We start from the raw sequence: 70,334 nt of genomic DNA on the forward strand, positions 1-70,334 counted from the left end.
CTGCTTTACATTTCAGATGCATAAATAGATTTCTCAATTTACATCATCTCCCTCCCCTCCTCTCCTTTCCTCACAGCCAAAGATGCACTTCTCCAAACAACCCTGTGAACACCAGTAATAATGTGTCTTCTGGATGTAAATCACCAGATGACCTAACCCTAACCAGCAGTGCTGGAGTCTGGTGGTGTGTATTCACCCCACAGCCCTGCTCTCTGATGCTGCTGTCCTTTTAAGGTTCTCTTGGATCTCCTAATGCATCATGGAGGAACATGAGGTCTGTCCCAGGCTCAAACAGATGTGCTCTATTTCCTAAAGGTTGTGTTGTGGCAGTACTTGAGTTAGAGTAAAGGTCAGGGTTAGAGGTGCCGTCTACAGTGCCTCTTTGACCAGTGGGCTCTACAGGTTATGGGAGGGTTAGGGTTAGTGGTCCTGGGACAAACAGTGTACTTACACAATGGTTTAATATATATACACTTTGACTGAGATGTTCAATAAATAAATGGCTAGCTAGGACAAGACAGATGCAGATCTGGAGAGCAACATCCCACCTCGACCCTTCCTGTCATTGCAACATTATCTGGTGTTTCCTAGACAATCATTCCACTGGTCTTATTTCTCTGGGGTATTTAGCTGAACATGCACCTGGATCACTAACTTGTAGCTCATGCTACTCCGTCAGTCTTTGAGACTAGAGAGGAGAGAGAGGAGAGAGAGGAGAGAGAGGAGAGATGTGCCCAACAGCTGAGCCTTGAGAGCTGTGCAGCTGAAACACATTCAGGATACCATCGAAAAGGGACACATGCAGAATCACACTCTGAAGTTTGTGTTTATCTGTGTTGTGTATTCATCAATATATTAATATCTTACTTAGTCTTAATGTTACCTTTAATCAAGTGTACTTAGTTTTTGTTTAATTTTTTATAATTAAGCAGAAGTACCAGCTTCTAGCTCAGTGTTTAGATGAAGCAGTCTGTGGTTGCCAAGTATTATTCCCAGCAAAAGGCTCTACACTGTGTAGGAAGAGGAACAGTGTTGTTTGTGCGGTTCAAACACCCTCATCTCACATCCTTTAAAGACAGAATAGCTTTGATCTTGCATTCATACAGCAGGTTCAAAGTTCCTAGCTTCACATTGAAGACACACTCAGAACAGCAGTCTACAGACCCTGCAGTGGGCTCATACCAAGCTGTCATTATTATGAACAGTTCACACATTATGAAAAGCAGAGATGATACAGATCAATGGAGGATAAAAATGAAGTAGGATCAGAGAGAAGCTCTACAGGCAGCCGAGTACCTGTGACATCAGAGTAACTACAACCCTGATTCCAGAACCTTGTTCCTAGAGCTCTGTTACTAGAATGCAAGTACTAAAACCCTGTTACCAGAACCTACCTAGTAATCAAAACAATAATTCTCTGAACACTGTCACACCACCTCAACATCTGAGCAAAACTGAAACTGATAGAGAGACAAGCTCTCACAGAGAGAGGTCATAACTGTACCTCTCTTGAAGGACCAGCGTTTCATCCAGAGCTTGGAGAACAAGGGCCAGGAGTTGTTGAGGGGAGAGTCTGCCATGAGGTATGCCAGCCAGGCCAGGAAAGCTTACATACGCTGGAGTCCAGAGAGCAAGAGAGGCAGTGAAGGAGAGAGATAAAGACAGGAGTATCCTTGAGCCAGATCAGGGAGCCACTGGCTGAGGATTACTGAAGCAGTGACACAAAACAAGTCGCTCCATGAGAGGGGAGGAGGGAGAGAGGGAAAAAGAGAGAGAGGGGAGGAGGAAGAGACAGATATTGACAAAGGTAGGGAAGAGGAAAGACAGGGGGAGGGAGGAGATCTAGAGAGGGATCGGAGGAGGAAGGGAGCATGGCATTCAATAAGGCAACAGAGGACTTTGATGGTGAGGAAGAGAAAGGAAAGAGGGAGGAGAGGACAGCAGAGTTTGGTGCTAAAGTGGTAGTAGTAGTAAAGTAATCTTGGAGAAGGACAGTGAGAGATAGAGAGAGAGGGGAGCATGTGGTGTGTGTAATTGAAAAGAGAGGAAAGAGAAGAAAATAGAAAAAGGTGTAGCTGATTTTTAAACTAAGTCAGAATGTTCAAATATGTTCCAGATGTATATACGGTATAATGATTCTAAGCTTAACCCACTAAAAGGCTTTAAGTTGAACAGAAGATCATCTGACTGAAACAGAGTGATCCAGACTACTCCCTCAGCCGCTAAGGTGAACTGCGCCGGCTGTGCAAGAGTTTAGGAGTGACCAGTAGAGCTGTCAAAATGGATGCACTTCAAAAGTAAATAATACAGCACTTTCGCACGGACTGAGACTCAGCAAAGCCCCTAAAGACATTTTCCTCAGAACACACATACGGTGGTTCATGTGTTTCTCTAATACACTATTTTCCTCCTGCCACCAGTTACTCTAATTTAAATCAGAACTCACCAGCAAGAATGTTTCAGAACCTCCGGACAAGACAGTGAATAACCAAAATTCTAAAAGACTTTTTGACTATTGTCTGTGACGGCTGACAGTAGAGAGAAGAATGAGAGCAGTAGGGAGGACAGGGTGCCGTTAGACCACAGCTTCCTCTGTTGTACTTCCCTTCACTGCTGCTTGTGATCAGGACACACATGTTCACAACACACACATATCACATGAACCACACACACATACACACACACACATACACACACGCAGACACACACGTATCACATGAACCACACACACATAGACACACACATATCACATGAACCACACACACATACACACACACACGCAGGCACACACGTATCACATGAACCACACACACACACATATCACATGTTTCGAGTCAATTCTACTCTGTCATGGTGCAGAGTTCCGGTACAAAGTCAATGCAGTTAACATCCAATCTAGAAGTGCAAAAGAATAGCATTCATGTCCAGCAGTGAAAACATAAATCTCACAGTATAGTGGTGTTATGAAGCACCACACACAGCTGGCGCTTTCCAGACGAATTATTTAGTGTGCAGATAAAAAGGTAGCAGGTTTGAATCCCCCATAAGTCGCTGTCAATAAAAGCATCTGCTTAATGAACACATTTTAATTGTCGCTAACAGCTCTCAGCCGTACTGTACTAATGATTGTTTGTAATCTTATTGAGAGTTTAGGGTTAGTGGGTTACAGTAGCAGTTGGACACAATTTTCCATTCTTAAATGAGTCTTTAATTAAACTAAACTGCTATGATAGCCTGTTGACATGAGTCTTGTTAATGTCAAGCAGGGGCTAATCTTACAGCTTGCCGTCCTCATACAATAATAAAGTGAAGCTGTTTCTCTAGAGCTATGGCATTAATAAGCCAATTTAGTTTTTTTTATGTTAATGCGGTGTGTTAGTTCTTCATCAGTTGTTCCATAAAACATAACATGAATGTGTACAAAAGCAATAGGAAATTATATAAATAAACCTTTATGTGCTGCTACTCCAGAATCAGCTGAAGCCTCCTCTGACCCCCACCCCCAGCACTCCAAAGATTATATACCATTGGTATTTACTTACATTTATTCATTCAGCAGACGCCTTTATTCAAACTTACACCTTAGTCTCAGCTCTTTTGATTCTGTAATGAATGGGAAAATGTAAGTAGAAGTCTACTTAAGTCACTGACTGTCCTTGCTGTCTACAGAGCCAGACCCCACCCAAGAACAAATACCAGCAAGTAGGGCTACTACAGATACTAGCTAAGGGGATAGTGAAGATGCTGATGATGGTGAGTGAGTGAGGTAGACACTTGTTGGCTGTTTTGACTTATTAGTGAACTGCTGTACCACTGGCAATTACTTACACGTTAGGTCCCTTTTAGCTCTTTTGATTCTGTAATGAATGGCAAAATGTAGATTTATTTATAAGTAAAAAATAAACAAATTGGGTGCATTGCGTCAGGCACTGTCAAGAACACAGAGAAACAATTACAAATAAAGAAAAATTATAATACATAGTCTAACAAAAAAAGTGGTGTAAAATCGATCTTTGGCGATGAAAAGTCAGGGGGCAGGGGCCCACACCAATATTCTTTCAGGGAGCCCAGAATTCCTAGCAACGGCCCTGTAGGTAGTATAGTGCTGTCTTGAGACCTCGGTGTTAGGGATGGGTGAAGGTAGTATAGTGCTGTCTTGAGACCTCGGTGTTAGGGATGGGTGAAGGTAGTATAGTGCTGTCTTGAGACCTCTGTGTTAGGGATGGGTGTAGGTAGTATAGTGCTGCCTTGAGACCTAGGGGTTAGGGATGGGTGTAGGTAGTATAGTGCTGCCTTGAGACCTAGGGGTTAGGGATGGGTGAAGATAGTATAGTGCTGCCTTGAGACCTAGGGGTTAGGGAAGGGTGTAGGTAGTATAGTGCTGTCTGGAGGGCTGAGAGGGTTTAGGGTTAGTTACTCTACTTGCGTGCCCTGGCATCTGCTGTCAGTCAAGATAGTAGACCTCAGATGTTTTACCATGTACACTGATAAAGAGACCGTGGTTCACAGTATTACTGTACAGAACAGCACTCTGCTGTCCCTCAGATGTTTTAGGATTAGCTAACCTGTACAGAACAGCACTCTGCTGTCCCTCCCAGTATGCAGAAGGAGCCAACAGATGACGCATATTCTCCAATCCTTTTTTTTCATAATTTTAATATAAACAGTTAATTGATGAATAATTTACACACAGCAATATTTTATTTTCATATAAGTCCCCAAAAAATTCTGTACATGTCACTGCTTGGCTCTCCTTGAAAACATAAAAAAAAAAAACTGTCAAGCGTCATTTAGTAATTGCCCTAACCCTTGATCCTGTACAATATGGTTTGTTGTTGTGTGGTGGATGTGACTGAGTGGGATATTTATATGTGTGATACACTTAAAGACCATGGAACATTTGGGACCAGTGTGAGTGTTGCTACACATGTGGTTGCTATACAGTACATGTAGTCTCCTGTATGTATATGTACCTATGAGACAACACGACACATCAGTAGAGTTTCTAAAAACACAGTTCAAATCAGTTTAAAACGAGAATTGTGCTCCCAGACAACACACTGGGACTATGTAGGTGCAACAAGAGAAGAGGAGGAGCAGCAATCGTAAAGAACACAGAGGAACCCATGGCCACACTTCAACAAAGGAACACGCCAACTGAATGGACGGACACAGCTCAATAGAGACACTACGGGGGCCAGGAGACCTGACCTAGGACATCATCACTGGAACAGAACCCTTCTCTAGAACACTAGAACCCACGACATCACCTACCTCATCCCAACCAACTATCTGTCCACAAATCTTTTCCCACTCAGCAACAACTCTGACTGATTCTACAAAAATTAAAAGACCAAACAATTTCTGAGGGTGTAGTTACATCAATATTTTCAGATGTAGGACAGTTTGGCCGAATCATTTCATAACCACTGTAACCATGGTGACTACAACACATGTACACAACGTTTTTTCATGAAATAACAGACATTAGGACATAATATCACTCTACTCAAAGCTGTTTTCTTCTTGCTGCCAAATAACAGGGGTGGGCAGCTGTTTGAAAACTAGCACGTTTAGACAGAACTTAGACAATCTTTTCCACATTTAATTGGGATTTAATAACCATCAATTGGACAAATCCTAGCTTATAAAGAATCTTTGTGTTTGCTTGTTTTTCCCCCCCGAAAGAAAATGTGCAGTGGTCTTTTCCAGTCATTCACATAGAGAAAGCTAAATATAAAACCTAGGTAGTTTCCCCTTCAGAAAGCTAAATGTAAAACCTAGATAGTTTCCCCTTAAGAAAGGCAACAAGCAAAGTAATTTTCTTTCATACTCCAGATGATATTAGAGACACTTTTGAAACCAGACATTTAAGTTGAGGTGCTGCAGTGATTGTGAAGATTGTTGAGGTCATACAGGACATGACAGAACATGATAAACACATTAACATTTTAGGCCAAATATATCATGTTGCCTTGGTAACACTTCCAGACCATGATGGGGTAGTGTTGTGAGCAAAACACAACATTATTTAGCAAAACACAACATAAGTTGTTGTAGGACAACATACATTGATGTTCAATTCAATAATGTACAAGAGTAGTAAAAGTTTACAGTAAGAAAAGTTATTTTATTTGACCCTCCTTATTCTGGAGGGAAAAAAAACTACAGAAAAAAAACATCTCTAAACGTAATACTTTTTTCGTTTATCAAAAAAATACAATATAGAATGCTTTGTTCTAACCCTGCTGTTTCACCAGCATGCTCTGCCAAACCATATTTTAGGTTATCAGAGTTCAACCTAAATTAAGTGCTTTCATGTCTGGGGGCTGCAGCTATTTACAGTTTGGAGATTGTTTTGTATTATATTCTTTCTTTCAAATATTGGACTGTAAGCATATCAAATAGAGCTTTTAGAAATTGAAAGATGCCATCAGTTCCTGTTAATCACAGTTTGTCACATGTGATTTGAGTCTGGACTTGTCAACAACAACAAAATAACAACGTGAGAGTTGTGGAAAAGCAAATAATTTAAAACACGCTGTCTGTCAGCTCAGCCAACCAGAGACCAGTTCAACGTTTGAACGTTTGAAAAATTCCAATGTCCTCATTCACATAGATCCCAGCAGCTCCGCAGAACCAAGGAGGTAGGGCGCTGACTGCACTCCCCTGAAGGCATCACATGGCCGTATTCAACAGTTACAAAATAAAGGTCTCTCCGCTCTGATTGGTGGAAAGATATTCTTGGGGTCTTATATGAGGACAGTCTCAGCAAGGCACTATGAGTTGGAACCTGACTGCAATTCTAACAGCCAACCACTAGAGGCCATCACCACAGCACATTAGCGTGCTAAGCTGCGATCAGACATCTAGAGTGAGAGACCTGATCAGACGGAGGGTTGGAGCTGGAACCAAAAGGCTCCACCTACAGACAAGTCACAGAACTGTGAGGTCCTAGCAGGCGAATTAGGAGGTCAGAGATAATGAAGGCAGGTAGCTCCCTCTCTGCATCTCAGGCTGCCTCCCTGAGGAAACTACATTCTAGACATTTTCTCTGTTTTTATTTTTTTGGGGACGTTGTTATGGCACACAGGATTGTTCTAGTCCAGCACTCCCGGACCAGTGGGAGGGGGGGCTGCTTCACATCAACAGCACCCAATCCACGGCATGGATAGAAGGTTCTCTCTCGATATTCACAGTATAAAATAAAGATACAAACAACATGAACGGAAGAAGTTAAAACGACAAAAATTACAATAATTTAAAAAAATAAAATAAGATGTGGAGGATGTCTGTGAAGGCCTGGGGAGAGAAGACGATCTGGACACAGGGGGTGTACACAGTCTCACCTTGCCTTACACAGGGCAATGGGGGGGCAGTGGGTGGAGTTTACAAAAGACACTTAAGAAAAACTTCAAGAAGAATGTGATGAAGGTTGCTTCTTCTGATTTAAACATGGAAGTAAGAGCTTTCATCCTGAATCCCAGCTGAGCGAGGGCAACGTTGCTGGTTGTTTTCCTGCTGTGTGGCAGCACCTCTGGTGTACTGATGACACTGCAGGTGTTGCGTCTGAAGGTGACGCTGAGATTAGGGGACACAGACGGTGATTGATTCAACATGCTGAGGTAGACTGGCTGAACACACAGGCAGAACACCTGAGGTTCCTTCTCAACCCACTAGACTCCTCTCAAATTCTACTTTAAACAAGACTATTATTTACCTCTGACTAAAACTCCAACCAGACTTACAATAAAAATAATAAGATTCCTAACATTAGATACTGAAACAAATCTGTATGTGGGTATTTTCTTGCTTTCTTCAATATTCTAAGAGATTTTTCCAAAATGATAGTATATAAAATTAAAAAGAAATGTATTACCATTCTTACTGTGCATTAGAATGATCTAAAGAGGATCCTGAATAATCTTAACTATAAAGACAGGCATGGTGGTTTAACTAGACCACAACTTCAAGGACCAGCCAGTGAAAACTTGAAATCACATGACCAGAACAGCCTCCTCCCCCTAGCAACATACCATAGTAACATAACTTCACCTCTAACCTTAATTTGATAGGGCCTAAAAGCCCTTTACCTTGTAGAGATGTGATGTGATGTATGGGTAAAGGTTAGGGTATCTACCTTGTAGAAATATGACACTCTACCTGCCACACACGGCCCCGGCCAGATGCACAGAGCACTGACAGATGTGTGTTATATCTGGGGTTAGAAAAATAAAAAAATAAAAATCTTACCAGAAATGCTTCTGATGAAAGCAATACATATTTGAAACTATGTACAAAATCCATATTCTATATATTATATATAAAATATTGATACAAAAACAATATTCCATATATACTATATATTATATAATATATATTTGTTGACAACTAAAACATATCAAAGAAGCAGCTATTGGTCAGTCTGATGAACTCTTTAGTCTAACTTTTAACTGTTTAAATACCCTTCAGCCATAGGACACAGAGAGAAAACTGAAGAAAGGATAAACAAAATCAAATCAAATAAATTAAAACTGTTCACCAAACACCAAATGAATCTGTGTGAGAAGTTTGGAATTCTGCAGAACCACAAAATAAAAGATTTCCTCTACAAATAGATGTTAGTACTTGAAGAAAGTCTTTGCCACCTCCGAGAGCTCTGAAAAGTCAAAGCCATTGTCAGAGGACACATGAGTTTTTGACACATTTCTGAGTTAATAGGCTACAGGTAAGAAGGCCACAGGTAAGAAGGCCACAGGTAAGAAGGGTTAGGGTTAGGGGGGGTTAGTTTAGTAGAGGAAGGGAGGAGTAGAGGAAGGGAGGGAAGAAAGGAGTAGAGGAAGGGAGGGAAGAGAGGAAAGGAGGGAAGAGAGGAGTGGAGGAAGGAAAGGATTCTGTGTGTAGGTTTGAGGCAAAAGCTGCCTTCAGGTTCACGCCAGTTTATGTTCACAGTTTTATCGCATTTTCCTCCTCAGTCTTGAAAACATTTAGATGTAGATCCAGTCCTGATCTGGAACAGTCTCTACAGACACCAAACCTGACCAGCTTCCTGCAGTGCGGCTGCCTGACCCTAATGCTGACCCTGACCCTGAGCTCCACAGCCGCAGCACACTGACCCATCCGTCCTGAGATCTGAACACTGAACTCTGACTACATAATAAAATACTAATCATCAGAAAACCAGGGGAACCCAGGGGTGTGGAAGGATATGTGTGCTGAGGTGTGTGTGGGGAGGGTTGTGTGTGTGTGTACAATGTCGGTGAACGGGGTCAGGAGGTGTTAGGAAGGGCTGGATCGAGGCAAAGATAAGATCCGTCCGTTTTTCTTGCCCCCATTCATGTGAGTGTAGGAGATGTGTTCCTCGTAGTGACCCCCCCCCAGGGAACCCGAGGGGCCCGTGTCCCGATCCTCCCTCTGACCGTAGGAGGACGGGTCCAGAGGGATGCTCTCCATGTTCTCCAGGTCCAGGTCAAAGTCTTCACTCTCCGGAGCCTTGTTGTCCTCACTGTAGAAGAACGACATCTCCCTGAAGGATGGGTGCATCTCCTCCTTGAACATCTCGATGATGTCCTGGAAGGACGGACGCATCTTGGGGTTGTACTGCCAGCACATCTGCATGAGGCTGTGCCTGGAGGAGGAGAGACAGAGGTGAGGAGGATGGGAGGAGAGAAGGGGGTGAAGAGGATGGGAGGAGAGAAGGGGTGAGGAGGATGGGAGGAGAGAAGGGGGTGAGGAGGATGGGAGGAGAGAGGGGGGTGAGGAGGATGAGAGGAGAGAGGGGGGTGAGGAGGATGAGAGGAGAGAAGGGGGTGAGGAGGATGGGAGGAGAGAGGGAGAAAGGGAGTGTGTGTAACATGTTAAGTGTGTGTACTCACATCCTCTCCTCACAGTTCTCCGGGCGATCAAGGTAGCCTCCATCCATAACGAACTTGAGCACTTGCTCGTTGGACAAGCCCTGGTAGGGCTGCTCTGCTAGAGTGCTGATCTCCCACAGCACAACGCCAAACGACCTGCACACACACATCAACAAGGTCTTGTATGTGTGTATTTCAGGTGTGTGTGTGTCTGTGTATCTTAGGCATGTGTTGTGTGTGTGTCTCACCAGCAGTCAGAGTGGGCGGTGAACACCCCGTCCTTCAGAGACTCGGGGGCCATCCACCTAACAGGCAGCAGCCCCTTCCCACCCTTACGGTAATAGTCTGTCTCATAGATATCTCTGGTCATGCCAAAGTCTGCGAACACACGCACACACACATGATTATAAAACAGCTAGAGCAGAAATACAGTTTGGGAATCTTAGAGACTCCAATTCAAATTTGTACCATTCCATGATAAAGACAATATATTGTCATAGCAACAACATGAATAGCTGTCATGAAAATTGACTCAACAAGGAGAGGGGTTTAGGGTTAGGACAGCAAGGGAGCGGGTTAGGAAAAGGAGAGGGTCAGGAAAAGGGGAGGGTTAGGGTTAGGACAAGGAGAGGGTCAGGAAAAGGGAAGGGTTAGGTTTATGGAAGGTCTCAAACCATTGCTGGGTTGGAGTTGCACGGGCACAAGTCCACAATGTTAATTCATAGTGATTTACTATCCCACGGAAAAGAGGTGAAATACGAAGTAACATTTTTAATTGAGCCACACACTCCCCTCGTTTTATTTAGCACGACTTAGCACATGTTCCCAGTTTCTGAATTCACACTCAACCAAAATAGGCAAAGAAAGGGGAATTTTTATGTAGGGTTGTTAAGTTAAGAGGGTTTATTTAGTGCAGGGTTAGGGCGCATCGTACCTCCAATCTTCACGGTGTAGTCCTCGGCCACCATGCAATTCCTGGCCGCCAGGTCTCGGTGAACGAACTTGTTGGCGTTGAGGTAGGCCATGCCATCGGCTATCTCTCCAGCCATCTGGATCATCTCCCCCAGAGAGGGAGGGGGGCGGCCAGGGTTGTTCTGGGAAGAGCACAGGTCCATAGTTAACCCTAAACCTGGAGCACAGGGACCGATGCTGTGTGTGTGTGTGTATTGGTTTGTGTTTGAATTGGTGTGTGTGCGTGCATGTGTGTTAAGTACCTCAGAGTCAGGTCGGAGACAACGCAGATAGCTCTTCAGGTCTCCGTGAGTCATAAGTTCCATGACGACCAGGGTGGGCTGTCCCTTAGAGACCACGCCCAGCAGACGCACCTGGGGGGGAGGTTAGGGTTAGCACTGCCACACGCCCACCACACGTCCCTTGGTGCCTAACAGGGAACAGAAGACCCATTGTGATGGAGGTAGTTGGAGTGGTCTTACCACATGGTGGCAGCTAAATGCCTTCATGACGGACGCCTCGTTGAGGAACTCAATCCTCTCCCGCAGGCTGGCTGATTCGTTCACCGTCTTGACCGCCACGCGCGTCTCCCCCTCGCCCTTGATGATGTCCTTGGCCAGGCCCTCGTACACCATGCCGAACGAGCCCTGCCCCAGTTCACGTAGTACCGTCATCTTCTCCCTCGCTACCTCCCACTCGTCCGGAACATACACTGGACACACACACAGGGAGTGTGTGAGAGGGAGTGTGTGGGCAGGAGTGTGTGAGGTGTGAGATGAGTAGCTGCTCACCATCATTGGCACTGAGGTACTCAGGGTTGGAGGAGGCAATGAGAGGTCCAGTAGGTCCTTCTGTTTGTCTGGACACACACACACAGTCAGATAACGATAATGGGTCACATGACCTCCAGGATCACATGACCTGGTGGATCACATGGTCTCCTTACTTCTTCTTGAAGACGTAGAACACTCCACCTCCCACAAACATCAGCAGAATGAAGCAGATCACTGGGCCAATCACAATCTTCCATGGACTTGTGTCCTCTACAAAAACAGATCCGCCACTCGTTAATGAGCGCCGGCTTCAGAGATCAGTCCAGAGGCTGTATGTGTGTGTTCTGTAAACATTGTGTGTGTGTGGCCAAACTCACTGTCAGCCATGAAGAAGAAGGCGGGCTGGGACCAGGAGCCGTTCCCAGCCAGCGACGTGGCGCGGATCCTCACGGTGTAGTTCCCAGGATGCACAACTCTCACCTTGCAACCCCCCAGCCGGGCATATGTCAGCCTCGACACACAGTGTTTGGTCTCCTGGAAACACTCAAACAGTTACACACCCACACACAGTTACACACCCACACACAGTTACACACACAGTCTCAGAACAAGTGTGTGTACATCAAAGCAAGTCTTGCGGCAGACCCCCCCCCCACACACACACACACACACACAACTCCTTCCCACCCAGTCCTACACACACAGAGCAGAAGGTGTGAGGTGAGAGGTCCAAGGTGTGAGAGGTACTGACTTCCTGGTCGCCGAGTCTCTTGTAGTGCAGCTCGTAAAGGATAATCATCCCATTGGGTGACTGTGGCTCCTCCCACTTGATGTAAACAGAGTCTGGTTGGTCAGCCAAAATCTCATGGGTTACCGGGCCAACCATGTCATCCGCTTTATCTGAAAAACAAAGAGTAAGAGAGGGAAGGAAGGAGGCAGGAGAGGAAGAGAGAGAAGGAAGGAGGCAGGAGAGTAAGAGAGGGAAGGAAGGAGGCAGGAGAGGAAGAGAGAGAAGGAAGGAGGCAGGAGAGTAAGAGAGAGAAGGAAGGAGGCAGGAGAGGAAGAGAGGGAAGGAAGGAGGCAGGAGAGGAAGAGAGAGAAGGAGGGATGGACAGAGGAGAAGGAATTGCACTACATTACAATTCCTGTAATATTTGTAATTTATATTGTAAATTGGCAACAATTTTATTTTATGGCAACTTATATTTTATTTTATTGTATATTTTGTTTTAATTGTATTCCACTTAGTATTGATAGTTTATGTATCCTTAGTATAGTTAGACCACATATTTCAATTTAAGATTCCTATTTGTTTATTGTATGCACCTTCCTGCCAAAGCAGAAAGCAAGCAAGTTTGTCTGTGCAAACTTTCATGGCAAATAAATCCCTTTCTGATTCTGAGAAGAAGAGGATATCTTTAGTGAGTTTCATATTCTGTTTTGGTGTGTGTTATACTAGTGTGTGTGTTGCTGTGTGTTGTACTAGTGTGTGTGTGTGTGTGTGTGTGTGCAGCTCACCCTCTGGCAGTGTGCGTGCGCTGACATAGGTGGGCATGCTGCAGCGCATGCTGTCGGAGGGGTGGTTGCAGGCGTGGATCTCGATCTTGTAGCTGGTGAAGTGGCGCAGGTTAGGGATGGCGCCCGACTCCCGGGGGAAGGTAAACATGAGCTTGATGCCCTCACCAGGGCGGGGCGTGGTCGAGGCGTTTGGAGGGCTGGGGGGCGTGGTCAGAGGGTAGGGGGGGGTGGTCAGAGTGAGGGTGCCGTTGGCCACGCCCACTGAACGACGGCGGCGAGATGGCCTGAGAGAGGAAGAGGAATTTAACCCACACATGCACACACATACACATAGATATATACACACACATGCATACACACACACACATAGATATATACACACACATATATACACACACATACACACACACATAGATATATACACACACATATATACACACACATAGATATATACACACACATATATACACACATATATACACACACATACATACACACATATATACACACACATACACACACACATAGATATATACACACACACACACAGATATATACACACACATACATACACACACACAGATATATACACACACATGCATACACACATATATACACACACACATAGATATATACACACACATACATACACACATATATACACACATACATACACACACCCCCCCCCCCGTACCTGATCTCGAACACCTCGTTGTGGAGATAGTCCTCGAAGGTCTTGCGGTACTCGGTTTCCTCCGCCTCTCTCTTCAGCTGGATCTCTGTCTTGGGGCAGGAGCAGCAGCGTGCCCCGCCCCCCACCTCTTCAGTCTGGTTCCACCTCCGCTCCTCCTCACTGTCCATGTGGGTGGGGGTCCGAGAGGGCAGCTTCATACCTGCAGGACACACACACACAGACAGAGAGAGACACACACACACAGTGTGATAGCGATACAGTGTGTAAGGGTCTCCCCCCCCCCCCAGCTTCTGGCAGTAGTCAAACTCCCCTCCTCCCCCCTCACCCTTCTGGCAGTAGTCAAACTCCCCCCCTCACCCTTCTGGCAGTAGTCAAACTTGTAGAGGTCGCTGTCCTCCGGCTGCTGCTGACAGAACACCAGGTAGTGTGTGATGTTGCCGTTGGCGTCGGCGGGGGGTTTCCACTTGAGGATGAGGTGGGAAGAGGAGTTGGAGAAGGAGATGGGGTCCAGCGGAACCGAGGGCTCTGGGACCACAACACAATTTAGAGGGCTCCTCAATGGACACCACAACACAACACATGTTACAGGGTTCCTCATTGGACAACACAACACATGTTAGAGGGAATTTGTTAGAATGGAGATGTGAGGGTAGGTGTGTGTGTATGTTGAGACTCACTGGTGGCGTCTGTGCGTACATAGAGGATCCTGCTCTTGGCTCCACGTTCCTGGTGCTCGTCGGAGGCAGACAGCTGCGTCTTCACCATGACGGCGTACTGCGTCCAGGGCTTCAGGGGGTGGATGAGCAGGCCTGGTTCCAGCTGCTCCTTGTTGTCAGTGGCACGCGGCGGCGGGTCCACATCAGCGATCACCCAGCTGTTGGAGCCACACGCGTCCTGCCCTGCAAACTCTGTCACGTTGTCGTAGGGCCTGGAAGAGGGGTAAGGGGTTGAACCACTGTGTTGTGCATATGAGGAACACCCTCCTCCTCCCAGCCTCCCTTCTATCCCTCCCTCCAGCCTCCCTCCCAGCCTCTCCCCTCAGCCTCCCCCGAGCCTCCCTCCTATCCCTCCTTCCAGCCTCCCTCCCAGCCTCTCCCCTCAGCCTCCCCCGAGCCTCCCTCCTATCCCTCCTTCCAGCCTCCCTCCTATCCCTACCCCCAGCCTCCTTCCCAGCCTTTCCCCCAGCCTCCCTCCCAGCCTCTCCTCCCAGCCTCTCCTCCCAGCCTCTCCTCCCAGCCTCTCCCCCCAGCCTCTCCCCCATCCCCACCAGTACTCACGCCTCCTTGTACAGGACCATGAAGCCCAGTAGGTCCCGGTAGTCCATGGGCCAGAAAGGCTGCCATCGCACCATGATCTTGTCTGAGGACGTCTTGACCATCGTGAAGTTCAGGACCTGGTTCTCGCCTGTGTAACCATGGAGACAGACACTCAGGTATCACATGAGGGTACAGCTCAGTGGCAGGGCTACTCAAATACAAATCTTCAGGTTACACATGGACATTTTTCAACAAGACAAAGGTCTGTTAATTAAGGTCAGTCAAGCTACTGTTTATTGGCATAATAGGCACATCGGTTTTGTTCTCGTTGGGGGGAGGATGAATGCATGAACTCTGTAGTGTCAAGAGATCCTGAAGAGAATAAAGAGTGCAGTCAGACGGAGTCTCACAGGAGGCCTGGTCCCCGTTGGTGCGGAGAGAAATGTCGTTTTTCTGGTTCCTCTGCTGCGCGCCTGTCACATTCTCCATGGTGCGGATCTCCGACATGCAGAGTTTGGAGTTGTAGTGCAGGAAGGTGCGGCCGTGCAGGATGGTCAAGTTGTGGCTGGACCAGTCCCACAGCTGACGCAGGTTCTGGTTGTCCAGAGCGTAGAACGCAAAGTGCCTGAGACACACACACACAAGGCCAGGGAGACAGGTGGGGACAAGGTAGAGCATCAGATGAAAGCTATAGATGGAGGTTAGGGGTGTTGTAGTTTTATAGATGGGTTTTGTAGCTGTATAGATAGGTGTTGTAGTTCTATAGATGGGTGTTGTAGTTCTATAGATGGGTGTTGTAGTTCTATAGATGGGTGTTGTAGTTCTATAGATGGGTGTTATAGTTTTATAGATGGAGGTTGTAGTTCTATAGATGGAGGTTGTAGTTCTATAGATGGGTGTTATAGTTCTATAGATGGAGGTTGTAGTTCTATAGATGGGTGTTATAGTTCTATAGATGGAGGTTGTAGTTCTATATATGGGTGTTATGATTCTATAGATGGAGGTTGTCGTTCTATATATGGGTGTTATAGTTCTATAGATGGGTGTTGTAGTTCTATAGGTGGGTGTTATAGTTCTATAGATGGAGGTTGTAGTTCTATAGATGGGTGTTATAGTCCTATAGATGGAGGTTGTAGTTCTATAGATGTTATGTGGTGTGTACATGTTCTTACTCTGACTCTAGTTTTTCTCCACGGATCAGATGCAAGTTGCGTAAGAAGGAGAGGGAGACGAGGGCGTAGGCTCTGCGGACGGTCAGGTGGCCTGTGATCTCCTCCAGCTGGCCCAGGTTTGCCTCCAGTTCCGCTGCTATGTTGTCTGAGGGACAGACAGACAGGCAGACAGGTAGAGAGACAGGCAGACAGACAGACAGACAGACAGACAGACAGACAGACAGACAGGCAGGAAGGCAGGCAGGCAGGCAGGCAGGCAGGCAGGCAGGCAGGCAGGCAGGCAGGCAGGCAGGCAGGCAGACAGGCAGGCAGGAAAGTAAACAGGCAGGCAGACAGGCAGGCAGACAGAAAAACATGTTCGAATTTTGTAGTTTTTCATCATTTAAATTCATGATGAAAAAGCATGTTGTTGTTAATAGTGATGTTTGTAGGGGTGATAATGTTGTTGTTGGTGGTGATGTTTGTAGTGGTGATAATGTTGTTGTTGGTGGTGATGTTTGTAGTGGTGATAATGCTGTTGTTGGTGGTGATGTTTGTAGTGGTGATAATGTTGTTGTTGGTGGTGTTTGTAGTGGTGATAATGTTGTTGGTGGTGGTGTTTGTAGTGGTGATAATGTTGTTGGTGGTGGTGTTTGTAGTGGTGATAATGTTGTTGTTGGTGGTGATGTTTGAAGTGGTGATAATGTTGTTGGTGGTGGTGTTTGTAGGGGTGATAATGTTGTTGGTGGTGGTGAAGGTCTTGTTGCTGTACTCACTGCCTCCACGGATCTTGATGGACATGCTGCCGTTGAGCACAGTACATCCTCGCAGTGCCTGGGCTGCTGTCACTGAGTCCACAACCTTATCCCCCGTACACAGCTTAGGACACAGGCCAGCACACGGAGAACACATTAGCCTGCAGACACACACACATGCCTTTCAGGATTTCATTCTCAGAACAGGAGGCCAGTCAGACTCCAGGGACAGAGGCCAGTCAGACTCCAGGGACAGTTCATTCACAAATGAGCTCTCAGGTTATCTTTCATCCCTGGGAGAGAACAGAATCCCACTGTCTTGGAACTGACCCTCTCCCCATCCGGCTACAGAGATCCTCTCTCTGGCCCCCATCCCGCTACATAGACCCTCTCCCCATCCGGCTACAGAGACCCTCTCCCCATCCGGCTACAGAGACCATCTCTCCAATCTCTCCCCTCCACAATCTAAACAAAGCCAGATTGCTTCTCAAATCTCCTCCCAAGTGAGGGGGGTGCTCAATCCAATCATACCAAAACTAGAGGGAAATGAGATGATGAGATCACTGGGCTGTCTCAGCATGCATCTGGCTATCCAACTTAACAATGGACCCAGCATCTCTCCAGGTAGAGTAGCACTCACGTGGTAGAGTTCATGGTGGTGTACCCAGAGGGACACTCCGGGATACAGGCTCCGTTGTGGATGACGTACTCGTGGCAGTCAGGGTTCTTGCTTTGCTTACACTGGTCGTGGAGCTCCTGGCAGAAGGCATGTGAGATACAGCGCCAGCCCTTGTAGACGTAGTGTCCGGGGGGGCAGGTGTCCACACAGCTGGGCCCGTGCTGGAGGTTCCTGCAGGAGACACAGCTGCTGGCGTTGCCCTCCTGGGAGCACCCCCCCAGGCACTGCTCATGGCAACACTGGCCCTGAGGGGTACAGGCACGGTTTTTACAGTTGGGGGGACACACTGGTGGAGAAAGAGGGAGAGGAGAAAGATGGTTAAGAGTTATATCCAAAACAGGAGCATATCCTCTATTAACACGTTTGATTTCATATCCTCCTGATCCATTTCCTGATCCAATCTGAGAGAAGACTGCGGTCTGCAGTCGCAGGGCTGGGATGAGCCTCTGCTCACACACAAGACTGCAGGTCTGCAGCTACCAGCTAAATCATACAGAAAGTCCAAGCAGGGTAAAACCACAACATGGAATTTATCAGGATTGTTTAATTTCATTTTTAATTAAACTAGAGAGGGAACAATTTCTGGGGAAATTGTAGGGTGTGCTTGCTTGTTTTGGTTGCAGGAGTCCGTATTTAAATTACATTTTACAACTGATATTTCTGTATATTTTATATTAAAATGCATAGATTACTTATAATTTATAAAGATTACATAGATTTAAAAGCATTTTTATTTTCTGCTCATTTACAACTCAAAATACTAAGAGTGAAGAGTAGAATGAAATAGTTTTCTTCTCATTTCCCCTGCAAGAGGGAATGGTGATCAGCAACCTCATAGTTGAATCAAAGCGAATACATTTGGCAGACCGGTGTAAAAATTGACCTAATCTCTATGACTTAAACGTCATTGTAAGTTTTTCCCTTCTAATGATATTTTCAGGCATTTGGCCTACTCATATTGCATTCATTCATTAATAAAGAACCCCCTTTGAAATGTATTTTAACAGCGACGTTCCCAGCAGTAGCTAGCTATCTCAGATGGAATCGCAATTCAAATAGTATCATCTGCTACCTGAAAATATGCCCCCAAAAACGTAAATAACCTTGACATTTCCTCAGGATAAAATGTTTTGTCTAGTAATTTGAATTCTGAATTTGAAAGGGGAGGCAAAAAAAATACACACTGCTGGCTGTTAGATTGTTTTAAAGTCTCCTTTCTGTTCTAAAAAGCTTTTGAAAATGTGATTGACGTCATACACATCGTACGACCAGAGCTACTGCTTTACGGCAAGCTCTGGTCACTCACTTTTTTCTCTCAGGGCATTGACAACACAGCTGACAGGTTAGGCTCTCCCTGTCAGTACACATGCTAGAAAGAGTTTTGGCTAGCTAATGTTGTTGCTAATGTTGCCAATGCTCTGACATTCTGATTCCGCTTCAGATGCCATCAAGCGGGAGCTCTGGTCGTATCAGTCCTTCACTAACCAATCAGCATTCATTAGCAGAATGCTAGCGTGTTATGGGCAACAACAACTCACCCTGTAATAAATCAAAAGGACATAAGTACTCGTTCATTCAACTTTCGACCTATAATCCATGTTGAACATGCAAAAACTACAATCAAATCGGAGATTTCTCAACGACAATCAGGCGAAAGAGACAAATTTAGCCGTTGAGCTCCATAGACTCCCATTCAACATGCACTCGCTCGCGATCACCCCCGGTGGAACTCTGGTGGAACTGCAGCCAAATTTGGTAAATTGGGGGCTAATAGGGAGTGGCAAGGCTCTCCTTAAACAGGCTCTGCTAATGTTCTGCTAGAGGTTGTCACGCCATATTTGGTGACGTTAGTGACGTCAGTAGCGTCAATGACTGTGGCTAGCAAGTTAGCCACCGTTAGCTTAACTTTTGCCACAAATACGTATTTAAAACCTAAACCGTGCAACGGAACATAAATCCCAATAGAACCAACGCAATCGTGACCAAGACGAACCTTTTGACATAGACTTTGTCTATGTAGTCCAAATATTGACTGAGCCTTAGGGGCACGAAAATAAACATTAACAATAAATATATATGTGAGATAACAATGGTTTGTGCTCGCCGAAGGCCAGCACACCCCAATAAAATGGAAACCAGACAGAAGCTTTCATATCGATCAGGTTCTGCGGCTCTGGTATCTCCTGCCTCGTGTCTCCTGGGAGACGAACAAATGCCAAACAGTGCTGCTGCTAACTGGATTACTGCTACTCTCCTTGTTGGTGGAGAAGAGAGAGATAACTTGTGGATCACAGCTTGTGGGGCGCAGCTTGTGGGGCGCAGCTTGTGGATCGCAGCTGGTGGGGCGCAGCTGGTGGGGCGCAGCTGGTGGGGCGCAGCTGGTGGGGCGCAGCTGGTGGGGCGCACCTTGTGGGGCGCAGCTTGTGGGGCGCAGCTTGTGGAACGCAGCTTGTGGAAAAATGAGAAGAAAGAAGAGGTGCAAGAGATAGAAGAGGAGGAGCTGGAGAAGGAGGTAGAGGAGGAGGAAGAGCAGGAGATAGAAGACAGGGAGGAGGAGGAGATAGAAGACAGGGAGGAGGAGGAAATTTCAGCAGCTGAACAGATGAGGCTCCGAGTAGAACTGGTCCCAAACCACCTCAGAACTCCTCCAGCTACCCAGCCAGGCTGTCTACTTCCTGGATTCTCCTCCAGCTAAACTCCTGGGTGGCAGGGGGTGGGGCTGGAGGGAAACAGCAGGACTGATATGGCCGCCAACGGCATCTGTAACGAGGGAGGGGGCCTCCAGAGTATGTCTCTCATTCTCCCCCCCCCCCACACGTAACACACTGAAAACAGGTGTTCCTGGGGTAGGGAGTGGTGTGTGTAGCAGACAACTAGAAACATAGACATTGTATGACTATGTTTAGCTTGTGTCCTGCTCCTCTCTCTTACCAACTGTCTCTGGAGGAGGGGATCCCTCTCTGAATTGCTCCTCCCAAGGTTTCTTCCATTTTTTCTCCCGATAGGAGTTTTTCTGGGAGTTTTTCCTTGTCTTCCTAGAGGGTTTAGCTTGGTTGAGGGGCAGTTCTATGGGCGTATGTGAAGCCCTCTGTGACATGCTTGCGTGTAAAAAGGGCTATACAAATTGATTTGATTTGAAACAGTGGAGGGAGGATGGTTCTACAAAGTTCTACAACAGTGTTAATTCTACAACACTGAGCTCTAGAGCTACTAGTTCTAGAACAGTGTTGGCCTTGGAGCAGACAAGCCTCCAGATAAACGAGGGAAAGCAGACCTCTTAGCTGAACTTGGATCAGCCTCTAGGGAGGGTGGTGTTTGACTCCTCAGGGTCCTAAACCTCAATGTGTTTCAGACATAATGGTCAGGGGTTTGGCAGACAGGAGAGAGGGAGAGAAGGGGGAGAGAGGGACAGGGAGACGAGGAAAGGAAATGGAGAGAGCAGGGGAGGGAGAGAGACACAGAGAGGGGAGGGAGAGACAGAGAGAGGGAGGGTGAGACAGAGAGAGGGAGGGTGAGACAGAGAGAGGGAGGGTGAGACAGAGAGAGGAGAGGGAGAGAGGAGGCGGGAGAGAGAAAGGAGGAAAGGGGTCACTGAGGGCGTTTTTGCCTCTTGTCAGCTGGTGAAATGCCAATGACATCAATCAGCAGACGCTCGCTCTTCGCTCCCATCTATACGGTAAAACTGCACCTCCCCCTCCACCTCTCCCTCTCCCAGGAGTGTGTGGTGTGTGTGTGTGTGTGTGTGTATGTGTGGTGTGTACATGCTTACACCACACTGCCTCAGTCCAGATTTGTCTATCCTGAGTCTGTACCGTAGCTTGGCTGCTGCCCTTATGGTAGCCCTGATCCGCCCTTAGCCTCAACCAATGTGTTCTGTGGCAAGGAAGGAATACAGGTTTAACCCTGCAGGGCTGGTCCAGACACATAGCACAGAGATGCTAGCCAGCTAGCTGTCTGTGCGTCAATATTTGTCTAATGTCTGTATCTTTTTTGTATCACTGTCAACTACTTTTTTTTCCTTCAGCTCTCTTTCTTTCCATCTCTTTCTTTCATCCCCTCTTTTACTCTAATTTTCCAGCCCTGCTTTTCTGTCTCTTTCCCCTGCTCTGTCTCTCTCGTGTTTAACTTGGTCTGTGTTAGCACGCTGCTAACATTTCTCAAGCACCATCGCTTTTCTGCATGCTAACGCTAGGCTAGTGAGCTCTCAGACAAAAACAAAACAAAGCTTGTCTTTCAACCGCCGCCTCCCCTTTCCCTTGCGCAAACACACACACACACACACACACACACACTCACACCTCCAGCCAGCACAAGCAGTATCTATCCCATTTGCTGTCATTCCAGGTCACTCTGGACCCTCCCACTTTCATTCATACAACGTCTTGTTTTGTTTTTGTGGACACTGGATGGATGGGGGGAGGAGATGGGAGAGCAGGGGAAAAGATGGGTAGAGGGGGGGAGAGAGGGGTGGTTAGGGGAGAGGGGGGCAGGGGGGAGGGAGGGGAGAGGGAGAGAAAGTTGAGGGGGGGAAGGGGTTTCTTTCCCGGTGACAGCAGGAGGAAGCTGACCTCTAGATCAGTGATTAACTGTGTTCCTGATCAAAGGTGCGTCTCCATCTGTTTACACTCCCCAGGGGGGCGGGGTGGGGAGCTCAGCCAATAGGAATCTGGCACACGTTCCTTCTTCCTGCTTTTACACATAAAGCCTCCCTGTGATTGGTCATGTTGACAGGCCACAGTACTACAAGAACAATAACAAACACACACACTTACGCGTGCACACACAGCAGGGCACTGTTGTTTGATTTGAATTTATCTACATCTAACCCTTTTTATATAATCATGTATCCATAATCCTATCTTTATAAAAGCCCGAATTTATCAGTTATCCTCTATAACCCTATATAGATAACCCTATATATAGATAACCCTTGACTTCCAACCCTATCTATATGACCATACATACTGTATACAACCCTTTGTGAATAACCCTATATTAGTATATATAACCCTAACTATACTGGTGGAACTATGAGTCTCCTAACTGCTAGGGAGTAGTAGGCGGGGAGAGAGAGACAAAGAGAAGAGGGGAGGGTGGAGGGGGAAAGAAGGGGGGGAGTGGAAAAGAGTGAGAGGGGTAGGAGAAAGAGAAAGAGAGAGAGAGAGAGAGAGAGAGAGAGAGAGAGAGAGAGAGAGAGAGAGAGAGAGAGAGAGAGAGAGAGAGAGAGAGAGAGAGAGAGAGAGAGAGAGAGAGAGAGAGAGAGGCAATAACAGTGATAAATGCTGTTGATAAATCTTGCCTAGGGCGCCACATGTGCTAGGACCAGTACTGGAGGGATGTATGGAGGGAGAGACAGAGATGAGAGGAATGGAGAGATGGAGATAGAGAGGAGAGAGAGGAAGGGGAATGGAGAGGATGGGAGATGGTGTAAGAGGATTGGAGGAGGGAGGAGGAGAGGAGGGAAGAGGACCTGCCTGGAGGATATTCATCTACTGCTAGTCATGGTAAACCTAACTTTAAGACAAAGATGTTGATCCATAACATGAAAAATTTTTTGACTTAAGGTGAGTTTGATTTGTGTCACTGTAGGCTCCTCTTGCACCCCTTGTTCTGCAGTAACCTGAGAGCTGCAGTAAACTCTGAACTTTGACCTCAGTTACTCGTGGGGAAGAGAACGAGTGTGTGTGTGTATTTGAGTGCCAGAGGAGAGCAGGTCACAGTGACCAATTACACCCATACTGTAGGAAGACAGTATTGACATAAAGTCACCTCTGTAATCTCCTTACTGCTTTTGTGTTTGTGAGTGAGGGTGTGTGAGTGTATGTGTGAGTTATCACCCCACTCCTGAGGGTTAAATTATCACGATAGATATTTATATTTCCATTCGATAACAATAATTAAGACGATAGACTACAGATCTGTAGTAGTAGCAAAATAAGTATTTTCTTCAACTTTTTCCCTACACTCGGCATAAAGTTTAGGCAGCGCGGTGTGAGAGAAATGTTTGCTGCCAGGGAGTACGTACCTGGGGTCAAGTAATTTAAGCTTTTTAAAAACTGGCTTTTTATCAATACCTAAGCACAAACTCACAGTTTCAGCATGTTCCAACGAGTGATTTTGCTTCAGGTGGTAAAAAAGGTTTGTCGTATTACCAGACTTGGTAGCCACCTGTTTGTTTACTACACAATTTGCACTGAACATTGCTCTGCTCCACTCGGATTTCAAAGAGCCGAACCACTTCCAAATAACTGAAGAAGACAAACCCTTTTTATCAATAATTTCTTCATTGGAAGTTGCTCGCTCGCCATGGCTATCACAGACACTGTTTTCGGCAATAAGACTCATTTTCTGCGGTTAACATTAGCTACTCCACTTGAGGTGCTCAGTATATTTTAGTGAGCGTACATAGGCTACCATTTCTCGGCAACTTCCTGCTGCATCACAGAAATTAAATGGACTGCTGAAAATGAATTAATGTTACGATATCTTTATTGAGGGAAGTCATTAGTGAAAAATATGCCTAGCCCTACGGAGGGGAATCCCGGGGAGGGGAATCCCGGGGAGGGGCATCCCAGGGAGGGGCATCCCGGGGAGGGGAGGGGCATCCCGGGGAGGGGCAGCCCGGGGAGGGGCATCCCGGGGAGGGGCAGCCCGGGGAGGGGCAGCCCGGGGAGGGGCAGCCCGGGGAGGGGAGGGGCAGCCCGGGGAGGGGCATCCCGGGGAGGGGAGGGGCAGCCCGGGGAGGGGAGGGGCATCCCGGGAGGGGAGGGGCAGCCCAGGGAGGGGAGGGGCAGCCCGGGGAGGGGCATCCCGGGGAGGGGCAGCCCGGGAGGGGAGGGGCATCCCGGGGAGGGGAGGGGCATCCCGGGGAGGGGCAGCCCGGGAGGGGAGGGGCATCCCGGGGAGGGGAGGGGCATCCCGGGGAGGGGAGGGGCATCCCGGGGAGGGGCAGCCCGGGAGGGGAGGGGCATCCCGGGGAGGGGCAGCCCGGGAGGGGAGGGGCATCCCGGGGAGGGGAGGGGCATCCCGGGGAGGGGCAGCCCGGGAGGGGAGGGGCATCCCGGGGAGGGGAGGGGCATCCCGGGGAGGGGAGGGGCATCCCGGGGAGGGGCAGCCCGGGAGGGGAGGGGCATCCCGGGGAGGGGAGGGGCATCCCAGGGAGGGGAGGGGAGGGGCAGCCCGGGGACGTATCTTGGACGTATCTGAGGCTGTCCAGCTCAGCAGGGAGATAAGAGATCTGAGATAAGAGATCTGAGATAAGCCCAGGCAGACCCTGCTGGAGGACACATAGCTGCTTACTTCCTGTGAAGGACTCCACTGACTCACTTCCTGTGAAGGACTCCTCTGACTCAACATTGCAAGGTGCAAGGTTATCCACACAATCCAACACGTTTCAAGCCTGAAACAAATACTATTCTATACATGTTTACTGTCAGTTAACTCCAATGCAAGCTTGAAAAACACAAGACTGTGTGTGTTCTGTGCTGTGTCTAAACAGAAGATGATTCTGTGTCTTACAGTAGTGACATACACCTGTCCACTGTAGAGATCTCACCCTGCTGCCCTCCTCCACCCAGCATCATCCCACCCTGCTGCCCTCAGACAGACAGACAGACAGACAGACAGACAGACAGACAGACAGACAAAGTGGAGGTCCACAGGGCAATACTTCCTCAATACTAGGTATGTCACTAAGGAGTGACCACATAACTGAGTCACTATGACAACAAACCTGTTGGCTATCTGCTCCACTACTCCCCACACTGTTTTATGTGCATGTGTGAGTGTGTGTTTGTGTATGAGTGTATGCACAGCCAGTCCATCCTAGAAGCCTGATGGAGCTGTTGGCTGGTCTGGTACCCAGTGCTCTGCAGCAACCTTTCACACAGGGCAGAGGAGGAGGAGAGGAAGATGGAAAGGGGAGGGATAAGAGCGCGAGGAGCAAAGGATATGAAGAGAAACAAATGGTGAAGGAGGGTCCAAGGAGGAAAAATGCATCAAAACCCTCCAGTCTAGCATCAAGACCCTCCAGCCTCATAAGCCCCTCCCAGACAGCCCCGCTCAGACAGCCAATTCCTAATTCTATCACTTCAAGAGGCATGCGTGGAGACTGCCTGTGTCTGGGTGTTTGTGTGTGTGCACATGCTTGTGCGGCGTGCTTAGCAATTGCACAGGCTTTCAGAGTGCTGAGTGGAGTGCCCATTCATAACGAGCAGCTTCCAGCTCCCCTGGGACTCCCTGCTGCTTATGAATGGAGCAGAGCAAAACATAGCCTGGCATAGCATAGCATAGCCTTGCCTAGCCTAGCCTAGCCTAGCCTAGCCTAGCCTAGCCTAGCCTAGCCTAGCACTGCAGCTCTTAAAATAACGGTTAGCCTAGTCTAGCGTAGCACTGTAGCTCCAAAAAGACTGGTTAGTCTAGCTATGAATAGCTATCCTTGTGTAGTGTAGCAGTATATATCTTAGGGTAGGGGTTAGGGTTAGATTATCTTACAGTTGCTTTTAAGCCTTCACCAGTACTCCACCCCTGATGTAGCACATGGGAGATGTGCACACACACACACTTTGTATCACGTGAGATGTGAGAGGATGGGATACTTGCAGACATGCACACACATACATCAAACACACACAAGCATATAACAGCCATGAAGTACACATATGGTCCTCAATCTCTCTGTCTATGTCTTCCCCTCCTTCATAAGACATTAATGGTATTCAAACACAGTCAAGTGTTGTGTATGTTAAGTTAGCACAGAGAGTGTGTGTGTGCGTGTGTACGTGAGTGTGTGTGTCCTGGGGGGCTGCTGCTTCTAACAAACAGTTGGAACCATTGACAAAAGAGGAGAGCCCTCCGCAGATGAACTTTGACCCGGTAAGTTCTCTGTGGCGCAAGAGTGGGTGCAGCAGTCTGTCTGAGGAGCACAACATTCACAATAACAGAACACAATGTCCAAGAGAGAGGGAGGGATGGGGAGAGGGAGGGGAAGAGGGAGAGAGAGGAAGGGGAAGAGCGAGAGGGAGAGGTAAAGAGAGAGAAAGACAGAGAGGGGGGAGAGGTAAAGAAAGAGAGAGAGGTAAAGAGAGAGAGAGGCCTCTTATTGAAACAGGATGTAGTTTGTTGTCTCAGTTTCTTTTTCTTCTCTCGTTCCCTTGCCGGTTAAACAACAATCTTCGGTGTGATTGTTCTACGAACTAGGACGTTCTCCTGGTGGGTTCTTTTTATCTCAGAGGAAGAACAGAATCCTGTTATCTCACAAATCAGCAATGTGAGGATAAGGAGAATGTCTGCTTACAGAACAGGAACTAGGCCCACATCAAGCTTTCTGTTTGTGTCACCATTTGGGCCTAGGTGTGTGTGTGTGTATGTTTGTAGCTGACCAGGTGTGTGCGTGTGTGTATTTAGCTGACCAGGGGTGTGTGCCCCAGGCTGTGTGCACCAGTGTGTGCACCAGGCTCAAGACGCACTTGTTCCGGGAGTACAACGGCACTTAGGAATGCTTGGCTGGACTTGTTAGTTTCCTCCAGGATCACTATGACTCTTATTGAGTGACTTGTTGCTACTGTAGGTTAGATATAACGAAGTTAAGTCTTGTACTTGCTGTGTAATATTTTACTGTTGATTGTTCTTTTACAGGTACAGTCCTGCACTTTTTGTGGTTCATGTTGTTTTAATTTGTAACTTGTATAACTACATGCTCTTATGGGTCTTCCCTTTTGGCACTTGTTTAGCTTTTTTCACAATGTATGCTTCATGTTTTGGCTGCTCGCAATGTTTGGGACTATCTCGTTGTTATGATCAGTGACCTATGCTCTTTTGCTCTCTCTTGGAAGTCGCTTTGGATAAAAGCGTCTGCTAAATGAATAAATGTAAATGTAAATGTAAATGTGTGCTCTTACATTTCTGGCAGTGGTGCTGGTTCCAGCAGCAGTAAACAAACTGCCCGTTGATGGTGGTTTGCAGACAGGTGCTCTTCCCTTCCACGGCGCCTGGACACACGTCTCCACACTCCCGCTCATTCTTGTTGGCCATGATGTAGTTGTCCTCCACTGAGTCCAGGATTTTCGACCAGTCGAGGGTGGAGAGGTAGCAGAGGTCGGGGTTCTTCTCCACGCGCACCGCCCCCCGGGTGATGTTCATGAGGCTGGACAGGCCCACCTCCCGCAGCTGCAGCATCTCAAACATAACCAGGGCGTAGTTGAAGAACAGGTTGTGTCCCCGGATGACTGTGAGGTTTGGGAACAGGTCCTGCAGTGTCTCCAGGCCATACACGCGGAACAGCAGCAGGTAGTCGGTGACGACCCTCAGCCGGGGGAAGCTCACACCCCGGAAGTCTTCAGGCTTGGTCTTGAACATGAGCAGGATCTTCAGGTGGCCTTCGATTATAGTGCAGTTCTCAAGCGTCTGCAGGTTGGTCACGTTGTTGCGGATGTCCTTACTGGGGCAGACTGCAGGGAAGAGGAGAAGTCAGATACCTTACCAGTACAAGGAATCCACAGTCTTCAGTTAGAAGACCTCTGTGTTTGGCTGGAGACTTGTACAGTACAAGCTGTGTTTCTGTTCTACATCCCAGCTGTTCTACTACCCCAACACAGTGTTCTACTACCCCAACAGTGTTCTAGTACCCCAACACAGTGTTCTACTACCCCAACACAGTGTTCAACTATTTAGCACAGTGTTCTACTACCCCAACACAGTGTTCTACTACCCCAACTCATTCATGAGCTCACTGCAGACTGAGCAACGAGAGGAGGGATTCATCAGAAAAGGAGAGATGCTATGCGATGCTATCAAGAAAGAGATAAATATTTGTCTTATGTCCAACAACAATTTCCCAAGGGACAAATAAAGTAATCTTGAATTTTGGAAGAGGAAGCTCGAAAGAAGTAGCCTGGCTCTGCCCTCCTACGTCCTTCCGCTCAATTTTTATTTTGCTTCTGTACTAGGTCTGGCCATGAGGTACGTTAGTCAGATGTCTCTGGTTAATTTTCTACCGGCCAATCAGCGAACAGAGGGACTGGCGCTAGTTTGTAATGTAGTTCCGTAATGGCGGCGGAGAAAGATGCGAGCAAAGCCATTCGGTCCGTTGTAGCAAGGCTGCCAAATATCCATAAGCTAAAGCCGGAGCAAGTTTTGCCTCAACAAGTTTAGCTGAGTTTTGTTGGTGGCCATGATGTTGTGGCCCTTCTCCCCACAGGGTTTGGGAACAGTTCGATTTTCCAGCTAGGGCAGCTATCTCTGTTACAGTAGTGGTGAAGGAATTGGCGAAGGCGAACGTTGGCAATTGGTTATGGCAGATCAGAGTGGCTCTGGGCAGATCCATTAGTTTTAAACTTCAACAGAGTACCCACCTACAAGGAAGTCAACGCTTGTCAATGCAGCGAGGCCAGACTCTCTGTACAAATGAAATGTACGAGAATCTGGTTAGGACCAGGCTACAAAAGAACGTCGTCATTTTAAAACCTTTAAAAACTGTTTTAAAAAAACTGTTGTTTAATATTTTTCTAAAGATTTTGAAAACCTTAAGAGACATTTTTTTCATTGTCATTTTTTTCAACCTTTAGAAACTTTCAACTGTCTGAAAATATTTTTTCAAACTTTCTAAAAGTTTTTTCTAAACACAGTGAAAGGAGAGGAGACGAGGAGAGAGGAGAACAGAGAAGCCTCAAACAGAGTAGAGTAAAGCAGAGCACAATAGAGTACAGTAGAGTTTATTCGAGTCCTCGTGAAGTACCCATCAATGATAAAAAACAATCTTGGAAAAAAAATCTCCTATATTTACCTTTCAAAACGTATTTTCAAAAATATTTTCAAAACTTATTTTTCCTAATATTTTTTCAACCTTTCATTAAAAAAAATCCTAAACTGTTTTCAAACTATTAGAACTTAGAAACTAACCCTAACGGACACACCTTTCCTTGCCACTTGCACATTAAGCTTGCTCTTGTACAGGGCCCCACCCTAACCCACCTCTCCTCTACTGTCCTGGTCCTCATTTAGAGAACCATGTTGTGGCATCTTCTAAATCCTCCTCTCAAACTGTTTTCCAAATACGGATGAAGTCCTCTGAGACGTCCAGAGTGTTCTGCTGATGGTCTTAACAGCCGCTAGGCCGCAGTGCTGTTGAACACAGAGGAGGTTTGGTGTGTGCAGAGAGAAGGAGTGAGTGTGTGTGTGTGTGAGAGAAAAGGAGCAAAGAATGCTATGCAGCTGGCCAGCTCAAAAGCAATACTTTCTCTTTAAAACAATGATGTCTCTCCAGAGCAGGGACATAAAGGGGGTATGGGGGCAGAGGGGAGGGACGAGCTGGGCCGAGGGGAGGGACAAGGGGGTGTAGTTTGAGCCTGGTTAGGGGGTGACGTAAGGCTTGCAGGACGGTTGGTGATAAGACCTGATGCATGAATGGAGGCCCCTGCGGCATTCTGCTACATAACAGAACACATCCCTACTGCTACATACCACATCCGTACTGCTACATACCACATCCCTACTGCTACATACCACATCCCTACTGCTACATACCACATCCGTACTGCTACATACCACATCCCTACTGCTACATACTACATCCCTACTGCTACATACCACTTCCCTACTGCTACATACTACATCCCTACTGCTACATACCACTTCCCTACTGCTACATACTACATCCCTACTGCTACATACTACATCCCTACTGCTACATACTACATCCCTACTGCTACATACTACATCCCTACTGCTACATACCACTTCCCTACTGCTACATACTACATCCCTACTGCTACATACCACTTCCCTACTGCTACATACTACATCCCTACTGCTACATACTACATCCCTACTGCTACATACTACATCCCTACTGCTACATACTACATCCCTACTGCTACATACTACATCCCTACTGCTACATACCACTTCCCTACAGCTACATACTACATCCCTACTGCTACATACCACTTCCCTACTGCTACATACTACATCCCTACTGCTACATACCACTTCCCTACTGCTACATACTACATCCCTACTGCTACATACTACATCCCTACTGCTACATACCACATCCGTACTGCTACATACCACATCCCTACTGCTACATACCACATCCCTACTGCTACATACCACATCCGTACTGCTACATACCACATCCCTACTGCTACATACTACATCCCTACTGCTACATACCACTTCCCTACTGCTACATACTACATCCCTACTGCTACATACCACTTCCCTACTGCTACATACTACATCCCTACTGCTACATACTACATCCCTACTGCTACATACTACATCCCTACTGCTACATACTACATCCCTACTGCTACATACCACTTCCCTACTGCTACATACTACATCCCTACTGCTACATACCACTTCCCTACTGCTACATACTACATCCCTACTGCTACATACTACATCCCTACTGCTACATACTACATCCCTACTGCTACATACTACATCCCTACTGCTACATACTACATCCCTACTGCTACATACCACTTCCCTACAGCTACATACTACATCCCTACTGCTACATACCACTTCCCTACTGCTACATACTACATCCCTACTGCTACATACCACTTCCCTACTGCTACATACTACATCCCTACTGCTACATACTACATCCCTACTGCTACATACTACATCCCTACTGCTACATACTACATCCCTACTGCTACATACCACTTCCCTACAGCTACATACTACATCCCTACTGCTACATACTACATCCCTACTGCTACATACCACTTCCCTACTGCTACATATCACATCCCTACACAATACCGGCAGGGGGGGGGTGGTGATCGGAGAGAAAAGGGAGCATAGAAAAGGATGCATGTGTGTGTGTGCTGTGTTTCCCACAGATTCGAAAGCAATTTGTGGCGCACTGGTTGAACCCAGGTTGAACAATTTCTGCATATATGCAGGAAGCAACGCTAATGCTATTTAACTATTTAGCTGGTCGGCTCCATGACGGGTAAGTAGGGCTCGTGAGGCAGCTCACCAAAAGAACGATAGGGAACCCACTTGTCAAGCAGATAAAGACATGTTCGCAGGTACCTAGCGAAAAGTAACCTGAACTTCCCTAGACTTTTAGCTATGGTACTAATGCGGGAGGCTTGCTGATATCGCTTAGCATCATTGCTAACGTGTGCTGACGTTGTGATGTTGCGACTGTGTGTGTATATTGGAGAGATGCATGAGTGTCAGAGAGACGGAGGGAGAGCAGGGAAAGGAAATGCAGCTGAAAGAATACGCTGCGTGTTTTATATGGCGTTTAAAAAATAATACGAAACTATATATATATAAAATATACGAAACTAAAAATAATAACGAAACTCAATATGTGGCGGCCATTGTTGTTTCTGTGGCGCACTGCCACAAATTAGTCTATGTGTGTGAGGCCACTCCATCATGGACACTAGCCTAACCCTGACCTCCTTTTGGGGTGAGCATAGCAGACCATACACAAACACCCTGCCAGCACAACTACAGAAGGTTCTCTACTACCTCAGGCAGAGAGAGGGACCCCCTACCCTGCATGTTTGAGATATTTCCCTGCTCCAACACACCTGATTCAAATAAATGGGCCTGATACGACCCATTAATTTGAATCAGGTGTGTTTGAGGAGGGAAACGTCTAAAACATGCAGGGCAGGGGGTCCCGAGAACCAGGATTGAGAACCACTGAGTTAAAGGACTGTTACGTTTGATCAGAAGAGCTGGATTTCAATGGCATGCGTTCATACACAGTAATTAGCTTCTTTCAGCTAATAGTCTGCAGTGTCCTATGGCAAGGGTTAGGGTTAGGGCCCCCGTTCTCATCATGTGTCGCAAGATCGGCGGCGTTTGAGAAGCCCCTAAACATTTAAATATATTAGTCATTAACAGTAAATGGATATTATTAAGTTTACTTCTTGAAGTACTTAGATTAATTGAAAGTGCACTTGAAAGTATTCCAAAGTATACTTTGAGGTACTTTAGGAAGTATACTTCATGAACTGAAAGTGCACTACACAGGTTACTTCAGAGTATTTAAAGGTATACTTTGAAGTTCTTTAGGAAGTATACTACATGAACTGAACGTGCACTACACAGGTTACTTTAGACTATTCAAAGGTATACTTTGAAGTACTTTAGGAAGGATACTTCATAAACTAGAAGTGCACTATACAGGCTACTTTACAGTATTCAAAAGTAAACCTCAAATACACTATAAGTGTACTTATGTGTAAGTGAATGACCTAAAAAGTGGGCCAATTCAGTTTACTTAGTACAAAAATAGTATATAAATAAGTACACTGCTAGTAAACTTTAAGTACCGTGATAATAGTATACTTTTTATACTTAAGTATAGTTTCAAATTAAATTTGAAGTATACTTCTTTTTCGTAAGGGTTAGCTTAGTAAAATAAGCTTTGTTCAGAGTTCTATTGTTAGGTTTGTTCTGTTTTGATATGTGTAATGCTATGGTCTGTAGTTTAGATCATTTGAGTGTTCACCCTGATTGTGAATGTTGTCTAGTTAGATGGCAATCCAAGCTGTCCAATGAGAAAGTGTTACTGGGTAAATAAACAGTCGTAAGCATTATTCATCGTCTTCAATTCTCAACGCTAGCCGGCGCAACAGTATCATTGTTCCGTATCAGGTGCGGCATATATTCCAGTGCAGTTCATACTTATATTTACAAACACAAAGCTCACATTCTGGTGGGATGCGGCTTACAGAAAATGGGGCTTGTTTTCCATAAAATACAGTAGTTTTCTCCACCTTCCTAGTCCTACTGTGTACCCTGAGGACAGACAACACACATCCTGAGTGGACGCTACCAGCACGTGACTCTGCTATCATAGACCATAGGTGCGTTCGACATGGACTGCGGCTGCATGAAACGACTGGCGAGAGTAGCCGCTTGCAGTCGAGGAGGAGTTGAAAACGGCTCTGTGAAGTCGGACATTCCAGCTTCTCGTGGTTTGCTGCGTTGACGTCAGTCATGGCCAATCAAGCGCTGTTTTCTTACTCTACTTTATTTATAATTAAACTTGGTCTTTCCGTTAGTGAAGATGCGGACGAAAACCCTTTCTTTAACAAATTTTTTATTCAATTAAACAGTTTGGTCTGGATTTGAGCGTTGGTGAAACTGAAAGTGTCAGAATAATTACAAAACACGCATCAAAGTTGTCGTGTGTGAGTCTGGCCAATCAGGAAATATATTTGTCGTCATTAGAACCTGTGCAGTTGCTCTTACATTTACATTTACATTTATTCATTTAGCAGACGCTTTTATCCAAAGCGACTTCCAAGAGAGAGCTTTACAAAAGAGCATAGGTCACTGATCATGACAAGGAGATTGTCCCAAACATTGCAAGTAGCCAAAACATGAAGCATACATTGTGAAAAAAGCTAAACAAGTGCCAAAAGGGAAGACCCACAAGAGCATGCAGTTATACAAGTTACAAATCTTATGCTCTTGAGAAAATGAGCTCGGCTACACAGCCGGCAGTTCTCGAATCGATCTCCTGGTACTTTGATGGCTACGTCACAGTGACCTAGCCTTGGTGCCGTCTCAAGTCGGACAAAAAGTCTAACCAGAATTCACTGTTTCAAGTCAGCCGCCTGCAGCTGGCTGCAGTGCTGCACGAAGTCAGTCCATGTTGAACGCACCTAATTACACATCCTCAGTGTCCACAAGGTTACAGGAAGTACACACTGATTAACCGTCAACCTTCTACATTGTGATGACATCACTGTCTCACCCGTGATTTATTCAACACAGCACGGTAACAGGAACTAGTCTTGTGCACATTCCAGGCTGAAGGAAAACGCCAGGCCTGAACACTCTACCCTCAAGTAAACTTACACCTCTCACTGTTTAAACTGTTTCCAGGTGCTGCCACGCAAGCAACATGGCTCCTGGAAAACAAATAAAGAGCTTTGGGATGGAGCTCATAAAACTCCAGGGTTAGAAAGCAGGTGCTGCTCCAGTCAGAAGCTCAGCCCTGAGAAGTTCCTGACCCAGCCGGAGCCTGGTGTAGCATAGTGAAGATCACACAGGAACTGGGAAACAGGAAGCTAGGACTTTTAGCTATTTAGCTAACTATTATTTATTACAAACTGCTAACTGAAAGAACTTCATAAGCAACAAGACTGCACTTCCTTGGGTGCAGAGCAACACACAGAGAACTTCTCACAGTGGCTGTGTCTTGACATAAGTGAGCTGCAGAGAGAATCCCGTCTTTGTGGTGAGATGGACACAAAGGGAGAAACAGACAGACTGGAGGTGTGTCCGCCAGGAATGTCTACTGATATGTTAGCAGACCAAACACAAACCACTGAAGCTCCTCTCAGCACACAAGCACCCACTCCTCTCCTCCATCACATCTATGGTCCATCACTCATCTCCTCCATTAATCCTCTCCTCCATCACTCCTCTCCTCCATCACTCCTCTCCTCCATCACTCCTCTCCTCCATCACACCTCTCTTCCATTAATCCTCTCCTCCATCACTCCTCTATCACACCTCTCCTCCGTCACATCTATGCTCCATCACTCATCTCCTCCATCACTCATCTCCTCCATTAATCCTCTCCTCCATCACTCCTCTCCTCCATCACACCTCTCCTCTGTTCCCCTCAAAGATGTTACCCTCCAGCCAGCTGTCACTTGCATCTTTTTCCACTTCCTGACACCCTAACCCTGACATTTGTACCAGTTGAACATGTAGGTTTATATCACGGCTAGACAAGCAGTTATTAGCAAACCTGAGCTGCAATAAAGCATATGCCTGAACCTCCAGCGCTCCATCCTGGGTGACAGATCCAATCTCATTCAAAATGGATCCATAAGGATTTTCAAACTAGGAACACAGTTGTTTTTCCTACAGAATATTTCCAAAGTATGGCATGTATGGAATATCCACCTTTAAACAGCCTCCAGCCAACCCTAACCTAACCAATCATCCACTGGGCTTCGTACGTGACAGACGGTTCCTAAAGGAAAGCTGTCCTGGACTGTAAAACTGCTACAATTCATTATACTGTTGTTTCTGTGTAATACCTAAATTCAATAAGTGCCAGGTTTGAGCAGAACTTACACGTCCGGCCGCAGAAGAAGGGAATTGAGGGAGAAATGGCAGGATTTATGTCTATGTAAGTCACAATCTGTAGAGCAAGTCGTACTTCACCAGAATCCTCTTACATTTACACATATGTATATACATATGTATGTGTGTTTGTTCATTTGTTTATCCTATTATTATGGTCCGTATTTTTCCTGTATTGATTCCCTCTGATCACATAAGGCCAGTTAGGAATTATTTCCCCCTCAGAACAAAGATGCAGCACTGCGGACCCAGAAAAGATCAGACCCAGAACAGATCAGATCCAGAGAAAAAAAGACTAAATGTAAATGTAGAACTGATCACACCCAGAACAGTTAGACTGCTCGAGATGCAGGGATAATATACACACCATGACATACTCAGACCTAACCTAACCTCTTTCCCCTCACTCTCTGTGTTTGCTGGATGCCTACTAGGGCTGTCAACGAATATTCTAAATTCTAATATATATTCAATGTGTGGTGAAAAAAGACGCATTTCGAATGTAAAAATTAATATTCGAATGTTTAAAAAAACAACCGCAGCAAGAACGCGTCTGTCTGCTTTGCGGGTGGGCGCGTGCCTGAGCGTCACTGCTGACAGTTGTCTTGCGTGGAAGATGGCTGTAAGTGCAGAACCCAGCTTGACCGCAGCAGAAAAAGTGATTGTAACCCCAAAAAATCTAAAGAGTGATGTCTGGAAATATTTCGGATTTTGGTCAGTTGATGGATAACTTGTTGAGCCTACAGCTAAAGTAGTGTGTAAACTATGTAAGTTAGCTTACCATACAACAACAACTTGAGGCTACATCTCCATGTTTACCACAGCACAGCTCGCTCGGAGCGTTCAATGTCGGTTCTATACTGTAAAACTTTAATGTAATTAATATTTGTTTCAATCACTGAATGAAGCCTGCCATATTTGGGACAAGAATTGCGACCTTAAATTGCTCGCACAAAACTCTTGATCAGAACTCAGTATTTGTTTATTGTTGTTCATTTTACATCGCTATGCGCAGAGAGCACGACAGTGCAGGAGAGAGATAAAGAAAGACTGCGTGTGTGCGATAGAGAGGCCAAGGTCTGCGGTCTTGGCCATTAGTTCGTTTACTTATTTTTGTGTAGGTAATTTGTCAAATATGTTTAAACTTACGTTGTTTTTAAAGGGAATATTCGAACGTCATTTTTGAGCAATTTTAACTACAGGTGGAGGTTTAAAACCTTGTTTTCAAGTGATGATGGTGTTCAAGATGCACTTGTTCTGGGAGTAGGCTACATCGGCACTTAGGAATGCTTGGTTGGAACTAATGTTAGTTTCCTCCAGGTTCACAATGACTCTTATTGAGAGACTTGTTGCTCTTGGCTATTTATAACTGATTTCAACTTTTTGTACTCGCTGTGAAATATTTTACTATCGATTGTTCTTCTACAAGTACACTCTTGCACTTTTTTGGTTTCATGCTGTTTAATTGTACTTGCACTTTTTTGAGTTTCATTTTGTTTAATTGTAACTTGTTTAACTGCATGCTCTTATGGTTCTTCCCTTTGGCATTTATTTGGTTTTCACAATATGCTTCATGTTTTGGCTGCTTGCAATGTTTGGGGCTACCTCGTTGTTATCATCAGTGACCTATGCTCTTTTGTAAAGCTCTCTCTTTGAAGTCGCTTTGGATAAAAGTAAATGTTCCTTGAACACATACTGGTTTCCTGACAGATGCTGGCTGAACTAGTGTACCTGTCAGTGTACTAGACCAGCTGACAGTAAACACCATAATCTCTCCGGTTTACATCGAGCGAGCGAGCGAGCAAGCGAGCAAGCGAGCGAGCGAGAGAGAGAGAGAGAGAGAGAGAGAGAGAGAGAGAGAGAGAGAGACATGGGTACAATGAGACAAGCCTTGTGATGGGTCACTGTATGCCTCAGTGTTTCTGAGAATAACACACACGCGCCACAGCAGCAGTGACCAAGTCATGGGTCCATTTATACATGCAGTTTTACTTTTCATAAAGTAGGACTTTCCATCAGCATAATGTACATTTCTTGTTTTTTGTTAGTTAGTTACAGGCTTTTAAGTATAGAATGTATTGTTTACAGAGGTTTTATTGCTCAATTGTTAGTCAGATGTACATGCTAATTCTAGCTTTTGCCCTGTTTTCAGACTCCCTCATTCATGTATCCCAACTGGCTATCTGCACACATTTAGTCATTTTAGCAGACGCTCTTATCCAGGGACAGTACCCCCGAGGCAGGTAGGGTGAAGTGCCTTGCCCACAACATCATATTACGCAGCCGGGAATCGAACCGGCAACCTTCGGAGTAATAGCCCGATTCCCTAACCGCTCAGCCATCTGACTCCCCGTACACAGTGATACGTCCCAACTGGCTATATGCACACAGTGATACCAGTTGCGGCTGCTGGTCTTTCAAAGAAGGGAAGCTCATGGAAATTAGGTTAAACTGAAACAAGGAATGTGGTGTATAATTGTATGAAATGTATGATGAAAATAGGCTAGCAATTTCGCCAAGCAAATAACAAGAAATAGGTTGCAGCAGTTTGTCTTTCGACTACACTTGCAAAATCAGCGATGGGACTGAGCTCGAACAGCTTCGGCTACTTTTTATAGTACAAAAATCGCTGTCAATCAAAAGGAGATGCAGTCTTTCATAGGGCTGTTCCCAGCCAAGATTTTCTTTGGTCAACCAAGACTCGAATAAAACGTCTGAAAATCGACTAATCGAAATTTGAAACACTTTTCTTTTCAGAAAAGAAACAAACAAACATTTTCGCAATCTGACACAATGGCTGCTGGACATTGCAGATTCAGCCGTTAAGAGCTGAATATTAGTAAGACTCGTATCACCAGTCCTGTTGTAACCGAATGCCGATGGTATTTAGTATCTCTAACAATGTACTACAAATTAAAATTTTAGTTTTTTTAACATGCAAATCATCAGAGCATGCTTATCCCTGCCTGAAAACTTGCAGCATGCGAATTTACGTAGAAGCTGAGTGGGGAACGGTGCAACAGAGAACAATTTTGATGTCTTGGCCGGAGAAGATAATGTCATTCAATTTGGATGTGATTCTTATAATAGGCATACCCATTTTTCAACCCAGCGCGTTAGCATGAGCAAAGTAGGGCTAGACCAACTTAGGTTTTCAGGTGGTAGGCTGCATCATATTCGAGGTCGAACTATGAAAAATAAACCATTGTTGGCAGAGTTTGTATTCAACGTTTTTTGAATCACCCGGTACTTTGTAAATGTAAATGTGCTTTAATGAAATGCTGCCATACCACAGATTTCTTTGCCAGTTTGACTAATAACACCGACAAAGTAGGCTATGGCAGAGTTTGTAGTTCGGTAGCCAATTGTGCTCGTGCCGTGTGCAAAATACCAAACCAAAACAAAGCGCAGATTAAGTAAAGGGAAAACAGTAACACATTTTCTTTTAAATTATGTATTTTTAGAGTTGCTTTATTTGTATTAAATAATATAATCTACGATTTCTGTAGAACATTTCTTTAATTCAGCAATGATGATACAAGCGGGAATCAGATCTCACACTGCCATATGGCAGCTTGACAAAAAAAATCTTAGTCGTCCAAGAGCATATCGACCAGAATATCGACTAGTCGACTGAGTGGGGAAAGCCCATGTCTTTTGACAGACCCTCCAATGATCACGCAGAAGCCCAGCGTCCAGGCCAGCCCACCCCTCCATTCACCCCCAGAGACGCTGAGCGTCCGTGGGCGGGACATAATCGTTGCATTTATCCAATGGCTGTATAGTTTCAAAACACTGAAACAAACTGTTCAAAGCAGCCCCATTGAAGTCCATGGACGCCAGATTTCAACAGGAAAATGCACTGTGACAATACGGGAAAGTATGGGAAGGAAATCGAGTCAGTCAACCTGCCATATGTAGCTGATTCTGAACAAACTTGTCTTCGAGATGAACGTGTTTCAACGTATTTACATTACATTCAGTCATTTAGCAGACGCTCTTATCCAGAGCGACAGTAAGTACAGGGACATTCCCCCCGAGGCAAGTAGGGTGAAGTGCCTTGTCCAAGGACACAACGTCATTTTTCTCGGCCGGGAATCGAACCAGCAACCTTTTAATTAATAGCCCGACTCCCTAACCGCTCAGCAATCTGACTCCGTATTTAAAATATGAACACAATACTAAATATTTTACCATTAATTTAGGGGAAAGGGACATTTTAGGGGAAACCGAGCTTCCCTTGCAGTCTTAAAGAAATTGCCACTGAGTGATACATATTTCAGGGAAAAAATGGGCCAGGTCTACAACTTCCGGTGAAGTTAGAAACTTGACTTAATAAACAGAACAGGTTGTCAACCCTTAGCAATTGCTCTCTTAACCCTACACTCAGATTGTGCTGCTTCTCGCTTTTTTTCATTGACCGATAACGTATTGCCCTCACGGAGATCTCTTCCGTTTCCAGATTTTTTTTTGAAACTGAGAAAGATACATTATCCATAAAACATATATGACAGACTGGGTGGAGGGAAGAGAGAGACATGTACCATGTGCTTAAACATCGGCCAGGGGCCCCCCAGGGGGCCCCCTGGAGGGCAGCAGAGGCCCCCCAGGGGGCCCCCTGGAGGGCAGCAGAGGCCCTCCCTCCCTTCTTGCTCAGGGACGTGGTGTTGACATGCCAGAGCAGAGCTGCTGCACACATCTACGTCCAGGAGGAGAGTGACAACCACCCCAGCACAGCCACACTGCAGACAACACCCCTCCTCCTCATCAACCCATCCTCCACATCCCTTTTCCTCATCAACCCGTCCTCCACACCCCTCCCCCTCATCAACCCCTCCACACCCCTTTACTGCTGAAGCACCTACAGGGTGGGCCACTTCAAACACATTCCTAACTGTGCACGGCACTGTGGGAATGCCACTGTGTGCTCCGGGCAGAGAGAGGGGGGAGAGAGAGAGAGGGAGAGGCGGGGACAGAGAGAGAGGGGGAGAGAGAGAGAGGGAGAGGCGGGGACAGAGAGAGAGGGGGAGAGAGCACTGAACAGTCTCATGAAGAGAAGCCTCGACTCATGTAAAAAAAACAAGACAGGAGCGAGCGTGTTTCAACTTCTCCGACTCTGCCAACAATAACCTTTTAGTTATTTAGCCTGTTTGAGGAAGAGCTACAGAAGGTCACAGTGTCACATACACACACACTTCCTTCTAATGAATGGGTCAGGTACTGTTTGGATCATTCAAATGTACCAACCTTGGGTGAGTAAGTAGTCACGTGTATTACATTGATTAGTTCCCCCATTGACAGGTAATCAATAAAATAACCTGACAAACCTTCAACCTCCCGTCCTCCACCCTCTCTCTATCTGTCTGTCTCTCTTTCTCCCTATCCTTCCATCTCCCCATCTCTCTCACCCTCTCTCCATCTCTCACCTTCTCTCCATCTCTCTTCCCCCTCTCTCCGTCTGTCACCCTCCCCCCGACTCTCTCCCTCACCTTCTCTCCATCTCTCTTCCCCCTCTCTCCTTCTCTCCCCATCTGTCTCCCCCTTTCTCTTCTCTCTCACCTTCTCACCTTCTCTCCTCTCTCTCCCCCTCTCTCCCCCTCTCTCCTTCTCTCCCCATCTCTCTCCCCCTCTCTCCGTCTGTCACCCTCCCCCCGACTCTCTCCCTCACCTTCTCTCCATCTCTCTTCCCCCTCTCTCCTTCTCTCCCCATCTGTCTCCCCCTTTCTCTTCTCTCTCACCTTCTCACCTTCTCTCCTCTCTCTCCCCCTCTCTCCCCCTCTCTCCTTCTCTCCCCATCTCTCTCCCCCTCTCTCCGTCTGTCACCCTCCCCCCGACTCTCTCCCTCACCTTCTCTCCATCTCTCTTCCCCCTCTCTCCTTCTCTCCCCATCTGTCTCCCCCTTTCTCTTCTCTCTCACCTTCTCACCTTCTCTCCTCTCTCTCCCCCTCTCTCCCCCTCTCTCCTTCTCTCCCCATCTCTCTCCCCCTCTCTCCGTCTGTCACCCTCCCCCCGACTCTCTCCCTCACCTTCTCTCCATCTCTCTTCCCCCTCTCTCCTTCTCTCCCCATCTCTCTCCCCCTCTCTCCTCTCACTCACTCTCTCTCCGTCTCTCACCCTCCCCCCGTATCTCGCCCTCACCCTCTCTCCATCTCTCTCTCTCCCCAAAGCAGCTCTTATGCCTGAGACTTCAGGCAGGGGACTGACCTCCCAGTTGCACAACTTGTTTTTGCGTAAAGAAAGCTGGCAGTTGCTTCTGAGGTTACTTCCTGGTCCCTCCATGGGGAAACAAGCAATCAACACACCATTGTAAAAATTAAAAACGTTATTGCATTATAATTACTCAGTGAACAATAATGGCTTCGCCGCGGCTTACATATCTGCATGTTCTTCCAAGCCCCATTCCCAAAATATTTTGTGGATATTAGGCAACACACATGATATGGATTCAACTGTACCAAATATTTAAACTATTTTGGAAGTTGTCTGTTTTTTTCCCCTTATACGTTAAAGAACCAAATATGGTCACTTCCCTAAGAATGAAATAAATCAGGAAGCAAGCAGCCCATAATTTATGCTGCACATATTCCAGAGAGAAAAACAGAGAAAGAGAGGAAGAGAAACGGAGTGTGAGAGAGTGACTATTGAGGGGCCTTCACATAGATGCCCTGTGTAAAAACCCAGAAAATTCCCTTCAACTCTTCTTCACGTTCAGAGTTTAAAGTGATACAACGTTAACGGCAAGAGAGGCGAGACTGCCACGTGAATCCTCTGAGCAGAACGGGCAACAGTAAAGAGAGATCGAACTAACATGATCGTCTTCAGATGAACATGTCAGTTTCAAACATGTCTGCTTCTGAAAATGTCAAACATGTCTGCTTCTGAAAATTGACGAACAACAATCGCGGTGTCAGTAAGAGGCTGTTGTGTTTAACTAAGCTAAAACTGCACTGATATATTTGAAGGAACAATTGGCCTAAATGAATTATTGGTCCGGTTCGTTGTTGTTTACAATAACCTTATAAATGTTTTTAAAATATTGTTATTTCACAGACACGATTGAGTTTGTTTTGATAATATATGTGCCTTAAATACACTGATTAGCCTACTTTGTATTAATGTATCCTATCCAAAAATAAGCCAACTTCTGACATGAAAAAAAATAGTGTGGACTGTCATAATAATATCAGAAATTTATTGTCAACCTGTTGACAACACGGTTGTGATCGCGACTATTTGACTAAAGTCAAAATGTATTCAGCTCTGCCGAGACTACTCCTTTGACCGAAATTCATCGAACGTAAATCAATGCACAGGAACTCCACAGATTATGCAAGTTAATTAACTGACTAGAAACAAGCAACTCAGGCTGGTGGAAAAAAGCGCTTCGGGTCCAGACTGGCGACAACCAGAGATATAATGTAGGCAAATCCCTCACTTATGGGGATTTCGGGAACTGAAAGAAGTTGTTTGCGTTTCCAGTGCATAGTGAGTTCGAGTCGCCATGAGGCCTGCGCGTTCTAGTGCCTGGCGAGTCCTGCAACTTGTAGTTTAGATTTGCTGCTACAGACCACCCGAGCCCAGAAACACGGCTAATCTGACCCTGGGGCTGGCGCATCCACACAGGCCTCAACACTTTATCTAGGCTATACATATATAAACACATGGGGGCGGGGCGGGGGTATTTTCCTGTAACTTTGCTGGTAAATATTAGTAGGCTAAAATTGCACACTAAATAACAACATTATCTTCGATGTAATTTAAATCGTGGGAAAAGTTTAAACAGAAGACTTATGCAGGCAACAACTAAAAACGTTTAAAAACGTAAAACTATTGCATGAAAAACACTTTGGCCTAATCATAGTAGTCAACAGCATGTACTTAAATTCCATTCCAGAATTCAACATCTTAGCTAGGCAATATCAACAGTGAATTACCGACAATCAACACCAGCATTTTGTATTACTAATTCAAGAATGAAGGTATAGCCTACTTACTTTCTCCGTCTGTTGGCCCATATTGGCAAACAAGGGCGATAAAAAGGACCAAAACAAATGCTGAGGTCACCCAACGCATTTTGACTTTGGGGACAATCTTCTTTAAGGTTATCCGAAGAGGGGAACTTCTTGAAGATATTACGTTTGATTGTAATAGCCTACAATAGAGTATGCAACAAAGTTGATGAAAATTTCCAAGCCAACTAATAAAGCTAGCTCGCCGAAGGAGCCCCCTGAACAGGGACCGGGGGTCCAACGTGGTTGTACTTTAATTATAGATATCCTATCAGCCAACTTTGTGATTAATGCTATACTTGAAATTATCACTAAATAACGTGATCTTGTCTTCTGGTGACACACGAGCGGATACAACTCATCATCTTCCTACTGTTTCCTACTGTACGTCTATAGTTAACTTTCATCTGTTTTTGCTTTTTTGGTAGTCCACTGGTCCGAGAAAATAAAAATCCCACACAGCGAGCTAGTGACCAGATAGGCTACCCTCTGGGATACGACTCGGCTCGTCCTCATTACACTATAAGCGAGGGTTCCAGTGAACAGAAACAATTCCAAAGAATTATCTAGAGAGATATGAGTCGCAGTTGCGTAAAGACAACACCAAAACAAATTCGCTAAAACAGATAGCCAGCTTTTTAATAGCGATTTCGAAATGTGTGTCCTCATCCAGTTCTATGGCCAAACTTCTACCGAACAGTGGCTAGGTGCAAGTACAATAGTTCGCCTCGCAGCTTAGTTCACATCTCCGTTTCACGTGCCTCCGAATATTCCGCTTTTATGTCGTATCACTGGATGATAACCCTCTAAGACGTGCAAAGACAAATACGAACACATCCCAGGAACTCCTTCTGATATGTGCAAAAAACGTGCTGTTCGTTTTTTCCAACGACCTTCCAATGAACTCGGCCACGCCACGACCAACTGAAAACACCCATAAACAAACCGGCGGTGGTGAGGCGCGCGTTACTTTTAGACACTTAACAAATAAAGAGCCGAAGCTTCCAGAGCGTTTTATCTTAGGTGTTAAAACTCCACGCCTTCGCCTATTTTCCCAGACCTGTCTAGCTTCCAAAACAGCCAATCCGAAACAAACGGTAGCCTTCTCTTTAACCAGCAGTTAAAATACTCCGTCTACGACAAATAAAGTTACAAGGTAAACAAACTTAATGACACGCAAGACATAAAAAAAAACTTCAATCTCCGTTATAACGGTACCTCGAGGTTACCCCCGCTCTCATCTCTCTCTGTCTGTTCAACAGTAAACAAGTTCTACCAGTCAGCTGGGGAACAAACGGTATGTGGGAAAGTACGGACCGGATTCAAAGCCATCTAAGCTTATACAACTATGTGGACTGTAGTGCCAATGAATCACGAAAATAACAGAATTATCTTTGCCAATACATTATGCAGTGCAAACTGTGATAAACTGTCGCGTTTTTCTAAAGAGGTGTGCTATTTAAATTGTACAAAAATTGAGCTCCAGCTTGAACCTCAGTCTGTCTTTAGAGAGGATGTCTCAGTGACAGCGTTATCCAGTGGGACTGGTGGGAGGTGGAGGTCAGGGTTGGTGGGAGGTGGAGGTCAGGGTTGGTGGGAGGTGGAGGTCAGGGTTGGTGGGAGGTGGAGGTCAGGGTTGGTGGGAGGTGGAGGTCAGGGTTGGTGGGAGGTGGAGGTCAGGGTTGGTGGGAGGTGGAGGTCAGGGTTGGTGGGAGGTGGAGGTCAGGGTTGGTGGGAGGTGGAGGTCAGTGTTGGTGGGAGGTGGAGGTCAGGGTTCGTGGGAGGTGGAGGTCAGGGTTGGTGGGAGGTCTGTCCCCACCAACAGGGTGTGCACAACATCAAAGTTCACATCCCATCACACTGGGATAAGGACTTGCTGTTGTTTGTTTGGGCTTTTTCACACAAAGCATATCCATGGGTCCGCACACACACATACACTCACTTCTTCTTGTTCAATTCTATTCAAAATCCAGTTTTCCCTACTCCCAAATCCTTTCCTTAATCCAAAAACCTAACATGAACCCTATTCCTAGTTCCTAACCATAACCCTAACCCTATTCCTAGCTCCTACCCCTAGCTCCTAACCCTAGCTCCCAACTATAATCCTTATCATACAAGTAGTCCTTCCATGGTAGATTCAGGCTCTAATGGACTGACTTTTTTGTCAACATGATGCTGTCCATGCCGGACGAGGAAATTCAGGAACTGTTGTTCTACTTGTTCCAGTGCAGTTCCACTTGTCAAACAATTTACTTGTCTGCATTTCAAATCTGAAGCACTGCTGCTTGTTTTTAAAGATCAAAAAGATGATAAACATTCTCAGGATTCCTAAAGCAGGAAGACTGTACAAGCTACCGAGTGTCCACCCAGTTCACACCAAACTCAGTTCAGAACCCAACAAAGAGAGTAAGGATGGAGCGAATTGCTTCCTGTGAGCCATGGTGTCTGCAGAGAATGGAGAAAATGCTGTCCCCCCTGAACATTTCCCCACGCCACCTCTGAGTGATCACCACCTCTGCTGTGGGGCCTCGGGGGGGGCCTGCCCCCCTGCAGTCCAAACAAAGCGCCAGAATCTTGATCAGTTTCCTTTTCTTGCTTGTTGCTCAGGTGCTGGTTCAGCGAGCCCTGGACCGGACCGCTGTGAGTGGGAAGAGGAGTTCCAGACACAGCCAGGCGTGTGGCCAGCCTCCTCTGGCCCAGGGCCAGGCTTCAGGAGCAGGCATCAGGGACAGGACTGCAGCCTCTGGCCCTGCCCCCACCACCTTCCTTCGTCCATGCAGCATTGCAACATCCCACATTTAACACAGCTGGACCCTTGGGCCACAGAGGGAACTGCTGGGTCTCAGTCTGCCTTCCCAGAAGGACAATAATAAACACGTTTGTTTATGTTCTCACATTCAGAGAGGAGGAAGTGGAGAGAGGCTGTTGTAAGTGGAGAGAGAGGCAAACAAACTGGTCATGTTACATAAGCCAGATTGTGTGTGTGTGTGTGTTTGCATTTATGTTTTTAAGTGACCATGTGTATTCGGACGCCTGTGTGTGCGCGCGTGTGTTGATAGCATGCCTGAAACCAGCCATGAGACATGAGTGCACTGTGCAGCCTATAAATAAACAAGTTTGACAACATGAGATAAAATAGCCCAAATTATGACATTTGATTTAGGAGTGTGTATAAATAACCAATCAGATCAAGTGAGGGGCTAAGATTAGGTTAGGGGTGAGGAGGACACATGTTTTCATCATCATGTGTGCCAGATGTGTGTCGTGTCTCAGACACGCTTAGATCTTACCTTCTGGATGGTTCTTACCTTCCGGATGGTTCTTGCCTTCTGGATGGTTCATCATTCTAGTGCATCCCAGTTCACAAGATCGATTTCCAGCCTCAAACTCTATAAACAATTAGCATTCGATTTTCAGAGATATGATCAGCAAGAACTTGCTTAACTACAGGCTCTTATGGTTTCTTCCCTTTAGCACTTATTTTTTGGTTGTTCACAATGTGTGCTTCTTGTTTTTGGCTACCCGCAATGCTTTGGGGCTATCTTGTTGTTATTATCAGTGACCTATGCACTTTGTAAAGCTCTCTCTTGGAAGTCGCTTTGGATAAAAGCGTCTGCTAAATGAATACATGTAAATATATAATCTATAAAGCACCAATCGACAGCTCTGAAAGGTAATAGTTCTAGCAACTTCCTCCTGAGCTATGTCAAATCAGGGCAGTGCCATTGTATATCTGGAATCAATTCAGCTCATACATGGCGGTTGACTACAGTCTGAGAAATATTGTTGCCCCAGACAACTCTACAACCTGGACAGGCAGGGGGGGCAGATGTTCACAACACAAATACTCAGTTAAACACCAATAATGGGTCACACACAATCAAATACCACCACAGTTATTAAAGTCAGTCAACGGCCTGGAGTAGGAATCAGAAGAAGTAACATTCAGTACTCTGAAGCCCAGCACTCCCCGGACTGATGAGACACTGAGCCCAGATGTTAGCCCATCTGTCCATCATCCACTTATTCTCTTAAGTGATGTAGTTATGAGAGACAGAATGGAGGAATAATAGAGAGTCAGAGAAAGAGAGAATTGAGGCAGGGGTGGTACTGCAGTTCTAATGGCGCTCTTTTTCTGTAACACCTGAGGGCAATGCGACATTTAAACACAAGTGCAGTCTGAAAGGACCTCTGACATTTTCACACCAGTATGGTGAGAGCTAGTTTGACCCCTGACTTCTGTCCAGGATGTAGCGCGCGTGCGCTCGCACACCATCTCCTCAGGCTGGGAAAGGGCCCAGAGTGGGAATCAAACCGTTATTCCTGAGGGGGCAATAGCAGCAGGCTCTCCTACCACCATGGTTATCACATTCTGCTCACAGTAGCCGTCTACACTAGCATCTACCAGCTGTTTGTGTTTATCATCAAAGTGTTCATCTCTGAATTAAACTAAACATAAGTTGGTTAGTGTTAGGTTCGGTGGCTAACTAGGTTTCCTAGTTGTTCCAGCCCAGCTGAATGCAACATGCAGCAAACTGCATCTCTTGCATCCTCCTGCCTTGCTAGCTTCTTCCTGTATAAACTCTGAGATTGTTATCGAACGCAATTCTCAGTGCTGCTGTGTATAGAGGAGAGAGCTAACTGCACATCAGAGAATGAAAGCTTGCGTGTAATTTTGAGATGAAACCCTGCACAATCTTAGGAACAGGAACAGAAGGCTCATTCATTCTCTGTAAGTGTTCCACTCTGGTGTGGCCAGACTTCTCTAAGTGGACAGGGCTACATGTCTTACAGAAACAAACTTCCCTCTCATATGGAGAAAACAGACAGTACAGGCTCACAATGCGGGCAGTTGTAGGAACTGAGTTCTTATAAATCAGAAAACATATATTGGTGTTCGATTAATCTTGTCTGGTATCAATAAAAACAACTATTTTCTAGAATATCTAAGGAACACTTGGCAAGGACCAGGTTCTCTGCCAAAGAGCCTCTGTTCCTCGAAGCTGCTGGGTTGGGGTTACCTGCTGGGTTGGGGTTACCTGCTGGGTTAGGGTTACCTGCTGGGTTGGGGTTACCTGCTGGGTTAGGGTTACCTGCTGGGTTGGGGTTACCTGCTGGGTTGGGGTTACCTGCTGGGTTAGGGTTACCTGCTGGGTTGGGGTTACCTGCTGGGTTGGGGTTACCTGCTGGGTTGGGGTTACCTGCTGGGTTGGGGTTATCTGCTGGGTTAGGGTTACCTGCTGGGTTGGGGTTACCTGCTGGGTTGGGGTTACCTGCTGGGTTAGGGTTACCTGCTGGGTTAGGGTTGCCTGCTGGGTTAGGGTTACTTGCTGGGTTAGGGCTGCCTACTGGGGGAAACTTGTGTGTGTGTATTGGAGGGGGGGGGGGGACTGGGGGAACAGCCACAATCAATAGATTTCTGAGATCCGACGTAAAGCTGGCCAGTGATGAGGCAGCATCTGAATTGATCTCTTTACAGTTTAAACATGCTGCTTCCAGTCCACTAACAATAAACCCTAACCTTAGTCCTAAACCCTAACCCTAGTCCTAAACCCTAACCCTAGTCCTGAACCGTAACCCTAGTCCTGAACCCTAACCCTAGTCCTAAACCCTAACCCTAGACCAGAGTCATCCCTACATTCAGACACCACACTCTCCATCATTACGACAGAACACAGAGATTTAAATTGTAAATGCAAAAACCTACATTCTCCAGCCATAGCTGTGGTTTAAAAGGAGAAACTATGAAATATATGGGAGAGGTACCCCCCTGTTATCAAGTTCATCAGCAAAGTTATTTTTCTGTGTAAACATGAACAGAGTAGCGAGGACTCCAGGCAGGACACCATGTGTCCTATTGTCTCTGCACACAGGGGCACCCTAACCCTGCGTCCTCAAGGATGGAGACACTCACACAGGCCTTGACAGCAGCTCCAACACTGTTTGCTCAAGGACTCCAATGCTGCAGAGTCCTCGTTCACCCACAATGCTGCAGAGTCCTCGTTCACCCACAATGCTGCAGAGTCCTCGTTCACCCACAATGCTGCAGAGTCCTCGTTCACCCACAAAGAAGCAGCCATACGATGACTGATACATGAGAAGGGGGGGGGGGGGGACTGGACAAAGAAGAATGTAAAATTCCACTGAGGGACGAGGGAGTGACAAACAGACAGAGAACAAGAGAATGGGATAAAGGAAGTGAGGGGGGGTAGTAAACTGGGAGAAGGAGAAAGAAGTGAGAGAGGAGAGCGGGTAGGGAAAGAAAAGGTTCCAGTAGAGAGGGACAGAGCGGGGGCCTTTCTGTGGTCCCTAATCTGATTCCAGGAACTGGCCTGCACCTGCTATGGCCTCCTGGAGGGGGGTGGGGGGTCTGCAGAGGAGCCCCCTGCTGAACTGTTCTTGTTCCAGCCCTCCAATCCCATTACACACTGCCCGGCTCGGCCACACCCCCAGGGGGACTGGACCAGGGAGGGGTGGACCAGACAGGGGTTACGGTTCAGGACTAGGGTTACGGTTCAGGACTAGGGTTAGGGTTTAGGACTAGGGTTAGGGTTCAGGGCTAGGGTTAAAGGCAAGGGTTCAGGGGTTAGGTCCTCTCAGTGTTGACACAGGGTATAAGCTCTAACCTTTGACTCACATGTCAACACTTAATGCCGAAATATGCTTCTGCGTCTCCGTTTACGGATGGTCGGGCGCACGGATACGGACGGATAGACTGCGTTCATGGTTCTCCGTAGGCTGTGGGTGCTGAAAACAATTCACCGCCAGAAGAATAGGTGGTGCAACGTTTTTTTGTTTAGACGTCGTCGAGTGTTTATTTACCTAGGTTACCGAGAAGCCGGAGCAAATTTAAAAATTAGACGTTTCATCAATAAAATACACACATTTTCAGCAACTACAGTGCCCATTTCTCGTCACATTTTAATTCAAATGCTGATTTACATGTACTGTTTAGATGAAATTTGAATTGTAAAATCTTAACAAGCTATGGTGGTCAAAGGATTCTGTTTGTCCTGCTATCACGGCAACCCGCCCCTGCCCCTGCCGCAAGCGATTCTTAATACTGGCCAATCACAGCCATGGGGGTCTCAGTAGCTCTCTCCGAAAAGAGAAACGTGTTCAAAACTACAAAAGAAGACAGCTCTCGACGGCTGAAAGATTAAGTCATTTATTAAAGTAAGACACTTTTATTATTTCTATCAGAAAGTGTTCTGTAAACACAAAGTTCTCAACACTATCAGGGTGTGCAGACAGGAACTCAAAGGCCAGGAACAGGAAGTATCTTGTCTAGGTCAAGGTGGTCTGAGGTCACAGCCAGTAGAAGTATTCAGGTCTCCAAGGTTATGCTTGTGGTAAACAGAAAGATGGCACAACATGGAGAGCAGAGGTTTCCTCATCCAGGGACAGAATGCTGTGATTAAATAAATGCCCATAACTTATTAACTTAATGACATTGATAAGTCCAGGTTCCCAGATTATTAGTCATGGTGCTGAATATACTTTTCTGCTCCCTGAAGGAGTCAGTTTGGAGGACAGGTGGCCCCCCCAGGGCGCAGGACAGGTGGCCCCCCCAGGGTGCAGGGCAGGTGGCCCCCCCAGGGCGCAGGACAGGTGGCCCCCCCAGGGTGCAGGGCAGGTGGCCCCCCTAGGGCGCAGGACAGGTGGCCCCCCCAGGGTGCAGGGCAGGTGGCCCCCCCAGGGTGCAGGGCAGGTGCCCCCCCAGGGTGCAGGGCAGGTGGCCTCCCAGGGTGCAGGACAGGTGGCCTCCCAGGGCGCAGGACAGGTGCCCCCCCAGGGTGCAGGGCAGGTGGCTCCAGCTGTGAGAAGCTCTGATGACAGGGCAGGGCAGCAGATATGACTACGCTTCCGACCCCTCAGAAATACCCCATGAGAGTCTGACATACACTGGCCCCTAGCCCAGCAGGAGGGGCTTCTTCTGGGGCAGCAACAAGCCCAGGCAGGGTGGCTGGAACCAGAATAGCCCTCCGCCTGTTATGACCTACTCAGCCCTGTGGTACCACACAACCAAGCTAGGGGCCAGGATGCTGGGGTTTATTTGGGTTGGTGTGTGTGTGTGGCAGGAGGGTTCAGGGCTGTTCTCTCCCCAGGGGTCAGAGAGGTCGTAATCATCATGGCTAATTCCGGCAGCTTCTATTTGTAGATGGTTAGGGGACCTTGCTGCCCCCTGCTGGCTAAGTCTAGCAGCATCCCCCAGTGACATCGCACTTCAACAGGAGAGGGCGCCAAAGTGTTTGTGATCATATGAGGGTCAAGGTTTACTTAACACACTGTTCTACAACACAGAAAGCACTGGTGCAGGATGGAACAGAGTGACAAACAGAACAGCAATCATTTTTAACATAGAAGGTCACCACTTTCACCACAACAAAATCTCATGCATCAAACATCACACTAATAATCACAAACACCCACCATGACACCTCTGAGGATAAGCAAGTTGAGGAGTGAAGACACCTCTTCAGGAGGAACCAGGAAAACCAAATGTACTTTAGGGCTGTGGTGAATCAGAGGTGGTCCGTGAGGGCCTTCAGGGTATTCTCTGAATAAACGGTGAGAGGGCACGGTCCACCACTGTGGTGAATATATACTTTAGGATTGTGGATATCAAGTGCTTAAGTATTTGGAGGGGAAACACTATCCTAACATCGCCTGAATCTCTCCTTACACAGACAAGCTAATGAATGAATGAATGAATGACAAAGATATTATCGCAGGTCAACCAATCACACCCTTGCATCATGGTGAGGTATCTCTGAGCTACATGCGGAGACTAGCAGACCACTGGTGGTTAACATGAAGGCTTCCCAGTAGCCTCTCTGATTACTACATAGCCCTTGCTGGCATCCAGCAGTCTAACTATGAACAGAGACTACATCTAGTCTTGTTGATAGGAGCTCAGAGACATGGACAAGCTAGCCTGCAAACACAGTTCAGATGTTGAGCTCCGTTCTTCTGTCCGGGCTGGAGTCGCTCGTCATCTCAGCTTGGGGAAGATCCTGATAAAGAGGATCATGCTGATGAACACAAAGGACACCACCAGGAGCATGAGCCACAGGAACCAGTTGACGGCCTTCTTGGTGTGCTGCTCCAGACGCTCAGACTCACTCTTCAGCTTCTCAAAGTTCACGTCAGCCTGACGCATGGACTGGCTCAGGGTCTGGGGAGGGGGGAACTGTTAGTGTGTCCAAAATAAGCAAGACCTTCCTTCTGTCCATGTGTGGTTTGGGTCTGAGTGATGATAGGTCAGGGTTAGGAGAACAGTGGTTAGGGTTAGTATTTGTTTTATTTATTTGCACAAAATATTATATAAAAACAATGGGTAAAACAGGTGCAGGAGGAGGGAAGAAGCGTGAAACGAGGCCCTCTTCCTCTAAACTAAACAAAATTTATAGTAACGAATAAGTGCTAAAGAAAACTAACACATAGAAAATGAATGAATACAATGGGGATAATCAAGTAATTAAGTAAATCGAATGGCTTGGATTAACAAAAATAAAAAAGTAAAGTATTACATAGAAATAAAAATGCAATACGGATACACAGACTAAAGCTTTGAGTCAACAATAAATAATGAAGTAATACATAGTAAATCAAAACGATGTGGAAAGGGTAATCAATAATTAATGGTATGTTATATAAATGATTGAGTGACAACTACAACGGGGTTGGATTTTTTAACAGGTATGTTTTAAGATCATATTTGAAGGTCAGAAAAAAGGAAGTAAAATTATTGAGATAGGGGGGAAGATCGTTCCATATTATCCTTAGTAATGACCATATCTAATTCTTGGTTGGTTATATGTATTAAATAATCAAAATCTGCATGTGAAAGGAAAAGATTTGTGTCGTCAGCAAATAGGATACAAAATAAAGTTTTGGATGCTTAGGCAAGATCATTAACATATATTAAAAATAACAGAGGTCCCAGAATTGATCCCTGGGGTACTCCACAAGTTACAGGTTTGCATGAATATGAATTCTTTTTGAGGATAACGTACTGTTTCCTGTCAGATAGATAGCTATTAAGTAGTATAGTTAGTGGTTAGGGTTAGGCTCCAGTATTACATCAAGTCTTTATAGCTGTCGTTCCATTCCACTCATATCTCACACCCTGTATGCTCAGGGCTAGGCTTGGACTCGGGGCTAGGCTTGGACTCGGGGCTAGGCTTGGACTCGGGGCTAGGCTTGGACTCGGGGCTAGGCTTGGACTCGGGGCTAGGCTTGGACTCGGGGCTAGGCTTGGACTCGGGCGTTCTCCAGCTTACCTGGTTGTCCTGCTTGATGATGTTCTGCGCAGCCAGCGTGTTGTTCTTCAGGTTCCTGGCCAGGCTGAGCATGTCCTCTGCCAGCTTCTCCTGCAGGTTGTGGTGATGCTGCAGCACCGCGTCCAGCTCTGAGGCAGACTGCCGCTCGTCCAGACCCAAGCCCCTGACACACGTACACCAGGAATACAAATTCATCCACATGAACATAACACAAATACAAAATCATCAAATAAATATCAATCATCATTAAGAACCATCCCTAAATACAGTATATAAATATTCATTAATAATACAGCACACAAGATACAATTGCAAAATACATGCATGTATGTATTTATTCATATCTTTTAAATAGATTAATAGACCTAGTGGTGATTTACCTTCTGTTGCGCAGGTCGGTTTCCGAGGACCCTAAAGAGAAAGCATGGATAAAGAAGCATTAAGGAGGAACAGAGTAGCTGGATGGAGTTTGGGTGAGCAGCTTTAAGACTGGGTTTGAGTCATGCGGCTGGTGAACCAGAGTGAGATCTGGTAACCCTGGTAACCCTGTAAAAGAACCCAAATGAAGACGAGACAGGTGTGCTTACCTTTGTTCAGCCGCCCCTGTAAGGACAAGAGGACGGACATTAAACAAGGTTGCACACATTTCCACCACAGGTCATCTCTCTATCCAGGTCATCTCACCGTGCCCAGTAGCTCCTCCCTCATCTCCCCGGTGCACCGCGCCTTGGTCTGCATGTGCACCGTCTTACTGGCTGGCATCCTCTCATTGGCTATGGTGGGTGTCCGTCCAGGAGCAAGGAACTGATTGGCCAGTGCTTTCTCAGTAGGGGATGCCTGTAGACAAAGCCACAGCAATACATTCACAACTAAACTGGTAAGAAAGAAGACAGAATTTGAATAGTTATGAGCCTGAAAATGAAATAATATTTTTTGAAATACCAGTTTCTCCGCTTCCAGTAGTCCTTTCAGGAAGTCCACTTTACGGGTATAGTCACCCATAACTTCTGGTGTGGGTTTGCTGGAATGAGAAATTAAATCCTGTTAAAGTAATCCAATCCAGTAGTTCCTCACACTACTGGAGCAAGACATTCACATGCACATGCTGTGCATGTAACAGGTCAAAGTGGTTTTACTCCAGTTCCATCAGACAAGTCAGGCATCACTCTTTACATTTTATTCATTTAGTAGATGACTATCCAAAGCAGTGTACAAATACTGAATATAGAAAGTGTAGAATTCTATACACCAGTATAGTATAGTTTTATACACTAGTACAGTATAGTTCTTATGGTGGTCAGAGTCCAAGTAACAACCAGGTCTGTATTTACTAGCCACATCTCAAAGTAACCACATCACAGCTACCAGGCACTGAGAATAAAAATGAAAAGCAACAAAATCTCTAAACATGGAGGTAATTCCACTGTACTTTTATAACCTACTCTTTCTATATTCTATATACAGAGAATGTCTATATTCAGTATTTATATTCCAAGGTGTGTTTACTGTGTGAGGTTCTCCTACCTCGGACTCTTCATCATCGCAGCCAGCATCTCTTCCAACGCCCCAACGTACTAGCACAGGAGGACAAAGGCTGTTATCCCAAATGGACACATTCTGTTGCAACTGGGTGTTGTAATATGTTTGGTGTTCAATGGGACGACACTCAAGAGACCATTTAGTCCTGTTTAATAAGTGTGTCAAGCCTCTTAACAGGAACACTGTAACGAGCATATGCTAAAAACAATGGCAGTTATTGTTGACACTTGGCACAGCTTTTGGATATCAAAAACAAAACTACCGTGTTTAGCAAAAGGGAGAAAATCCGTTAGACAGACCTGGGGCAAGCAGACCTACGTAAATTAGAGAAATGTAAAGAAAACTAACAAGCTATATAGTACAACTCCAATAGGGACATCTACTTAGCTTAGCTCTTCCAGTCACATGAATGTTGTCTAAACTCACAAACTAACTAGCTAGCAGCTCGACTGTTTATGTAAAATACCGTTATGAAGTAACAGCGACTGCGATTAAACCCGCAATATGTATGCATATTACACATAAATACATTGGCGCTGCTGCGTTTGGCTAGCTAAAGAACGACAGCAGCTGACGACGACGTGGCTGACCCGTGCTTACTCGCGTAAGCAGCCCTACTGTCAACATCAAATCATACTGAGAACACCTATCAAGCTAGGGTTAGACTAGCTAGTTATCAGTGATTTCAATTGTATCAGTTGTATTGTCTTATTTACCTTTTCCAGTCTCCATTCAGTTTCACCTCGCTTTTCCGAGGCTATAGATTCACAACGAGACAATAACCTGATAAAATTGATTTCTAGCCTGGACGAAGCCATGTTTGAAACTGACAGGATGTCGCAAGGATGTGACGTAAATACAGCAAAAATGGTGGGCGTGGAAAGAGAACGCTGAAAAGAGAAAATTGAATATTGATTACTCTTACACTCTGTCATAGTGAGATATAAACTATTTTTCATCTTTTTTTTCATTGCATCTACACAAAGATGTTTTGGGTTGATATTGAACATGGGGCTGCTATGTTGATGACTATGGAATAGATAAAGATAGAGCATATATCGGTGACCCCCTGATCCTCTGCCAGGAACCTCGGGGTGACCATGGATGACGAACTCTCCCTCACAGCCCACATTGCTGCGGTCTCCCGGTCGTGTAAGTTCACCCTCGACAACATCCGGAAGATCAGGAGATACCTGTCTGAGCACTCCACCCAGCTGCTAGTCCAAACCCTTTCCCTCTCCAAGTTGGACTACTGCAACTCGCTGCTCGCCAGTCTCCCAGCATGCTCAACTCGCCCTCTCCAGAGGATTCAGAACGCAGCGGCCCGCCTAGTTTTCAACCTACCCAGACGCTCAATGTCACCCCCCTCGTCATCTCCCTTCACTGGCTACCCATCACGGCCCTTATCAGATTCAAGACCCTGGTACTGACCTTCAGAGCGGTGAACGGGACTGCACCCGACTATATCAAGTCTCTCCTCCTGCCCTACAACCCCACCCGCCACCTACGGTCTTCTTCTGACAACCGTGTGGTGGTCCCACCGCTCAAGACTGCCCGGTCTCAACACAAGCTCTTCTCCTGCCTGGCCCCCCAGTGGTGGAATCAACTCCCCACCTCCATCAGACACTGACTGTCTCCCCACCTTCAAGAAAAGGCTCAAGACTCACTTGTTCCGGGAATACAACGGCACCTAGGAATGATATGCTGGACCTGATGTCATTTTCCTCCAGGATCACAATGACTCTTACTTAGAGACTCTTTTTGGTCAGCTGTACATTTACACTTACATGTATTCATTTAGCACACACTTTTATCCAAAGCCAAGAGAGAGCTTTACAGCATAGGTCATTGATAATAACAACAAGATAGCCCCAAAACATTGGGAGTAGCCAAAACATGAAGCACATATTGTGAACAACCAAAATAAGTGCCAAAGGGAAGAACCACAAGAGCATGTAGTTAAACAAGTTACAATTAAACAACATGAACCGCTATAAGTGCAAGTGCACCTGTGGAAAAACAAGCAACATTAAAACAATATATCACGGCCAATTTAACTCAGTTACCATTAACCACAAGAGCAACAAGTCTCTAAGCAAGAGTCATTGTGATCCTTGAGGTAACTAACATCGGCTCAAGCAAACATTTTTTCACAATGTATGCTTCATGTTTGGCTACCCGCAATGTTTGTGGATATCTCTGTGTAATTATCAATAACCTATGCACTTTTGTAAAGCTCTCTCTTGGAAGTCGCTTTGGATAAAAGCGTGTGCTAAATGAATAAATGTAAATATCGTTCAACTATAGTTTTACTTCAATTTCACATACACAAGACAAAATGGTCTTGTGGAAAGCGAAGTATTTTTCATTTTATGACTGAATTCAAGATTGAATGGCAGGGCTTGTAACAATCTGCAAATTCTGAAATAATGAGTTACGGCATCTTGAACCCCTTTTATTTTATTTGAAATATCCTCTGGAAAATGTGTATGTTAGTTGTTACTTTTCCTTTCTATTTGTACCACTGACAACAGTTGTGGAATGTTGATTGTTTACTACTTTCTCATGGTACATTTGTGATAGGCTATGTTAATACAAATAAAAAATAAAACGCTCCCGGAGAAATATGGAAAAAACATTGACGCCTTACATTCTTGTAAAAATCTTGTAGCTAAAAATACGTTTTTACGTTTTTATTAACTACAATATAACAATAAAGTCACGCACACATCACCAATAGCCTACATATTTTCGGCATTACAGTCATATTCTATTTCTAAAACATTATAATATTTTTTTGTAATGCAAAGATAATAATTAGGAATTTAGTTCAGACAAATTCCAGAGACAAACTGAAATATAAACATTTGCTCCGAGGCTGACGCTATGGTGTTAGTCAGGGCTCTGCTACGGACTGGCGTTTCCTCCAGCGAAGCAGGTGGAGCAGGCAGCCCACGAAGGTAAGCGTCGCTACGGCGCCCAGTGTGGAACTTGTGTACATGGCAATGGGGGTCTCTGACGAATACAAGAACCATCAGTTAGTTGAAGATCACAAGCTAAAGTGGGGACTTGGTTGGTAAATAGTTGACACGGTTGCCTGCAACCTACCTTCAGCAGACATCTGCTCCCCTTCCTTATCTGCAGCTTCAGCCCTCTGAGTCTCCATTGAGACTGTGGTACAAAACCATACAAAAACGAAATGTATGTCAACTCTACAACAATATTAGACATTTGAAACCAGAAAGGCAAATAATGATCATGATGTGTGTGTGAGCTCTATTCTGAGACATACAGAACCAAGAAGGTTTTATGTTGTTAGATAAGATGGGCTTTGGCTGCAGGGGTAGCTCTGGGATGGCGTTGGGGTGAGGAGTGGCCTTCTCCAGAGGAGGGGGGGCCCTCCCCCCTGCCCCCTGGGTCCAGGGGTCTGAAGGGGCCCTCCCCCCTGCCCCCAGGGTCCAGGGGTCTGAAGGGGCCCTCCCCCCTGCCCCCAGGGTCCAGGGGTCTGAAGGGGCCCTCCCCCCTGCCCCCAGGGTCCAGGGGTCTGAAGGGGCCCTCCCCCCTGCCCCCTGGGTCCAGGGGTCTGAAGGGGCCCTCCCCCCTGCCCCCAGGGTCCAGGGGTCTGAAGGGGCCCTCCCCCCTGCCCCCAGGGTCCAGGGGTCTGAAGGGGCCCTCCCCCCTGCCCCCAGGGTCCAGGGGTCTGAAGGGGCCCTCCTCCCTGCCCCCTGGGTCCAGGGGTCTGAAGGGGCCCTCCCCCCTGCCCCCAGGGTCCAGGGGTCTGAAGGGGCCCTCCCCCCTGCCCCCAGGGTCCAGGGGTCTGGAGGGGTCCTCTGGGAGAGGGGGGGACTGGAGGACATGTCTGGGATTGTGGGGTTTCCTGCAGCAGAAAGGGAAGAGATTCTGTAAGGAGATACAGTATAAATGGACTGATAAGTGTTATAGTGTCCTGTGAAAAGAAGTTGAGGGTTAAAAGATGAGAGTCTGGACAACAGCTCTGTGGATCAGCTGGTCTGATCAGTCTGTAGTACACCACAACAGAGATGTTATGGTTGCTCTGTGCAGTAAAATGCAGACTGTTCCTTGACTCTAACCATTTAAATACTGTATAACTCTGCACTTCTGGACTTTCATAGTACAGAAAGAACAGCAAAAATGTGTTTGTTGCTTTGGATAAAAGTGTCTAAAATGTGAATGAACGTAACAGACAGCAGTCATTCTGACCCCACACAGTCGTGTGTACTGTGTCCCACTCTGATGATCTCTCTGTCGCGGGGGTGGTGGTTGTCGCGGGGATGGTGGTTGTCACGTGGGTGGTGGTTGTCGTGGGGGTGGTGGTTGTCGCGGGGATGGTGGTTGTTGTTGGAATGGTGGTTGTCGCGGGGGGGGTGGTTGTCGTGGGGGTGGTGGTTGTCGCGGGGGCTTCAGTCAATGAAGGATTTGAAGTCAGAAGAACGTTAAACATTAGTTGGCTTGCAGTTTAATCCAAATTTTTAAAATACCCTTCCAATTCCACTGTGTGTAAAGTCCCAGTAAGCGAACACTAAAGCAGTTTCGTTTCAACACTATGCAAGTGTCCTGAGTGTTGTCCCAGGATTAGGGTTGGCAAGGGTTGGGAAGCATCATAGCTCAACTACCTTTGAGATGCATGGTCCTACTGATGCTTTTAGTGAAGATCTGGGAATCCAGAGTTATGGAAGCATCACATCGATACTCCATCTCTCTCTTCCCCACCTGGTCTGCAGAGGAGGATGTGTAGTTTTGGAAACTTGTGGGGTCATCAGACTCAGAGATGGTTGTTTCCAGCTCCATCTTGTCATGAAATATCTTAATCTGGATGTTTCCGGAGGAGCTGTAGACCCCCAGCAGCGTGCAGATGACCTGGAAGGGCTGACCAGACACCGGGCTCTCTGGCTCGGTCTGCAGTACAGGCATCGGGAGATCTGGATGTTGGAGGTGAAAGAACTAAATCACCCTAACAGCCAGCACAGCTTTTCAAAACTACAGTACACCTGGGCAGTCACACTCCTGACCCTGGAATCCTGGCCCAGTCTTTAGTTTTTGTTACTTCCTGTTTACGCTGTGTTAATTGACATATGTACTTTCCCAATGTATGCAGTAGGTTCAATTCAACTTTAATTGTTAAGTTATTCACAGGTGGGTCACAGGTGGACTTGTTCACAATAATGACCAGTGTTTTTTATATTATGGATTGTGTGAAAAAGACTTGGCCATTGACAAGACAAAATCAAAGTATTTTAGTGTCTACTTACTGTACACTATGAGCTTGGCAGTATCTTTGCTCCAGGGAGAGCAAGTAGCTTCACAGACGTACTTTCCTTCATGTTGGGGAACGATGTGTGCAAAGTGAAGACTTGTCTTGTTCTTCTCGGCTGTCTGTCTGGCGTCAATGTCGTCCAGCAGGATGAACCTGGGTCTGACTCCAGGACAGCTCGTTTCACAAAGCAGGGTCAGCTCACTGCCCACTTTGGCTAAAACCCTTTTTGGACTGATGGTGACCTTCCTGGTACTCAAAACCAAAAACCCTGTGCCAAGACAGAGCAAAGTTTATTAATAACAAGATTCAGTAAATAAACTGAATGTGAGAATAACACTATTATAGTCAGCAACCTTGACAATAGTGGGCTTCACAAACTAATGTATAAAATAAGGTGCATATATAAGAACAGACAGAGCCAACAGCTCCACTGAAAACAAAGATTCAGAGTCGTTGTTCACCTGTCTGAGCCAGGAGAAGGCAGAGGAGGACAGGTTGGCTGTGTCGCCCCATGGTGCTGGTGGTGCAGGTGCTGCAGTGGTTGTCCAGTCTGCAGGGGAGCAGCGGCTGTACTCAAGTACACTAATAGCCTGGGGGAGGGGCCGGGGGGAGGAGGAGGAGGTCACCCTGGGTCACTTGGCTGCTTTCAGGGACTTTTCTGCAAGTCTTGACTATCTTCTGTCAGCTCTGCCAAAGTCCACAGGAAAACATGAACTTGAAGCCCCCTGATAAACGGTGCAAGTGTCACTCAAGCATACACATTTATTTACCGAATTGTTGACCTGAGGCTTTGAGGTTCTTTCACAATCCAATTATTAATTGAATAACAGGTTGAAGTCCTAAAGCATCAAGTCCAAAGATTGATGACCCAATAATGAAATATTGATATTCAAGTAATATTGTGATAACGGACGGTCTAGATTCAATGATAGGATGAATATATTTTTCATGATGACAATTAAAAAAAATGTATTTTTACCATATGTTGTAATCACCACCCTTCAATGAAAGAGTGGTAAATGTTTGTAAGGTAGCACGAGTTCCCCCGTCAGAACTATCTAGACATGGAGACAGATCATGTCCTGAAATGATGTTTTTTTAACGACTGATATTCAGTCCTGCCATGATAATGAATGTCCTGCAGGCTACGGTCATCACCTAAAGAAGAGGTCATGGGATACGCTTAACAATGGGACGTTCCAGAATTAAACAATCTGATGGGACCGCTCATGGTCAAATAAACATTGGTGGTGAACTAGAACAGTACCTAGACAAGGGCTGCAGACATGACCTTATAACCTAAAACACTGGAACTGAGTAACAATTATGCCACCGGAGTGGAAGATCTGATTCAAACTTTCATGAGGATGGCTACTAACCCTAACCCTGTCCTTCATTGATGACGTCATGAGGATGGCTACTAACCCTAACCCTGTCCTTCATTGATGACGTCATGAGGATGGCTACTAACCCTAACCCTGTCCTTCATTGATGACGTCATGAGGATGGCTACTAACCCTAACCCTGTCCTTCATTGATGACGTCATGAGGATGGCTACTAACCCTAACCCTGTCCTTCATTGATGACGTCATGAGGATGGCTATTAACCCTAACCCTGTCCTTCATTGATGACGTCATGAGGATGGCTACTAACCCTAACCCTGTCCTTCATTGATGACGTCATGAGGATGGCTGTCCTTCATTGATGACATCATGAGGATGGCTATCCTTCATTGATGACGTCATGAGGATGGCTATCCTTCATTGATGACGGTTACAAAATCTCCTATGTGGGTTGTGAAGACTGAAGAATTATACAAGCCTGTGATACAGAACACTTTTAAAATATGCATTGGCAGGGCCGGCCCAAGGCATAAGCAAACCAAGCGGCAACTTAGGGCCACCACAGGGCCACGAAGAGCACGTGAAATTACAGTTTAATGTTTTATTTTATTTTTTATATATATATATATATTAACAACACCAAGGGGCCCCCAAATCAATTCTGCTTAAGGCCCCGTAAAGGCTTGGGCCGGCCCTGTGCATTGGGATGCTTAGTAAAATATTTAGGAACAAAACATGTGCATGAACGACGAATGATATTCGGTCAAAACACTGCAGAAACAGCTGTAGTTTGATAATCATCCTTGTTTAAACCAGCATGTTATGTAAAAGAAGGGTTAGAAAATAGAGCATGTCAACGTCGAGCCCCTATGAAACACTTGACCATCCTGTTGTTCCAGAGGAGAAGCAGGAGCCTTATTTAAGGATCTCTGTGTTTCAGGGGTGATGACTCATGGCTTCCCTTCATCCACCAAACCCACATGAACAATGACATGAAACCCTTCATGGCAGGATATCATTATAAATCCATCATTCACAGTAGAGCATTCGCAAGAGTGCTTCCTCTGACGGCCTTTAAAGAAGCTCAGAGTTGTTGTGGAGGCCGGCTGCTCCAGTTTAACAGTGTCTGTGTGAAACGCTGCTATCAGCAGAGAGCGTGTCCTCTCCTGCTTCCTGTCTTTGTCTGATGAGATTTCTGTTCCGCAGCTCGTGCCTGTTTAACGAGCAGTGACAGGGATGCACTTGATTAATGACTCGGTTCAACAGTTGCTTTGGAGGGAAGTAAATAAAGGATTAGTTCACTTAAAAATCAAACACGATCTCCTTTTATTATCTGTAATTTAAAAAAAATCCATATCGAACATCCTGAAATGCTTCTGAATTTGAGTAAACTGTCCCTTTAAGGGTGAGAGTTTGGAATGACAACACTGAAGCAGAAGGTACAAGCATGTCCTGTATTGTCCTGTTTATCCACTACAGTTCACATCATTCAATCTCAAACATTCACTCCCAGACACCCAAGCATTAACTCAGTAAGACAGAACATCGGACGACACTGCCAGAGAGGCGAGACTATTACTACATTAGTATTACATATGAACATGTTGGCGTAACAGGCTCTGGAGAGCCACAGCACCCATCAATGACAGCAGTGGAGAGGACTTGGGCCACGCACAGCCATCGGTACAGACTGCTAGCATGTCCCCATGGCCAGAGATAGGGTTAGGGCTAGGGTTAGCATGTCTTCAGGGATGTGAACGGGTTAGGGCTAGCATGTCTTCAGGGATGTGAAAGGGCTAGGGCTAGCATGTCTTCAGGGATGTGATAGGGCTGCTCCTATGTTCCCTTTGACAAGTGAAAGTTGGTCCTCGTCCTTTGTAGGGATGAGAGGGGGGTGAATTGTGAGAATGGGAGTAGGGGTCAGGGTTAGAGGGGCATAGCAGAACTATGATCCATTGACTCTGATAAAGCACGTGATCACCCTCCAACATGTGTGTATGGTCTTGCATACATGTGTCTGGAGTCGGTACATTAAACGCATTAAACATGGAAAATACAAAAATTACACTCCCCTCCTGTATTTATCAATGATTACAGGTAAAAAGAACCTATAAGTTTGTCCAATGGCACCATGTGGTACAGAACCATCCAGGCCTGGCCCCTCAGGAACACTAGGATGGAAGAGAAAGGTGCAATAACCTGCAATGTTTCCACACAAATAAAAAATAAGACCAAAAAGCACTTTAAAAAAGTAAGAAAAAAAAGTTATATCGGTCCATGCAACCACAAAATCTGCTTTCATTCTCTCTATTTAAAACAACAACCAACAACAACAATATATTAATAGTATAGAAAAAAGTGCTAGGTGACATCATATCCTGTTTCCTGTATGTCTCTCATCATCGAGTCACAGGTGCGTATACAGAATCCAGCGTGTCTGTGTGCTGTTGGCATGACAATGTTGTTAAGGGTACACAAGCCAAGCAGGTCTGGAGGGAGGTCTGGAGGGGATGTCTGGAGGGGATGTCTGGAGGGGATGTCTGGAGGGAGGTCTGGAGGGAGGTCTGGAGGGGAGGTCTGGAGGGGAGGTCTGGAGGGGAGGTCTGGAGGGGAGGTCTGGAGGGGAGGTCTGGAGGGGAGGTCTGGAGGGGATGTCTGGAGGGGATGTCTGGAGGGGATGTCTGGAGGGGATGTCTGGAGGGGATGTCTGGAGGGGATGTCTGGAGGGGATGTCTGGAGGGAGGTCTGGAGGGGATGTCTGGAGGGGATGTCTGGAGGGAGGTCTGGAGGGAGGTCTGGAGGGGAGGTCTGGAGGGAGGTCTGGGGGGAGGGTCTGGAGGGAGGTCTGGGGGGGAGGTCTGGGGGGAGGTCTGGAGGGGAGGTCTGGAGGGAGGTCTGGAGGGAGGTCTGGAGGGAGGTCTGGAGGGGAGGTCTGAGGGGAGGTCTGGAGGGGAGGTCTGGAGGGAGGTCTGGGGAGGTCTGGGGGGAGGTCTGAGGGGGAGGTCTGAGGGGAGGTCTGGAGGGGAGGTCTGGAGGGAGGTCTGGGGGGAGGTCTGGAGGGGAGGTCTGGAGGGGAGGTCTGGAGGGAGGTCTGGAGGGGATGTCTGGGGGGAGGTCTGGGGGGAGGTCTGGAGGGGAGGTCTGGGAGGAGGTCTGGGAGGAGGTCTGGGGGGGAGGTCTGGGAGGAGGTCTGGAGGGAGGTCTATGGGGGAAAGACTGGGTCTGAGTGTCGTCTGTGGGAGCAGCCAGGGGCCTGGAAGCCCGGGGTGGAGGAGGCTGCTGGAGGCTGCTGCTCTCTGGGGTTCTTTATGTACACAGACTGGATGACGTCCTTGCGACGGCCAGGCTGCTCCCTCCTCCTTACCACCCCAAAGCCTCGGAGGCCGCGGCTGCTGAGGGCAGATCCTGAGGCTGAAGGCTGTCGTGGGGCTGGGATAGAAGCATGTGTAGAGGCTGAGACTGGAGCTGGAGTGGAAGGTGGAGCTGGAGTAGAGGCTGGAGCTGGTGTGCGGGGTTGGAGGAGAGGCTGGCGACGCTGCAGCTGAAGCCTGAAGGCAGAGCCAAACGGGGAGGAGGAGAGAGAGGATGGGGGAGGAGAGGAGGGGGGAGGAGAGGAAGCCCCACTGCAGGGCTGCAGCCTCAGAGATAGTTCTGAGGGCTTCGGAAGGGAAGGTGGCTTCGACCTCCTCAGCATGGAGCCTCCACCTGGGGGGAGAGAGAGGGTTGGTGGACATCCTCCACTCTAACACAATGACTCTTATTGAGAGACTTGCTGCTCTGGTTGGTTAGTTGTAACTGACTTAAAACTACTGTACTTGCTGTGTAATATATTTTTGCTGCTTGCTTTTTTCCACAGGTACACCCTTGCACTTTCATGTAAATTGTTTAATTGTAACTTGTTCAACTACATGCTCTAATGGTTCTTCCCTTTGGGACTTGTTTAGTTTTCACAGTGTATGCTTCATGTTTTGGCTACCCGCAATGTTTGGGTCTATCTCGTTGATATGATCAGTGACCTATGCCCTTTTGTAAAGCTCTCTTTTGGAAGTCGCTTTGGATAAAAGCGTCTGCTAAATGCATAAATGTAAATGTAACAAGACTCTTCCACCATGGTCATTTATCTGCAGTTACTACACACATACACACCATCTATCCACCATCCGACCAACACACAAACCTTCCACACACACTTCATTTGACATAGAACAGACAGACACACACCTCGAGTGACGGTCCAGCAGGAGGGCTAAAGAGCAGCGGACACCTTCACCAGCAGGCCAGGACCTGCACCACACACAGCCCAGGCAGGGTGAGAACCCAGGAGAGGAGAGGGAGGCGGAAAGCGTACTGGGGGGAGGGAGAGAGAGCGTACAGGGGGGAGGGAGGGAGAGAGCGTACAGGGGGGAGGGAGAGAGAGCGTACGGGGGGAGGGAGAGAAAGAGAGCGTACGGGGGGAGGGAGGGAGAGCGTACGGGGGGAGGGAGGGAGAGCGTACAGGGGGGAGGGAGGGAGAGTGTACGGGGGGAGGGAGAGAGAGCGTACGAGGGGGTTACCTTCAGCCTCAGAGCCCTGGGCACGTTCCTCAAGCAGGCTCTCAGAGCTGACTGACGCCTCAGAGTCCAGGTTCTCCTGGTCAGAACCAGGCTGCTCCAGCTCTGGCAGTCTGCAGGCCAGGTCCTCCCTGGGGAGAGAGAGAATATCTAGTCATCAGTCTGACAGTTCTGAGAGCAGTGTGAGGGAGGGCAGCGTGGGGGAGGGGGAGAGGGCAACATGGGTGAGGGCAGAGTGAGGGAGGGGGGGAGGGCAGCGTGGGGGAAGGGGGGAGGGCAACATGGGTGAGGGCAGAGTGAGAGAGGGGGGGAGGGCAGCGTGGGGGAGGGGGGGAGGGCAACATGGGTGAGGGCAGAGTGAGGGAAGGGGGGAGGGCAGCGTGGGGGAAGGCAACATGGGGGAGGGCAGCATGGGGGAGGGCAGCGTGGGGGAGGGCAGCGTGGGGGAGGGCAGCGTGGGGGAGGGGGGGAGGGCAGCGTTGGGGAGGGCAGCTTGGGGGAGGGCAGCGTGGGGGAGGGCAGCGTGGGGGAGGGCAGCGTGGGGGAGGGCAGCTTGGGGGAGGGCAGCGTGGGGGAGGGCAGCTTGGGGGAGGGCAGCGTGGGGGAAGGCAGCTTGGGGGAGGGCAGCGTGGGGGAAGGCAGCTTGGGGGAGGGCAGCGTACTTTTCCTGCTTGATGGACTTGATGCGCTCCATCAGGCTCTTGGACTCTGTGTCTGAGTCCAGGGGCTCATCCTCGGGAACCGCACACAGGTCAGATGTCGCCTTCTCCTTCTCATGCACCTGCAGGGAGGAGCGTGCATGCACCCACACCAACACAAACACACGAGACCTGAGGTCAAACTACAAACTGTGACTGCTTGAGCTTTTCTGGTACAGTGACCCATCAGCAGCTGTCAAAGGACCAAGGCATCATAAGACTGTTAGAGGAGATGAGTGTAAGTGTTAGGGTGGAGATGTTGAGGTGTAGGGGTGAGGGTGGAGATGTTGAGGTGTAGGGGTGAGGGTTAGGGTGGAGATGTTGAGGTGATGGTTAGGGTGGAGACACACATGCACGCACACAGTTACACTCACACGCACATACATGAACCTACACAGTAGCCAAGTATACTAAGGGATCATCTGAAAGGCAGGAGATGAGGTGAGTCAGGGAGGAAGGGATGACATCATGAGAGACTCAGGGGGTTGGGGCCATAGACAAAATAAAGAGTAGACGCAGCATCGACCGCAACTGCCTACTGGCGCTGACAAGCGGTGGGGCCGCCATCTTAGGAAGGTCAACCACTCCACTCGGTGTAATCTGTTCGGCTGGGGCAATGAGCTGTCAGCGCATTTAATTAATCAAACCAAACTGAATACGGAACTGATTTTCATGTGGTTTGCTTTGCTGCAAAGGTCATACATGTAGCTATGATCAGTGTTGGGTAAGTTATTTCAAAAAATAAATGTATTACTAATTACTTCATCAATATTGTAGTTAAATTACTTTTGTCATTACTCTGTCTGAAAAGTTATTTAATTACTCAATAAGTAATGTAATGCATTACTTCTTACAATCCCTAAAAACCTTGACTGGATAGACAACAGAAAGGAAAGTCTTTCAATAATTAAATACAAGTCAAACTTGGAACAGTTTAGCCAGGGCTCTCAAGTGTCACGCATTGAGGACATGGTTATTCTTTTCACAAAATACAACCAATAGTATGGTAATGTTAAAGTTTACTTGTGAAAAGTAATCCCCCGAGCTCTGTTTGCCATTGTCCGCCGATTTTGTTTATTCTGATGCTAAGCAACTAGGAATTTTCCCTTTCCAAGATGGCGGCCGCATTTCTCGCGCCCAGCAGCCAATGCAACGTCTACTCTTCATTATGTCTATGGTTGGGGCCACACCAGAGGTTATTAATATAGAGACAGGATGTTGTCATCAGGACATTGCAGGAAGCCTTCCTACTGGTCTACACTCCAATGACTTTCAAAGCTTTTCAGAGAGAATGTTGTAGCACAACTCCTAAATTAAACCTGCTGGCTGACTGGTGTAACAGCTTTGAAAGTCAGGTGAGTCAGTCAGGTGAGCATCAGTCTCCACTCACAGCTGCTGAGGACCCAACACCACATCAGGAACATCCATCTAGACACACCGGACACTACCAAGGACATGCAGCCTGCTGGCAACCAGTTAGTAAGGGGGGAGGTAGGTAGCAGATGTAGGAGTTGGGGGGTAGGTAGCAAAGGTAGCTAGGGGGTCCACAACATCTAAATGCCATGCAGAAACGGATTGGCATGGCAACTACAGTCCAGCTAGGATGTGGCGGTGCTCCGGGTACATACCACCTCTCCTCTGTACGGAGGGGAGAACCTGAGAGGTAAACGCCAGTGCTACAGAGGAACAGGAGGAGAGCCACATAGAGAGCCGGTCACGCAACACAACACTGATCTACAATAGCTGCTATGCAGAAGGCCTGGAGTGCAGGAGGGCTCTGTGGAGACACTTTACTGCCAGCACAAACTATCAGAATGTAATCATTTAAAACCGTTGAAATGTGTCACTATAGAACTGAATTTGGAACTCCACCGAAATGGAAAAGGTCAAAAGTAATACAATTTTAATTCTATTTCAAACCAATAACAAAAATGTGCATCCAATATTCAATTAGAACATTCAAACCGATTACCTTCACATTCAATTTGTGCTGTCACTAAAATAGCTCCATAGGGGTCCTCAAAAGAAAAAACAAACTTTTAAATAACAATCTATGTACACAAAGCCCTAAACCTTGGCCTTCCAGTCCTGCCTGGACCAGTTTGATCCGGCCCTGACCAGTTTGATCCGGCCCTGACCAGTGTGATCCGGCCCTGACCAGTGCGATCCGGCCCTGACCAGTTTGATCCGGCCCTGACCAGTGTGATCCGGCCCTGACCGGTTCTCACCGTGTTCTGTCTGTTGAGTCTGAGCTGGTTGACGGCCAGGGCTTCAGCAAACTCCAGCTGCTCAATCTCCTCCATCTTCTCATTGTAGCGTCTGATCTGCTCTCTGATCAGCATTTCCACGCAGCTGTGGGGGAATTTAAGCACAGGACACTAATATACCACAGTCCGTACAATTGTCACCTCAAGCAGAATTAAACCATTTAGGGAAGCACCTTAACTCTTGAGACTATAACAGTATCAACACACATTAGTGTCCTTAACAACAGACCACACCTGCTGCAGCCCCGACTGGGCCTTTCTACACAAACCAGAAATCAATCTGAATTAGAGGAGTCAGAGTTGTGGACATACGTGGTTGTCTTGGCGACGTCCTTCATGCTCAGTAGGGGGTCTGCACTGTCGGGACAGCGGAGAATGCAGGGAGCGAACACGATGGCCAGCGAGTTGGGAGACATGCGATTGTGGGCTTCCTCTTTAGACACCCTGCAGCACACACACACACACACACACACACCCCGTCACACACACACACACTGACTACAACAACACTGACATAACCCTAACACACACACACACACACTAACTAGTACCACGCTGGTATAATCCTGACACACACTGAGTTAGATTAACTAGTAGTGCCTCAGAATGTTTCTTTGCCTGCCTTGATTTGCTCAGGC

General features: G+C 46.7%; 4 protein-coding genes across 7 annotated transcripts in view; all 4 read right to left on the bottom strand.

Annotated features, from left to right (window-relative positions):
- Window positions 1-4,636: 4,636 nt before the first annotated feature.
- Window positions 4,637-44,979, bottom strand: LOC146254208 (insulin receptor-like). 2 transcript variants are annotated; one of them, XM_084675941.1, is made up of 21 exons: window positions 43,722-44,979; window positions 27,531-28,079; window positions 17,593-17,917; window positions 16,974-17,113; window positions 16,219-16,363; window positions 15,457-15,671; window positions 15,068-15,194; window positions 14,468-14,718; window positions 14,148-14,315; window positions 13,791-13,989; window positions 13,097-13,380; window positions 12,330-12,478; window positions 11,956-12,112; window positions 11,752-11,848; window positions 11,597-11,664; window positions 11,288-11,517; window positions 11,069-11,179; window positions 10,789-10,948; window positions 10,103-10,232; window positions 9,876-10,010; window positions 4,637-9,628 (listed from the first exon to the last, which is right to left on the bottom strand). In XM_084675941.1, exons 1-21 carry the CDS (start codon window positions 43,798-43,800, stop codon window positions 9,280-9,282), a joined length of 4,068 nt encoding a protein of 1,355 aa, XP_084532067.1. In that variant the 5' UTR covers window positions 43,801-44,979; the 3' UTR covers window positions 4,637-9,279. The 2 variants fall into 2 exon arrangements, with proteins under 2 accessions (XP_084532067.1, XP_084532068.1); XM_084675942.1 differs by lacking the exon at window positions 43,722-44,979 and adding an exon at window positions 29,602-29,619.
- A 5,909-nt stretch (window positions 44,980-50,888) lies between these two features.
- use1 (unconventional SNARE in the ER 1 homolog (S. cerevisiae)) lies at window positions 50,889-56,400 on the bottom strand. Of its 2 annotated transcripts, none has more exons than XM_084676395.1 (8): window positions 56,278-56,400; window positions 55,547-55,596; window positions 54,965-55,043; window positions 54,707-54,859; window positions 54,610-54,625; window positions 54,403-54,433; window positions 54,023-54,185; window positions 50,889-52,914 (listed from the first exon to the last, which is right to left on the bottom strand). In XM_084676395.1, the coding sequence occupies exons 1-8, from the start codon at window positions 56,377-56,379 to the stop codon at window positions 52,732-52,734; spliced, it is 777 nt and encodes a 258-aa protein (XP_084532521.1). In that variant the 5' UTR covers window positions 56,380-56,400; the 3' UTR covers window positions 50,889-52,731. The 2 variants fall into 2 exon arrangements, with proteins under 2 accessions (XP_084532521.1, XP_084532522.1); XM_084676396.1 differs by having other exon boundaries at window positions 52,782-52,985.
- Window positions 56,401-58,239: 1,839 nt separating this feature from the next.
- LOC146254210 (uncharacterized) lies at window positions 58,240-62,423 on the bottom strand. Of its 2 annotated transcripts, XM_084676148.1 has the most exons (7): window positions 61,298-62,423; window positions 60,832-61,104; window positions 60,196-60,501; window positions 59,783-59,980; window positions 58,854-59,438; window positions 58,670-58,732; window positions 58,240-58,576 (listed from the first exon to the last, which is right to left on the bottom strand). In XM_084676148.1, the coding sequence occupies exons 1-7, from the start codon at window positions 61,347-61,349 to the stop codon at window positions 58,458-58,460; spliced, it is 1,596 nt and encodes a 531-aa protein (XP_084532274.1). In that variant the 5' UTR covers window positions 61,350-62,423; the 3' UTR covers window positions 58,240-58,457. The 2 variants fall into 2 exon arrangements, with proteins under 2 accessions (XP_084532274.1, XP_084532276.1); XM_084676150.1 differs by lacking the exon at window positions 59,783-59,980.
- Window positions 62,424-63,483: 1,060 nt separating this feature from the next.
- Window positions 63,484-70,334, bottom strand: part of LOC146254211 (unconventional myosin-IXb-like) — a 60,716-nt gene continuing 53,865 nt past the window's right edge. Inside the window, 6 exon segments of the mRNA XM_084675432.1 lie at window positions 63,484-65,923; window positions 66,724-66,862; window positions 67,394-67,512; window positions 69,058-69,105; window positions 69,658-69,781; window positions 70,009-70,140. Coding sequence (XP_084531558.1) covers window positions 65,384-65,923; window positions 66,724-66,862; window positions 67,394-67,512; window positions 69,058-69,105; window positions 69,658-69,781; window positions 70,009-70,140 — 1,102 coding nt within the window. The 3' untranslated portion in view covers window positions 63,484-65,383.

Source organism: Hypomesus nipponensis, chromosome 16 (assembly GCF_054491055.1).
Source record: "Hypomesus nipponensis isolate SF chromosome 16, ASM5449105v1, whole genome shotgun sequence".
In the NCBI taxonomy this organism is placed as follows: Eukaryota; Metazoa; Chordata; class Actinopteri; order Osmeriformes; family Osmeridae; genus Hypomesus; species Hypomesus nipponensis.

What these genes read in the sequence shown, in the direction of transcription:
- LOC146254208 (XM_084675941.1), bottom strand. Translation starts at nt 43,800, where the DNA reads ATGCGTTGGGTGACCTCAGCATTTGTTTTGGTCCTTTTTATCGCCCTT. An exon ending in CCAGCACCACTGCCAGAAAT is followed by an intron (nt 17,918 to 27,530) that starts GTAAGAGCACAC and finishes TTTCTCCACCAG; the next exon opens with TGTGTCCCCCCAACTGTAAA. An exon ending in CATTTAGCTGCCACCATGTG is followed by an intron (nt 11,180 to 11,287) that starts GTAAGACCACTC and finishes CCTCCCCCCCAG; the next exon opens with GTGCGTCTGCTGGGCGTGGT.
- use1 (XM_084676395.1), bottom strand. Translation starts at nt 56,379, where the DNA reads ATGGCTTCGTCCAGGCTAGAAATCAATTTTATCAGGTTATTGTCTCGT. An exon ending in ACCGACCTGCGCAACAGAAG is followed by an intron (nt 54,186 to 54,402) that starts GTAAATCACCAC and finishes TACGTGTGTCAG; the next exon opens with GGGCTTGGGTCTGGACGAGC. An exon ending in TCATCAAGCAGGACAACCAG is followed by an intron (nt 52,915 to 54,022) that starts GTAAGCTGGAGA and finishes CCCCCTCCCCAG; the next exon opens with ACCCTGAGCCAGTCCATGCG.
- LOC146254210 (XM_084676148.1), bottom strand. Translation starts at nt 61,349, where the DNA reads ATGGGGCGACACAGCCAACCTGTCCTCCTCTGCCTTCTCCTGGCTCAG. An exon ending in AGTACACACGACTGTGTGGG is followed by an intron (nt 59,439 to 59,782) that starts GTCAGAATGACT and finishes TTTCTGCTGCAG; the next exon opens with GAAACCCCACAATCCCAGAC. An exon ending in GGAGCAGATGTCTGCTGAAG is followed by an intron (nt 58,577 to 58,669) that starts GTAGGTTGCAGG and finishes TGTATTCGTCAG; the next exon opens with AGACCCCCATTGCCATGTAC.